This window comes from Salvelinus namaycush, chromosome 1, assembly GCF_016432855.1.
Source record: "Salvelinus namaycush isolate Seneca chromosome 1, SaNama_1.0, whole genome shotgun sequence".
In the NCBI taxonomy this organism is placed as follows: domain Eukaryota; kingdom Metazoa; phylum Chordata; class Actinopteri; order Salmoniformes; family Salmonidae; genus Salvelinus; species Salvelinus namaycush.
Window position 1 is genome coordinate 2,214,408 of NC_052307.1, and position 72,089 is coordinate 2,286,496.

General features: G+C 40.3%; 1 protein-coding gene across 1 annotated transcript; it reads right to left on the bottom strand.

The window, feature by feature from the left end:
• Positions 1-4,017: 4,017 nt before the first annotated feature.
• On the bottom strand, positions 4,018-57,533 carry LOC120050020 (trichohyalin-like). The gene is made up of 12 exons (XM_038996931.1): positions 57,403-57,533; positions 57,202-57,228; positions 13,481-13,813; positions 10,321-10,326; positions 9,754-9,759; positions 9,173-9,247; positions 8,284-8,898; positions 8,030-8,098; positions 7,829-7,903; positions 6,999-7,049; positions 4,980-5,057; positions 4,018-4,606 (listed from the first exon to the last, which is right to left on the bottom strand). Exons 2-12 carry the CDS (start codon positions 57,221-57,223, stop codon positions 4,560-4,562), a joined length of 1,377 nt encoding a protein of 458 aa, XP_038852859.1. The 5' UTR covers positions 57,224-57,228; positions 57,403-57,533; the 3' UTR covers positions 4,018-4,559.
• Between the last annotated feature and the right edge of the window lie 14,556 nt (positions 57,534-72,089).

The following is a 72,089-nucleotide window of genomic DNA, read 5'->3' on the forward strand; positions in this document are numbered from 1 at the left end:
ATTATCAAACATACATTAGTAATGGAAAGGAAACACAGACTCTTTGTTTAAGTATTAAAATTCTCCTTTAGTAATACAATTGTAGGCAGAAGTTGGTACAGAGGACAGTATACATCCTGTAACTGATATAGCCTCTCCAGTCCCCCTTGCGTGACTTTCCCTGGCAATATTTTAATAAATCTAACCTCCCCCTGACAGCAGCAACCATCTTATCAGCAATTAAAAGCTCAGAAGTGGGTTTGACTGAAACTTGACCTTGCATCACAAGTATCTGGTCATAACAAGGTGAACGAGTCCAAGCATCTTCTGACAGGTGTCTGTTTTCATCAGGCCTGCTGCAGCCTTGTGTTCTCAGACAACCAGTCGTATTGTCAGAACCTCAGATAGCCAGGTGGGGTCCAGACAGGAGGAGTATGAACGTAGACTGGTTTCTACCTTCTGATAGTGTCTGAAGGGCACAACACTCAGAACAGGTGTTAACTTCTTTGGTATAGGGGGCAGCATTTTCACTTTTGGATGAATTGCGTGCCCATAGTGAACTGCCTCCTACTCTGTCCCACATGCTAATGTATGCATATTATTATATTATATGTTAGCTCAGTACATAGCCACAGAAAAAGACAGCCATTTTTCCAGCCAAAGAGAGGAGTAACAAAAAGCAGAAATAGAGATCAAATTAATCACTAGCCTTTGATGATCTTCATCAGATGACACTCATAGGACTTCATGTTACACAATACATGTATGTTTTGTTCGGTAAAGTTCATATTTATATCCAAAAATCTGAGTTTAGGCGGGACGCTACTGTCTCACTTGGCAAAAAGCCTGAGAAAATGCAGAGCGCCAAATTCAAATGAATTACTATAAAAATTACTATAAAAATCAAACTTTCATTAAATCACACATGAAAGATACCAAATTAAAGCTACACTGGTTGTGAATCCAGCCAACATGTCAGAATTCAGATAGGCTTTTCGGCGAAAGCAAACGATGCTATTATCTGAGGATAGCACCTTTGTAAACAAAGCGAGAAGCATATTTCAACCCTGCAGGCGCGACACAAAACGTAGAAATAAAAATATAATTCATGCCTTACCTTTGACGAGCTTCTGTTGTTGGCACTCCAATATGTCCAATAAACATCACAAATGGTCCTTTTGTTCGATTAATTCCGTCGATATATATCCCAAATTTCCATTTATTTGGAGCGTTTGATCCAGAAAAACACCGGTTCCAAATTGTGAAACGTGACTACAAAATATCTCAAATGTTACCTGTAAACTCTGCCAAAAAATGTCTAACTACTTTTGTATTACAACTTTAGGTATTTTTTTAATCGATAAAATTGAAGACGGGATGATCTGTGTTCAATACAGGATTAAAACCAACTGTAGCTAGCTTTCTGGTCACGCGCTTCTATCTAACAGGACACTTCAAGTGACTCTCCTTCAAGATGGCCGTACTTCTTCATTACACAAAGGAATAACCTCAACCAATTTCTAAAGACTGTTGACATCCAGTGGAAGCGGTAGGAACTGCAAGAAAGTTTCCCAATGAAAACTCATTGAAAAGAGAGTGACCTCAAAAAAAATTAATCTGAATGGTTTGTCCTCGGGGTTTCGCCTGCTAAATAAGTTATGTTATACTCACAGACATGATTCAAACAGTTTTAGAACCTTCAGAGTGTTTTCTATCCAAATCTACTAATAATATGCATATCTGATCTTCTGGGGATGAGTAGCTGGCAGTTTAATTTGGGCATGCTTTTCATCCAAAATTCCAAAATGCTGCCCCCTACCCAAGAGAAGTTAAATATATTTATAACTTAACACTGACAGTAATGCATATTGTAGTCAATAGAGGAGAGAAGACAGAGGGGGGTCTCTCATCCAGAGCAGCCTGATGGAGGGCCCTTTAAGATCTAATACCAGGATGGAGCGGATTAGGAGATTCCTGCTCTCTGAATCCATTCAGGTAAGTCATTAATTTACTTGTTGATAAACTCACTACTATAAATGTACATTTCAGGCTGAATTACAATTGTTAATGTTGGTCTTTTGTTATATAGATGTTTGAGTTAGTGGGGGAGGATGATGCCTGGAGTGAGGTTTTTACCCTCCAGGCAGCAGCGGGCTTCACAACCCTGAAGAGCACCATTAATGGGTCATTGGAGGACCATGACATTAGGGAGTCCACAACACTGTATGTGTTGTGGTTGTCTGTGGAGGATGTACAGGTCACTAGCATGACAACACTTAATAATAATGTATTTGATGTTTGTATCAGACTACATTTGAACTACTTGATAGTTATAACCTTTGTGTGTGATTGTTTCTGTTCATTTACAGGTAATCCCCTCTCCTCATCTCTCGCCTGTCCCCTCTCCTCACCTCTCGCCTGTCCCCTCTCCTCACCTCTCGCCTGTCCCCTCTCCTCACCTCTCGCCTGTCCCCTCTCCTCACCTCTCGCCTGTCCCCTCTCCTCACCTCTCGCCTGTCCCCTCTCCTCACCTCTCGCCAGCCTCCTCTCCTCTTCACTCACCTCCTCCATCAGCAACCTTTCCTTCTCATCACCTCTCACCCTGAACGTCCTCACTCTTTTCTTCTTTCCACCCCTCACCTTCTAACTCATTTTCTCCTTCTCCCTCACCTTCACCTCCCTCATCTCCATCACTTATGTTTTAGTGGTGTGTGTGTTTGGACTATTCAGGAGGTGTGTGTGTGTGTGTGTGTGTGTGTGCGCAGGGTAGGGTAGGGCGCATGGTGTAGTAGAGAGCATAGCAGTGCAGACCCCTGGAGGTTGAGTGTTTGAAGGGGTACGGGACGATACAAAGTTTGTGAACCACTGGGCTAGATGATTAAAAGACACATTATGATGTGATTGTGATTTTCCTGAACACCTCCTGAGGTAGTCAGACATGCATTGTGTCTGGATATCTTACAAGTGTAGACAGATGTGGAAAGGTAAACTATTTAAATCATCATTATCCTGCCTTTTAAAATCATTGTCAGGTGGCACCATTGACTTATGACATCAATATGTGTCTTAAATAAATACAGTTTCTGATGTAAAAACAGCCCTCTCAAAGGACAAAGCTCCACTAAATAATCAGAACATTTAAAAGGGGACATCTTACATACATCGTAAATGAAAAGTTACAATATTCACACTATATTGTGAGTATCAAGGTATTTTGGGGGACAGAAAATGTAATCCAAAGTGTGCTTACTACTGTACAACAGAACCACTGATATGGTATTTAGTGATACTGATTTAATACAATATTGTTGAAGTAACATATACCATGAGTGATACAAAGCAACAAAACACTTTCTATATAGTAATGAGATATGAGACATCACCACATGAAAACACAAACAGTTGTCTCTAACTAGTCTCCTCTCTAACCCCAACACAAAACAGTTGTCTCTCTAACTAGTCTCCTCTCTAACCCCAACACAAAACAGGTGTCTCTAACTAGTCTCCTCTCTAACCCCTACACAAAACACGTGTCTCTAACTAGTCTCCTCTCTAACCCCTACACAAAACAGTTGTCTCTAACTAGTCTCCTCTCTAACCCCTACACAAAACAGTTGTCTCTCTAACTAGTCTCCCCTCTAACCCCTACACAAAACAGTTGTCTCTCTAACTAGTCTCCTCTCTAACCCCTACACAAAACAGTTGTCTCTCTAACTAGTCTCCTCTCTAACCCCTACACAAAACAGTTGTCTCTCTAACTGGTCTCCTCTCTAACCCCTACACAAAACAGTTGTCTCTCTAACTAGTCTCCTCTCTAACCCCTACACAAAACAGTTGTCTCTCTAACTAGTCTCATCTCTAACCCCTACACAAAACAGTTGTCTCTCTAACTAGTCTCCTCTCTAACCCCTACACAAAACAGTTGTCTCTCTAACTAGTCTCCTCTCTAACCCCTACACAAAACAGTTGTCTCTCTAACTAGTCTCCTCTCTAACCCCTACACAAAACAGTTGTCTCTAACTAGTCTCCTCTCTAACCCCTACACAAAACAGTTGTCTCTCTAACTAGTCTCCTCTCTAACCCCTACACAAAACAGTTGTCTCTCTAACTATTAGTGCCCTCTGACCTCTCCCCTCTTGCAGCAGTTTCCCCTCCAACACTGAGTGAGCTTCACTGACCTCTTTCAAGTTCTGTCTTAGTCTCTCCATTTCTCCATCCTTCTCCTCCATATGTCTATCCTTCTCCTCCATATGTCTATCCTTCTCCTCCATCTGTCTTTCCTTCTCCTTCATCTGTCTATCTCTGTAGATCATGATGTTCCTCTGTAACTCAGGTAGGACTATCTTCATCAGGATTCTCTCTGCTTCAACTCTGGCCTCTCCTTCATAGTTCTCCATCATCTCCTCTATCTCCTGTCTGTGTCTCTCCTCCATCTCCCTCCTCCCATTCTCTCTCCTCTCTAAATCTCTCCAGCTTTCTCTCCATCTCCTCCCTCCTATCAGACTCCCTCTTCAGCTCCCTCTCCAGCTTTATTTTCTTCTCCTCATCCCTCTCTTCTTTCACCCGTCTCTCCAGTTCTGTTATTTGGGAGACACTGGGGAGTCTGGACTGCTGCTCTCTCCTCCCACTGCAACACAACACACAGCACTGATCAACACTCTGACTCTCTGGAGGATGTACAACAGAGTCAAATATAATATAATCTACATCCATAACTCACTATGTGGAGGATGTACAACAGAGTCAAATATAATATAATCTACATCCATAACTCACTATCTGGAGGATGTACAACAGAGTCAAATATAATATAATCTACATCCATAACTCACTATCTGGAGGATGTACAACAGAGTCAAATATAATATAATCTACATCCATAACTCACTATCTGGAGGATGTACAACAGAGTCAAATATAATATAATCTACATCCATAACTCACTATCTGGAGGATGTACAACAGAGTCAAATATAATATAATCTACATCCATAACTCACTATCTGGAGGAGGTAACTCCATGCTGTGTCTCCTCCTCAGTGGAAGTGTGGGGTTTGTATCTGAGGTCTCTCCTCCCACTGTAACACAACATAGAGAACTGGTCAACATACTGACTCATCAGAGACACATTTAAAACATAGTATAAACAAACTACAAATACATTACACATCAGAGTGAAATATAGATTATTGGAGAAAATAGAGAATATCAAGATTGATGACAGTTTGAGACAACATTGTCACGGCTCCTCCTCTGCATTGCAGGGGCGGTTCCTCCTGCAGGCAGAGGAGGGTCGTTAGTGATTGGAGCCACCTGGGCTCAGGGTATAAAAAACCTGCTTCACTAATCACCTCTCTCTCTCTCTCTCTCTGCTCCGCCAGGTATGCTCATGTTTTGTTTGTTCCTTTGTAGTTTTGCATAGTTTTCACTCAGTCATATTCACACACACATATTCACGCATCCATGCACTTTACATACACCTTACATTATGATACTTCCACACCTAATTCCTTTTTCTTAGTTTAAAGTTAATAGTTTTGTTTATAATAAAGAACACTTTTAATTGGCCTATACCTGTTGTTCGTGTCCCCTCATTTTTGTCACAGGCTATGAGCCGGCTTGTGACAACATGTATAACTCACTAAGTGAAGGATGGTCCACTATAGACTAGAAACAGTAGGAGACAACAGGACAATATTGATATCTCACTAAGTGAAGGATGGTCCACTATAGACTAGAAACAGTAGGAGACAACAGGACAATATTGATAACTCACTAAGTGAAGGATGGTCCACTATAGACTAGAAACAGTAGGAGACAACAGGACAATATTGATAACTCACTAAGTGAAGGATGGTCCACTATAGACTAGAAACAGTAGGAGACAACAGGACAATACTGATAACTCACTAAGTGAAGGATGGTTCACTATAGACTAGAAACAGTAGGAGACAACAGGACAATATTGATAACTCACTAAGTGAAGGATGGTCCACTATAGACTAGAAACAGTAGGAGACAACAGGACAATATTGATATCTCACTAAGTGAAGGATGGTCCACTATAGACTAGAAACAGTAGGAGACAACAGGACAATATTGATAACTCACTAAGTGAAGGATGGTCCACTATAGACTAGAAACAGTAGGAGACAACAGGACAATACTGATAACTCACTAAGTGAAGGATGGTTCACTATAGACTAGAAACAGTAGGAGACAACAGGACACTATTGATAACTCACTAAGTGAAGGATGGTCCACTATAGACTAGAAACAGTAGGCGACAACAGGACAATATTGATATCTCACTAAGTGAAGGATGGTCCACTATAGACTAGAAACAGTAGGAGACAACAGGACAATATTGATAACTCACTAAGTGAAGGATGGTCCACTATAGACTAGAAACAGTAGGAGACAACAGGACAATATTGATAACTCACTAAGTGAAGGATGGTCCACTATAGACTAGAAACAGTAGGAGACAACAGGACAATATTGATAACTCACTAAGTGAAGGATGGTCCACTATAGACTAGAAACAGTAGGAGACAACAGGACAATATTGATAACTCACTAAGTGAAGGATGGTCCACTATAGACTAGAAACAGTAGGAGACAACAGGACAATATTGATAACTCACTAAGTGAAGGATGGTTCACTATAGACTAGAAACAGTAGGAGACAACAGGACAATAGTGATAACTCACTGTAACGCCCTGACCGTAGATGGCTTTTTAATGCGTGTATTTTGGTTTGGTCAGGGTGTGATTTGGGTGGTCATTCTATGTTCATTTTCTATGTTTTGTATTTCTTTGTGTTTGGCCGGGTATGGTTCTCAATCAGAGGCAGCTGTCTATCGTTGTCTCTGATTGAGAATCATACTTTGGTAGCCTTTTCCCACCTGTGTTTTGTGGGTAGTTTTCTGTTTTGTGTTGCTGCACCTGACAAAACTGTTCGTTGTCATTTTGTTCAACTGTTTTTTATTTATTTTTTATAAATCATTAACACTTACCACGCTGCAATTTGGTCTTCTTCCGAATAACGGAGGATGGTCCACTATAGACTAGAAAAAGTAGGAGACAACAGGACAATATTGATAACTCACTAAGTGAAGGATGGTCCACTATAGACTAGAAAAAGTAGGAGACAACAGGACAATATTGATAACTCACTAAGTGAAGGATGGTCCACTATAGACTAGAAACAGTAGGAGACAACAGGACAATATTGATAACTCACTAAGTGAAGGATGGTCCACTATAGACTAGAAACAGTAGGAGACAACAGGACAATAGTGATAACTCACTAAGTGAAGGATGGTCCACTATAGACTAGAAACAGTAGGAGACAACAGGACAATATTGATAACTCACTAAGTGAAGGATGGTCCACTATAGACTAGAAACAGTAGGAGACAACAGGACAATATTGATAACTCACTAAGTGAAGGATGGTCCACTATAGACTAGAAACAGTAGGAGACAACAGGACAATATTGATAACTCACTAAGTGAAGGATGGTCCACTATAGACTATAAACAGTAGGAGACAACAGGACAATATTGATAACTCACTAAGTGAAGGATGGTCCACTATAGACTAGAAACAGTAGGAGACAACAGTACAATATTGATAACTCACTAAGTGAAGGATGGTCCACTATAGACTAGAAACAGTAGGAGACAACAGGACAATATTGATAACTCACTAAGTGAAGGATGGTTCACTATAGACTAGAAACAGTAGGAGACAACAGGACAATAGTGATAACTCACTAAGTGAAGGATGGTCCACTATAGACTAGAAACAGTAGGAGACAACAGGACAATATTGATAACTCACTGGATAGAGGAAGGTCCTTGCTGTGTCTCTTCCTGACTGGGAGTATGGAACCTGTATCTGACGTCTCTCCAGGTTCTAAAATAATAGAACAACCATTTAGAATGGGAACATTTACCTCAGTGACACATGAAGGCACATAGACCTACTGAAGGGGAGTTCTGGGTTTCTATTGAAATGTTAAGTATCACATATCTCACTCACCAGTCATCTGGGCTGAGATCTCTCTTCTCAGTCTCTCTACCTCAGTCTTCACAACACATATCTGTTGAGCTGAAATAACAAAGGAGGACTAGGATCTGAATTCTGTGTTAAAGACTTTAGACAGAAATATGATGCAGAGGGAAAGTATGAAGTGATGGGAAACAATATTCACAACTCAGTGGAGAGTCGACAATAACCTGAGAATTGAGGAAAGTACAGAAGACTAAATGTATTAATGGTGTGAATAATCTTACCCAGTTCAGCATTTTCATTGTTGACATCCTCCACCTGTTTGTCTCTTTCCTTTAACTGCTTCTCTCTCTCCTCTAGTAGGTTATCTTTCTCTTCTACTTCCTGCCTCCTCTCTTTTAGTTCATTTGCTTTTCCCTTCAGTAGTTTGTCTCTCCCTTCCAGCTGTTTGTCTCTCTCTTCCAGTCGTTTGTCTCTCTCTTCCAGTCGTTTGTCTCTCTCTTCCAGTCGTTTGTCTCTCTCTTCCAGTCGTTTGTCTCTCTCTTCCAGTAGTCTGTCCTTCTCCCCCAGTCTGTGGTTGCTGTCTTCTAGTTGAAGGTCTTTTTCCTGCAGTAGGACTCTGAAGTTCTCTACTTGGCTGTTCTTGTCCTGCAGGTTCTTTCTCAGTGCCTCTAGTTGAATGTCTCTATCCTTTAGTTGCTTGTCTTTCTCTTCCAGTTGGTTTTCTTTCTCTTCTAATAGTTTCTCCCTCTGTCCCATTATCTGGTTCTTCTCCTCCAGGAGTCTGTCTTTCTCTCTCACTTCCTGGGTCATATCATCCAGTTGTGTGTCTTTCTCCTCTAGTTGGTTCATCATCTCCTGTCTTAATTTCTCTTTTAATTCTTTTTCCATCTTCAACTCTGAGAGAGAGCAATTAACATATTTAATTGGTTGTTGGAATAAGTAATGTATTAATTCATTCAGTAGTTTACCTATAAAGACATTATCATTTGATGGAGGTGGTACAATTATTAGTAATTATTTCCTCCAGTCAACAGTTATCAGAGCTGAACAAATCATCAACTGGTCTATTGACTATTTGATACATTACAAATGAATTAGTCTGAAAAACTGAATGACATCACTCATGTTCCCTGATTCAATCCTCTCTCCTCCAGACTCTCTCATACTTACCAAGCTCACCAGCTGATGCCTCCCTCTTCAGCTTGTCCTCCTGGGTCTCATGTTGTAAATACTCTGATCCTGAGTCTATGGTGTAAAACAGAGAGGTGAGTTCTGTGTGGTAGACTACATCACTATATACAGAACAAACAGGACCAATCAGATTTCTCCTGTCACTCAAGCCTCCCTCATGTAGGCACTGTGGGCACCAATGAGATCTGGTTAACTTCATAAATAATGTTGTTTTGTTATTGTCCTATCTCTGATCAAATGATTATGTTCATTGTTAGTGATAACCAGCATTGGGCTCTATGGCAGATACAGGATATTGTGTCAGGAGGCAGGGTTCTATGGAATATACATTCAGTAGAATCTGAAGAACATCTGACATCATAATCCAACCCACCTTGAGAACATTTGGGGAGAGTATTGATAAATGCAAAGAAACTGATTTAATTTGTAGCCTTGAAGAAGACACACTGCTGTTCACAAGGCCTGTAGTTTTTATAGTATCAGATTAACACTCTGGTCTGTTCTTTGTCTTGTGTTATTGGTTGTCAATAAACAAAACAGACAAATAAGTAATTACTCACCCTCTTCTGATCATCCATTATCCAAGATGGAGAGTCATGAATAATGATCATGTAAAACAGAATGCATTAGTTATTACTGTTCATTGAATTTCTGTCTCATTACATAATTTAATGAAATACCATATATCATATAGGAATGACTGTTCATCACATTCATTACTAATGTACATCTAGGGAAAGGGATGTAAGCAGCACTACTATGTGAGCAGTCTGAGAATGACTGAATGCTTCATAATAAGACATCAAGCTAAATTCAAGCTGATTCTATTTTAATTTTGGTGTGTGAAATGTTGACCTCTATGGCAGATATTTTGAGGGAGATCTATGATAAGAGATTCTGGATAATTTGAAGAACATCTATACATCTTAATCTAACCTACCTTGAGAACATTTGGGGAGAGTTTTGATAAATGTAAAGAAACTGATTTAATTTGTAGCCTTGAAGAAGACACACTGCTGTTCACAAGGCCTGTAGTTTTTATAGTATCAGATTAACACTCTGGTCTGTTCTTTGTCTTGTGTTATTGGTTGTCAGTAAACAAAACAGACAAATAAGTAATTACTCACCCTCTTCTGATCATCCATTATCCAAGATGGAGAGTCATGAATAATGATCATGTAAAACAGAATGCATTAGTTATTACTGTTCATTGAATTTCTGTCTCATTACATAATTTAATGAAATACCATATATCATATAGGAATGACTGTTCATCACATTCATTACTAATGTACATCTAGGGAAAGGGATGTAAGCAGCACTACTATGTGAGCAGTCTGAGAATGTCTTGTGACGCCCTGAATTTGTCTGAACCGTCTCAGTGCTTCTCCTTCCAATAGGGCGCCTCCCCTTTAATTACATATTAAATATCCAGCATCAGCTGCTCAAAAGTGGGGTTGCGATGGAGACGCAAATGAGGATGTGTGTGGCGGATGAATCAGAATTTGTTGGGTAACATAGATAAATAAGATGTTTTATTTATATAATATGCTTATGTGAGATACTTGTCATTAGAATGTATCCTTTTGGACTATAGTGTTGGCAGTTGCACTTTTCCCTCAGCTAGGGCTCAGTCACTTGGGGCCCAGAGAGGGGAGAGGTCAGGCTTGTCTTTTACATGTTTCTGGTGCTATGCAGAATATCAGAAAGGGAAGAGGACAAAATGGAACATTGTCTTCATATGTGAATGTGTCTTTACCTATTCTTAAACCATGTGAAGGGATGGCGTGATTAATGGGGAACCAATTAATTGTCTCCACAATGTATGTGCGCTTATCCTGGGGTAGTGTATGACCTAGAGGCTCACTCCCCTCAGTGAGCTTGTCCAGGAGTGGGGTCAAGAGGGGGTTTACTTGAGATGGGAGTATCTAGAATTGACAATTGAGTTATGCCTTGGATGAGGTAATGTTTTTTGTACTATGAAGTACCAGGAACGAGATTAGAACCTCGTTTTAGAGACCAAACTGAGCGATAATTTATACCGAATGCAATCTGGCTAAGGGATACTCCTTTCTCAAGTAAAAGTCCCTTTGTGAAGAGTTCCTAAGATCTGTGGTTCGTCATGTAAGTTGAGAGGGGTGTATCTTGGCTATAAAAGATCTTTGTATTTTTGTGTAGTGACTTTCAAAATTCATTATAGATAGTGAATTGTTGAAAGTCAAAGGGCTATTTTAAAGCTCATATTATTAAAGAGGAAGTTTAAGTATAACTCTGACTGGTGTGTGGTTTGTAACTCTCCTCATTTGGTAATACAGGAAAATGCCACCACATGTGTTCAACCCTCAGTTCTGAATCGTCTTTACTCCGTTTGTTTTGTTGTATTTAAAAGTGTGCTTTGTAGCCTAGTCGCAAGTTTAACCAGGATCGGATCCACTCATTGCTTCCTTTGGAAAACACATCTCAGTTGTTCTCAGCTTGAGATCTGTTGGCGGATTGGAAGGTCTGACTGACCGATTGACAACAACTATTTTGCGTACAGTATTTAATTCGTTTTAGAGTGATGTATACCGTGATGATTTACGACTTATTGAAATGTGATATACTTTATAGTTGTGTGGTAGAAGAGTTGATATTTTGATTGTATGATTGAGACTGGGTTCACACTACACTTTATGAATGGACAAACATTGCGTGATTAAGGTCACTTGAGTTCACTGACCTCATTTACCGGGCTGGACTCTTTTAGGCCTGAAGTACGGGACTTTTCTGGAGGAACCAGAGCTCATTATTTGTTATATTATTATGTGTGTGATCATTTATGTTGGTAATACAACCCACGCAAAGAATAATGTTGTTTGAACTTATTTCCAATGTTTTAAGGGTTTATGAAAAATGTATGTCCATCCAGACTTTGAGTAAATTAGTGAAATTGCTTCCATGACAAATAGTCTCAATGCTTTTCCATCCCCTCCTAACAAAATAAATGTAGCTGACTGGTGGTCATTTACTGTCTGAAAAGAGAGTAGACAGGACTCATTCCCTCCCAAACAAAAAGGAGAAATCCATATTTTCTCTGGTCGGTGCAAACTACCTGGCACCCCTACAAACAATAACCTGAAGTCAAAACCGTTAGACTGAATGCTTCATAATAAGACATCAAGATAAATTCAAGCTGATTCTATTTTCATTTTGGTGTGTGAAAAGTTGAGCTATATGGCAGATATATTGTGGGAGGTTTGTGGTAATGCTCCTGATCATCCATTATCCAAGATGGAAAGGAATGAATATTGATAATGTATTACAAAATGTATGAGTTATTACAGTTACATTCAATCCAATTTCAGTCACATTACATTATTCAATCAAATACCATACATCATATTGATATGACTGTTCATCACATTCATTACTAATGTACATCTAGGGAAAGGGATGTAAGCAGTTCTACTATTGGAACAGTCTAAATATCACAGAATGATTCATACTAGGACATCAAACTGAATTCAAGCTGATTCCATGTTCATTTTGGTGTGTGAAATGTTGACCTCTATGGCAGATATATTGTGGGAGGGCAATGTACAATATCGACCACTATGGCAGATATATTGTGGCAGATCTATGATATGAAAATTCTGGATAATTTGAAGAACATCTAAACATCTTAATCCAACCTACCTTGAGAACATTTGGGGAGAGTATTGATAAATGTAAAGAAACTGATTTAATTTGTAGCCTTGAAGAAGACACACTGCTGTTCACAAGGCCTGTAGTTTTTATAGTATCAGATTAACACTCTGGTCTGTTCTTTGTCTTGTGTTATTGGTTGTCAAACAAAACAGACACATATGTAATTACTCAACAAATGCTGATCATCCATTATCCAAGATGGAGTCATGAATAATGATCATGTAAAACAGAATGCATTAGTTATTATCATTACCTTCAAATCACCATATGTCACATTATCCTCTCAAATACCATAGTGATGTGATATACATCAGAGGGGTATGAGTGTTCATCACATTCATTACTAATGACAATCAAGGGACGTGACAGTAATGCTGGAATGGTTCTAATGCTTTAGGACCAGCTCAAAGCTCAGAGTGATGGTAATATGCATTGTAACTAGTTGATATTCAGAATGAATCTAGTCTATTCATCTGTAACTCCTACTATGAACTCCTACCTACATGAGAAAGTACAAGTGTTCTGTACAGGGAAAGAGACTGGTTGTTATTGTTGTTGTTTAGGTGTTTAGAAACATTACTGGACTTCTAGAACACTTACCTCCTCTGTCCCATAAACCCACTGCAGCCTCCTCCTTCTGTACTCCATGGATGACCTGACATACGTAGTCTCCTGTATCTGACTCCCTGAAGTCTCTCAGCCTCAGAGACACGTTGCCTCTCTCCAGCTCCTGGGTGATCAGACTCAGTCTGCCCTCATAGCCACTCCTCTCTGTCACCTGACCATTCTGATACAGGTAAATACACTCTGTCTCTTTAAACCACCTGATCGTCGTGGCAACAGCACTGGTGTCAGGTGGGAGGTGACAGAGGAGGGTGACCACTTCACCAACATCAGCCCTCACATAGTCTTCTGAGGTGAGTTTAAACTGATCTGTTCAGAAAGAGAGAACATTTCATGTTGAATGACATCATCTGTGTCAGGAACACAAATCCTCTCAGTACATTTATAAACACAGCTGAATTAAAATCTACAATAGACATACAACAACCAGGACCATGTCAATTCTAAAATACAACACCCACAATCCCAGACAGGCAGATTCATTTGAAGGAAAGTATATATGTCATAGAAGAATGTGATGCTACAATCTAGAATGATATTATCCCATTTGTTCCCACATCTTTCCCAGACATGCCACTATGCAAATCTTATGTCACTAGTAAGCCTAACATGTCATCCATTTTGATTATTTATTTATTTAAAAGTATGTTTTATTCTTGTTCACAATTGTGACAGAGTGCTCTGCCTATAATAACATGAACAGATATTTATCCCTATTCCTCAACCTCAATATCTATATACCTCAGTCCACTTATCCACACACCTAAACTCAATGACCCACACACCCCAGCCCTGTTACCCCCATGCCCTAACCCTAACACCCACATGCCAATACCCTCAAATCTATACAATCAAGTACATTTACAGGCATATCCTGACCCTAAATGACCTGTGTGTTACTCAAGACCCCAGTTCCTTTGCCAATACACCTCATCCCTGTTACTTTCCTATCTCAGCCCTGTTACCCACTTTCCTTAGGCCTGTATTCCCCAAGTCACCAACAGTAACCTATATCCAGCTATTCACTGCACACCCCAACCCTGTTATCAGCATGTTTTAGTCCTGTGACCTCTGACCTGTATACACTAATCATTTCATAGATAAACTAATATTACAGTGGTATAACACATGTGACCCAGCCCCAATCTCTTGTTTCTACCACAAACGTTGTTGCCAGAAAGGATTTGAATGGGCAATAGACGTCCATCCAGCCCCATTACCTGTATGAACCTTGTGTATCCCTACACCCCATTATAAACCAGGGAAATCCATGGGCATACTCATATAAAACAGGTCTACCCCAGTGTCCAAGCATCAACATTCATACTAACCAGGTCTACCCCAGTGTCCAAGCCTCAACATTCATACTAACCAGGTCTACCCCAGTGTCCAAGACTCAACATTCATACTAACCAGGTCTACCCCAGTGTCCAAGCCTCAACATTCATACTAACCAGGTCTACCCCAGTGTCCAAGCCTCAACATTCATACTAACCAGGTCTACCCCAGTGTCCAAGCCTCAACATTCATACTAACCAGGTCTACCATTGTGCAAGAGACACTAAACAAACCTAATCACATTAAATATCACTTCAATTATTATACTCATTCACTTTATGGGTCTATACACGGCCAATTCCCCCTGAAATAACAACATATGATGTTTTACAGTAAAAATCTCTGATTTAAACATCAGTAAAGGTAATGGATAATGGTAAAATCATCTGTAACATCATTTAGAACAAGTAAATCCTGAACCAAACTCAACTTAAATCTACTGAAGAAAGAAAAGTATCTGCTATGACTAAATATATAGAATAAATTAGAGGCTCTGTATTTTCCCATTAGTCAGACATGTTTGGCAGGTAGCCTAACACTTAAGAGCATTGGGCCAGTAACCGAAACGTCGCTGGTTTGAATCCCTGAGGAAACTAGGAAAACATTTGTTGATATGCCCTTGAGCAAGGCACTTAATCCTAATTGCTCTGGATACATATTTTATATATTTAACGTATTCTTATATACAATGACAGCCTACCCCGGACGACACTGGACCAATTGTGCTCTGCCCTATGGGACTCCCAATCATGGGAAGTTGTGATACAGCCTGGACGTCTGTAGAGACGCCTCTCGCACTGAGATGCAGTGCCTTAAACCGCTGCACCACTCGGGAGCCCAACTTATGTGTTGATATGTACAACTTTAACTTCTCTAGAGCCAGTAAAGTACAACATGTTTATTTTCTTCCGTATTGTGTCCGACTGGATGAAATGGGTTCTATAATAAAGAGATGTTTGGAGGGAGAGGTCACTGTGGAGCAGTAGAGCTGTTTCTCACAGACACAAACTCAGCTACAACTCCTCATGTTACAAACACATTTCATCCAGACACACATTTACACATAAAGACAAATAAAACCACAATTAGTAGCTAACAAAGTCACAAACCCTGCCAATTTTTACATTTTACCAGACGCTCTGTAGTGAGTCCATTCATTTTCATACTTTTTTTAGTGACCAACATTAGAGGGTTTATGCTATCATACAGCATGGTGCTGTCTTCTATCATCATCTTTTAGTTAATCATCTCTAAAGTTCTGAAAACTGTTTCAATTCAAATCAGAAGACCAATCCAGCCAGCAGATGGTAGTGATGTTCTTTAATTATAGTCATATTATCCTGAGCTGTAAAGATTTAACAGTGCTGCCTATCAATATTAGCTTCTCTTATCTCTTTGGACCCATTCACTTGAGTAAATGAGTGAAATTGCTTCCATGACAAATAGTCTCAATGCTTTTCCATCCCCTCCTAACAAAATAAATGTAGCTGACTGGTGGTCATTTACTGTCTGAGAATAGAGTATCATTGCCACCTGCTGGTCAATGTTGGAAACTGCAGTGAATTTACAAATCAGAAAGTCAGACATACCATATAGGGGGCTGGGGTAAAGACTGAGTTTGGGTTAGGGTGTGCAGGGGACAGGGCTGGGGATAAAGGCTGAGTTTGGGTTAGGGTGTGCAGGGGACAGGGCTGGGGATAAAGACTGAGTTTGGGTTAGGGTGTGCAGGGGACAGGGCTGGGGGTAAAGACTGAGTTTGGGTTAGGGTGTGCAGGGGACAGGGCTGGGGGTAAAGGCTGAGTTTGGTTTAGGGTGTGTAGGGGACAGGGCTGGGGGTAAAGACTGAGTTTGGGTTAAAACCATTACAATCTGGGCACTTACAGACAGTATCCATGTAAGCACCTTAAGTTAATCAAGACTTTACTTTTCAATAAAGGCACCAGAAACCATATACTTTTTTGGGTCAATTATCTTTAAATTTAGTCTCAGTATGAGTATTTTCAACAAGTTTCTACTGTGACATTCTGCACAATGCTGTGTCATGTGGTAGTCCCTGGCAACAGTGTTTACCCTGTTCATCCTCAAACCCAAACCAGTATGTTCTGACCCAGCTGTAGATGTGCAGTATAGCAACTATTCACTAGAATAGGAGGCTTTTCTGCAACTGAATTCAATGTAAATATTATAGATTTATTTTGTCATGTTTTTTTATTTTGAGTCCAAAATATACAAGTGATGCTAGATCTTATGTTTTACAAGTAGATATTTAAAGTTGCATTTGATTTCAACTGTTTGTTTTTAAGTTAATTGCCTGAATTACCACTAGCCATGTTTGTTAACAGCTGATCTGCCGTTCTCTATCCAGACAATATTACCATGTCGTCTTAGAAGGTTACTGGTGATTTGTCATGAACTATTTCTCATTGAGCCCCATTCAGTGAAACAGTTCATTCAGCCGCATTTACTGCCTTTAAGAAAACATAGCTGATATGGCTGACTTGCTTAATCAAATGTGGATTCTACTGACACTTGAGATGTACAAACTATGGCATAAGAGGACGACAAACGGATTAGAGGCAATCCGTAATTTAGATTAAGACATTAATGAGCGAGCTAAGACGGACGTAGTCAATATATAAAATGGCGCCGATAGAGAGGGCAGCCGTGCTTCTAGCCCCGAGGAAACTTTGCAGTGTTATTTCTTACATTGTTAGCCCAGACATTTTAGTGTGTTATTACATACAGCCGGGAAGAAGAATGGCGGGGTGTATGTTTCATGATTAACTACACATGGTGTGATTGTGATAACTGTCACGACTTCCGCCGAAGTCGGCTCCTCTCCTTAATCGGGCGGCGTTCGGCGGTCGGCTTTCTAGCCTTCGCCACTCCATTTTTCATTGATCCATTTGTTTTGTCTTGTTCCCTGCACACCTGGTTTTCATTCCCCAATCACACTGCATGTATTTATTCCTCTGTTCCCTCATGTCTTTGTGTGGAATTGTTTGTGCTACGTGTTAATTGTTGACGCGTCGGACTGGTTTGCTTATACCGTGTTGTTCACGAAGATGTTTATTGTTAAACATAAATTATGGTGACTGTTTTGCGTGTTTTGCACTTTTGCCGAAGGGCTGGTGGTTCTGACGCAGTGGCGTCCATCTGTTGGTTTCTCCTGCCTGAAAAAAGTGTGCGCCTGTTCACAACTCTCTGCTCTCCTTCACCTGACCTCGCCCCCAGTACACCTGACAATAACATAAAAGAACTCAAGTCCTTTTGTTCACCCGACTTAGAATAAATACCTCACAATCAAATGCCGACCGTCTTACATCCCAAGAGAATTATCTTCGGTTATAGGAGAGTATTGATAAATGTAAAGAAACTGATTTAATTTGTAGCCTTGAAGAAGACACACTGCTGTTCACAAGGCCTGTACTTCTTTATAGTATCAGATTAACACTCTGGTCTGTTCTTTGTCTTGTGTTATTGGTTGTCAATAAACAAAACAGAAAAATAAGTAATTACTCACCCTCATCTGATCATCCATTATCCAAGATGGAGAGTCATGAATAATGATCATGTAAAACAGAATGCATTAGTTATTATTGTTCATTGAATTTCTGTCTCATTACATAATTTAATGAAATACCGTACATCATATTGGAATGACTGTTCATCACATTCATTACTAATGTACATCTAGGGAAAGGGGTGTAAGCAGCACTACTATGTGAGCAGTCTGAGAATGACTGAATGCTTCATAATAAGACATCAAACTGAAATCAAGCTGATTCCATGTTCATTTTGGAGTGTGAAATTTTGACCTCCATGGCAGATGTAAAGTGGGAGGAATATGTGAAATATAGACCTCCATGGACAATATATTGTGGGAGGACTATGTGAAATGTTGACCTCTATGGTAGATATTTTGTGGGAGATCTATGATGTGAAAATTCTGGATAATTTGAAGAACATCTATACATCTTAATCCAAACTACCTTGGGAAAATTTGGGGAGAGAATTGATAAATGTAAAGAAACTGATTTAATTTGTAGCCTTAAAGAAACACTGCTGTTTACAAGACCTGTACTTCATTATAGTATCAGATTTTTAGGAGAAAATAGGAGAAAATCCAAATTTTTTGAGAGACCATGCTGTTACAATGGAAAGTAATGGGGCATACTGGAAATTAGACATTTCCTATGGCTTCCACAGGGTGTCAGCAGTCTATGTTCAAGGTATCAGGCATGTAACTTCAAAAACAAATAAGAAATATCACATTTAGGACAGGGACACAGTCTTGGAAATTTGTGTTTGCGCGCACCATGAAGACAATGCACCTGCTAAAATCGGATTCCTATTGAACATACTTCTTTCCTTAAGAAATATTATAGTTTGATTACAGTTTCGGGTATCTGAGGAGTAAATAGAAACGTATTTTGACTTGTTGAAACAAAGTTTAGGGGTAGATTTTCAGATTCCTTTCTCTGCATGTTGAACGAGTGAATTACTCAAATCGATGGCGCCAACTAAACTGACTTTTTGGGAAATAAAGAAAGATTTTATCTACCAAAACGACAATACATGTTATAGCTGGGACCCTTTGGATAACAAATCAGAGGAAGATTTTAAAAAGTAAGTGAATATTTAATCGCTATTTGTGAATTTATGAAACCTGTGCCGGTGGAAAAATATTTTGATGTGGGGCGCCGTCCTCAAACAATCGCATGGCATGTTTTTGCTGTAATAGCTACTGTAAATCGGGAGTAGTCTGTAAATCGCAAGCGGGAGGCCTAGCCCAAAAGGTTAAAATAACATCAAAATGATCAGAAATACTGTGCAGACATTGTTAATGTTGTAAATGACTATTGTAGCTGGAAACGGCTGATTTAATGGAATATCTACATAGGCGTATAGAGGCCCATTATCAGCAACCATCACTCCTGTGTTCCAATGGCACGTTGTGTTAGCTAATACAAGTGTATCATTTTAAAAGGCTAATTGATCATTAGAAAACCCTTTTGCAATTATGTTAGCACAGCTGAAAACTGTTATCCTGATTAAAGAAGCAATAAAACTGCCCTTCTTAGACTAGTTGAGTATCTGGAGCATCAGCATTTGTGGGTTCGATTACAGGCTCAAAATGGCCAGAAACAAATACTTTTCTTCTGAAACTCGTCAGTCTATTCTTGTTCTGAGAAATGATGGCTTCCATGCGAGAAATTGCCAAGAAACTGAAGATCTCGTACAACGCTGTGTACTACTCCCTTCACAGAACAGCAAAAACTGTCTCTAACCAGAATAGAAAGAGGAGTGGGAGGCCCCGGTGCACAACTGAGCAAGAGGACAAGTACATTAGAGTGTCTAGTTTGAGAAACAGACGCCTCACAAGTCCTCAAATGGCAGCTTCATTAAATAATACCCGCAAAACACCAGTCTCAATGTCAACAGTGAAGAGGCAACTCCGCTGGCTTTCTAGGCAGAGTTGCAAAGAAAATACAATATCTCAGACTGGCCAATAAAAATAAAAGTTGAAGATGGGCAAAAGAACACACACTGGACAGAGGAACTCTGCCTAGAAGGTCAGCATCCCGGAGTCGCCTCTTCACTATTGACGTTGAGACTGGTGTTTTTTTTTTACATACACTCAATTAGTATTTGAGTGTATGTAAACTTCTGACCCACTGGGAATGTGATGAAAGAAATAAAAGCTGAAGTAAATTTACTATTATTCTGACATTTCACATTCTTTAAAAAAATGGTGATCCTAACTGACTTAAGACATGGAATTTTTACGAGGATTAAATGTCAGGAATTGTGAAACACTGAGTTTAAATGTATTTGGCTAAGGTGTATGTAAACTTCCGACTTCAACTGTAGATATCCATTAAAAATCAGCCGTTTCCAGCTACAATAGTCATTTACAACATTAACAATGTCTACGCTGTATTTCTGATCAATTTGATGTTATTTTAATGGACAAAAAATTTGCTTTTCTTTCAAAAACAAGGACATTTCAAAGTGATCCCAAACTTTTGAACGGTAGTATACATCTAATCAAATGCCTACCGTCTTACCTCCCAAGAGAATTATCTTCGGTTATAGGAGAGTATTGATAAATGTAAAGAAACTGATTTAATTTGTATCCTTCATGAAACTCTGGTCTGTTCTTTGTCTTGTGTTATTGGTTGTCAATAAACAAAACAGACAAATAAGTAATTACTCACCCTCTTCTGATCATCCATTATCCAAGATGGAGAGTCATGAATAATGATCATGTAAAACAGAATGCATTAGTTATTATTGTTCATTGAATTTCTGTCTCATTACAATAATTTCATGAAATACCATACATCATATTGATATGACTGTCCATCACATTCATTACTAATGTACATCTAGGGAAAGGGATGTAAGCAGTGCTACTATTGGAACAGTCTAAACATCACAGAATGCTTCATACTGGGACATCAAACTGAATTCAAGATGATTCCATGTTAATTTTGGAGTGTGAAATATTGTCCTCAATGGCAGATATATTGTGGGAGGACAATGTAAAAGGGAAAGGAAACGGGGATACCTAGTCAGTTGTCCAACTGAATGTATTCAACTGAAATGTGTCTTCCACATTTAACTCAACCCCTCTGAAATGTTAAGCTCTATAGCAGATATATTGTGGGAGGACTATGTGAAATGTTGACCTCTATGGCAGATATATTGTGAGAGATCTATGATATGAAAATTCTGGAAAATTTTAAGAACATCTATACATCATAATCCAACCTACCTTGAGAACATTTGGGGAGAGTATTGATAAATGTAAAGAAACTGATTTAATTTGTAGCCTTGAAGAAGACACACTGCTGTTCACAAGGCCTGTAGTTTTTATAGTATCAGATTAACACTCTGGTCTGTTCTTTGTCTTGTGTTATTGGTTGTCAATAAACAAATCAGACAAATAAGTCATTACTCACCCCATACTGATCATCCATTATCCAATCATGAATCATGAATAATGATCATGTAAAACAGAATGCATTAGTTATTATTGTTCATTGAAATTCTGTCTCATGACATAATTTAATGAAATACCATACATCATATTGGAATGACTGTTCATCACATTCATTACTAATGTACATCTAGGGAAAGGGATGTAAGCAGCACTACTATGTGAGCAGTCTGAGAATGACTGAATGCTTCATAATAAGACATCAAGATAAATTCAAGATGATTCTATTTTCATTTTGGTGTGTGAAATGTTGAGCTGTATGGTATATACAGTTGAAGTAGGGAAGTTTACATACACCTTGGCCAAATACATTTAAACTCAGCTTTTCACAATTCGTGACATTTAATCCTAGTAAAAATTCCCTGTTTCAGGCCAATTATGATCACCACTTTATTTTAAGAATGTGAAAGGTTAGAATAATAGAAAAAGAGAATGATTTATTTCAGCTTTTATTTATTTCATCATATTCCCAGTGGGTCAGAAGCTTACATACACTCAATTAGTATTTGGTAGCATTGCCTTTAAATTGTTTAACTTGGGTCAAACATTTCGGGTAGCCTTCCACAAGCTTCCCACAATAAGTTGGGTGAATTTTGGCCCATTCCTCCTGACAGAGCTGGTGTAAATGAGCCAGGTTTGTAGGCCTCCTTGCTTGCACACGCTTTTTCAGTTCTGCACACACATTTTCTATAGGATTGAGGTCAGGGCTTTGTGATGGCCAGTCCAATACCTTGACTTTGTTGTCCTTAAGCCATTTTGACACAACTTTGGAAGTATGCTTGGGGTCATTGTCCATTTGGAAGACCCATTTGCGACCAAGCTTTAACTTCCTGACTGATGTCTTGAGATGTTGCTTCAATATATCCACATCATTTTCCTTCCTCGTGATGCCATCTAGTTTGCGAAGTGCACCAGTCTCTCCTGCAGCAAAGCACCCCCACAACATGATGCTGCCACCCCCATGCTTCACATTTGGGATGGTGTTCTTCGGCTTGCAAGCATCCCCCTTTTTTCTCCAAACATAATGATGGTCATCATGGCAAAACAGTTCTATTTTTTTTTCATCAGACCAGAGGACATTACTCCAAAAAGTACAATCTTTGTCCCCATGTGCAGTTGCAAACCGTAGTCTGGCTTGTTTATGGTGGTTTTGGAGCAGTGGCTTCTTCCTTGCTGAGCGGCCTTTCAGGTTATGTCGATATGGGACTCGTTTTACTGTGGATATAGATACTTTTGTACCTGTTACAAAGAACAGACCAGAGTGTTAATCTGATACTATAAAAACGACAGGCCTTGTGAACAGCAGTGTGTCTTCTTCAAGGCTACATCTGCGTGGTCCCATGGTGTTTATACTTGCATACTATTGTTTGTACAGATGAACGTGGTACATTCAGGCATTTGGAAATTGCTGCCAAGGATGAACAAGACTCACGGAGGTCTACAATAGTTTTTCTGAGGTCTTGGCTGATTTCTTTTGATTTTCCCATGGTGTCAAGCAAAGAGGCACTGAGTTTGAAGGTAGGCCTTGAAATATATCCCCAGGTATACCTCCAATTGACTCAAATGATGTCAATTAGCCTATCTGAAGCTTCTAAAGCCATGACATCCTTTTCTGGAATGTTCCAAGCTGTTTAAAGGCACAGTCAGCTTAGTGCATGTAAACTTCTGACCCACTGGAACTGTGATACAGTGAGCTATAAGTGAAATAATCTGTCTGTAAACAATTTTGGGAAAAATGTATTCTGTCATGCACAAAGTAGATGTCCTTACCGACTTGCCAAAACTATAGCTAGTTAACAAGAAATTTGTGGAGTGGTTGAAAAACGAGTTTTAATGACTCCTACCTAAGTGTATGTAAACTTCCGACTTCAACTGTATCCTGGCCCTAAATGACCTGTGTGTTAGTCAAGACCCCAGTTCCTTTGCCAAAACACCTCATCCCTGTTACTTTCCTATCTTAGCCCTGTTACCCACTTTCCTTAGGCCTGTATTCCCCAAGTCACCAACAGTAACTTATATCCAGCTATTCGCTGCACACCCCAACCCTGTTATCGGCATGTTTTAGTCCTGTGACCTCTGACCTGTATACACTAATCATTTCATAGATAAACTAATATTACAGTGGTATAACACATGTGACCCAGCCCCAATCTCTTGTTTCTACCACAAACGTTGTTGCCAGAAAGGATTTGATTGGACAATAGACGTCCATCCAGCCCCATTACCTGTATGAACCTTGTGTATCCCTACACCCCATTATAAACCAGGGAAATCCATGGGCATACTCATATAAAACAGGTCTACCCCAGTGTCCAAGCCTCAACATTCATACTAACCAGGTCTACCCCAGTGTCCAAGCCTCAACATTCATACTAACCAGGTCTACCCCAGTGTCCAAGCCTCAACATTCATACTAACCAGGTCTACCCCAGTGTCCAAGCCTCAACATTCATACTAACCAGGTCTACCATTGTGCAAGAGACACTAAACAAACCTAATAACATTAAATATCACTTCAATTATTATACTAATTCACTTTATGGGTCTATACACGGCCAATTTCCCCTTGAAATAACAACATATGTTTTACAGTAGAATCTCTGATTTAAACATCAGTAAAGGTAATGGATAATGGTAAAATCATCTGTAACATCATTTAGAACAAGTAAATCCTGAACCAAACTCAACTTAAATCTACTGAAGAAAGAAAAAGATCTGCTATGACTAAATATATAGAATTAATTAGAGGCACTGTATTTTCCCATTAGTCAGACATGTTTGGCAGGTAGCCTAGCACTAAACAGCATTGGGCCAGTAACCGAAACGTCGCTGGTTTGAATCCCTGAGGAAACTAGGAAAACATTTGTTGATATGCCCTTGAGCAAGGCACTTAATCCTAATTGCTCTGGATACATATTTTATTTATTTAACGAGGCAAGTCAGTTCAGAACATATTCTTATATACAATGACAGCCTATCCCAGACCAATTGTGCACCGCCCTATGGGTCTCCCAATCATGGCCGGTTGTGATACAGCCTGGATTTGAACCAGAGTCTGTAGAGACACCTCTTGCACTGAGATGCAGTGCCTTAGACCGCTGCGCCACTCAGGAGCCCAAATTATTTGTTGATATGTACAACTTTAACTACTCTAGAGCCAGTAAAGTACAAAAGGTTTATTTTCTTCCGTATTGTGTCCGACTGGATTAAATGGGTTCTATAATAAAATAGATGTTTGGAGGGAGAGGTCACTGTGGAGCAGTAGAGCTGTTTCTCACAGACACAAACTCAGCTACAACTCCTCATGTTACAAACACATTTCATCCAGACACACATTTACACATAAAGAGAAATAAAACCACAATTAATAGCTAAAAAAGTCACAAACCCTGCCAATTTTTACATTTTACCAGACGCTCTGTAGTGAGTCCATTCATTTTCATACTTTTTTTAGTGACCAACATTAGAGGGTTTATGCTATCATACAGCATGGTGCTGTCTTCTATCATCATCTTTTAGTTAATCATCTCTAAAGTTCTGAAAACTGTTTCAATTCAAATCAGAAGACCGATCCAGCCAGCAGATGGTAGTGATGTTCTTTAATTATAGTCATATTATCCTGAGCTGTAAAGATTTAACAGTGCATATCAATATTAGCTTCTCTTATCTCTTTGGACCCATTCACTTTAGTAAATGAGTGAAATTGCTTCCATGACAAATAGTCTCAATGCTTTTCCATCCCCTCCTAACAAAATAAATGTAACTGACTGGTGGTCATTTACTGTCTGAGAAGAGAGTATCATTGCCACTTGCTGGTCAATGTTGGAAAGTGCAGTGAATTTACAAATCAGAAAGTCAGACATACCATATAGGGGGCTGGGAGTAAAGGCTGAGTTTGGGTTAGGGTGTGCAGGGGACAGGGCTGGGGATAAAGGCTGAGTTTGGGTTAGGGTGTGTAGGGGACAGGGCTGGGGGTAAAGACTGAGTTTGGGTTAGGGTGTGCAGGGGACAGGGCTGGGGATAAAGACTGAGTTTGGGTTAGGGTGTGTAGGGGACAGGGCTGGGGGTAAAGACTGAGTTTGGGTTAGGGTGTGTAGGGGACAGGGCTGGGGGTAAAGACTGAGTTTGGGTTAGAGTATACAGGGGACAGGGCTGGGGGTAAAGGCTGAGTTTAGGTTAGGGTATACAGGGGACAGGGCTGGGGGTAAAGACTGAGTTTGGTTTAGGGTGTGCAGGGGACAGGGCTGGGGGTAAAGGCTGAGTTTGGGTTAGGGTGTGCAGGGGACAGTGCTGGGGGTAAAGGCTGAGTTTGGGTTAGGGTGTGCAGGGGACAGGGCTGGGGGTAAAGACTGAGTTTGGGTTAAAACCATTACAATCTGGGCACTTACAGACAGTATCCATGTCAGCACCTTAAGTTAATCAAGACTTTACTTTTCAAAAAAGGCACCAGAAACCATATACTTTTTTTGTCAATTATCTTTAAATTTAGTCTCAGTTTGACTATTTTCATCAAGTTTCTACTGTGACATTCTGCACAATGCTGTGTCATGTGGTAGTCCCTGGCAACAGTGTTTAACCCTGTTCATCCTCAAACCCAAACCAGTATGTTCTGACCCAGCTGTAGATGTGCAGTATAGCAGCTATTCACTAGAATAGGTGGCTTTTCTGACACTGAATTCAATGTAAATATTATAGATTTATTTAGTCATGTTTTTTATTTTGAGTCCAAAATATACAAGTGATGCTAGATCTTATGTTTTACAAGTAGATATTTAAAGTTGCATTTGATTTCAACTGTTTGTTTTTAAGTTAATTGCCTGAATTACCACTAGCCATGTTTGTTAACAGCTGATCTGTCGTTCTCTATCTAGACAATATTACCACGTCGTCTTAGAAGGTTACTGGTGATTTGTCATGAACTATTTCTCATTGAGCCCCATTCAGTGAAACAGTTCATTCAGCCTCATTTACTGCCTTTAAAAAAACATAGCTGATATGGCTGACTTGCTTAAACAAAAGTGGTTTCTACTGACAATTGAGATGTACAAACTATGGCATAAGGGGACGACAAGGAGATAAGAGGCAATCCGTAATTTCGATTAAGACATTAATGAGCGAGCTAGGACGGACGTAGTCAATATATAAAATGGCGCCGATAGAGAGGGCAGCCGTGCTTCTAGCCCCGAGGCAACTTTGCAGTGTTATTTCTTACATTGTTAGCCCAGACATTTTAGTGTGTTATTACATACAGCCGGGAAGAAGAATGGCGGGGTGTATGTTTCATGATTAACTACACATGGTGTGATTGTGATAACTGTCACGACTTCCGCCGAAGTCGGCTCCTCTCCTTAATCGGGCGGCGTTCGGCGGTCGGCTTTCTAGCCTTCGCCGCTCCATTTTTCATTGATCCATTTGTTTTGTCTTGTTCCCTGCACACCTGGTTTTCATTCCCCAATCACACTGCATGTATTTATTCCTCTGTTCCCTCTCATGTCTTTGTGTGGAATTGTTTGTGCTACGTGTTAATTGTTGAAGCGTCAGACTGGTTTGCTTATACCGTGTTGTTCACGAAGATGTTTATTGTTAAACATAAATTATGGTGACTGTTTTGCGTGTTTTGCACTTTTGCCGAAGGGCTGGTGGTTCTGACGCGGTTGCGTCCGTCTGTTGGTTTCTCCTGCCTGACAAAAGTGTGCGCCTGTTCACAACTCTCTGCTCTCCTTCACCTGACCTCGCCCCCAGTACACCTGACAATAACATAAAAGAACTCAAGTCCTTTTGTTCACCCGACTTAGAATAAATTCCTCACAATCAAATGCCGACCGTCTTACCTCCCAAGAGATTTATCTTCGCTTATAGGAGAGTATTGATAAATGTGAAGAAACTGATTTAATTCGTAGCCTTGAAGAAGACACACTGCTGTTCACAAGGCCTGTAGTTTTTATAGTATCAGATTAACACTCTGGTCTGTTCTTTGTCTTGTGTTATTGGTTGTCAATAAACAAAACAGACAAATAAGTAATTACTCACGTTGTTCTGATCATCCATTATCCAAGATGGAGAGTCATGAATAATGATCATGTAAAACAGAATGCATTAGTTATTATTGTTCATTGAATTTCTGTCTCATTACATCATTTAATGAAATACCATACATCATATTGGAATGACTGTTCATCACATTCATTACTAATGTACATCTAGGGAAAGGGATGTAAGCAGTGCTACTATTGGAACAGTCTAAACATCAACAGAATGATTCATACTAGGACATCAAACTGAACTCAAGCTGATTCCATGATTTTTTTGGAGTGTGAAATGTTGACCTCTATAGCAGATATGTGGGAGGACTATGTGAAATGTTGACCTCTATGGCAGATATATTGTGGGAGGGCTATGTAAAAGGAAAGGAAAGGGGGATACCTAGTCAGTTGTCCAACTGAATGTATTCAACTGAAATGTGTCTTCTGCATTTAACTCAACCCCTCTGAAATGTTGAGCTCTATAGCAGATATATTGTGGGAGGACTATGTGAAATATTGTCCTCTATAGCAGATATATTTTGGGAGGACTATGTGAAATATTGTCCTCTATAGCAGATATATTGTGGGAGGGCAATGTGAAATGTTGAGCTCTATAGCAGATATATTGTGGGAGGACTATGTGAAATGTTGACCTCTATGGCAGATGTATTGTGGGAGATCTATGATATGAAAATTCTGTAGAATTTGAAGAACATCTATACATCTTAATCCAACCTACCTTGAGAACATTTGGGGAGAGTATTGATAAATGTAAAGAAACTGATTTAATTTGTAGCCTTGAAGAAGACACACTGCTGTTCACAAGGCCTGTAGTTTTTATAGTATCAGATTAACACTCTGGTCTGTTATTTGTCTTGTGTTATTGGTTGTCAATAAACAAAACAGACAAATAAGTAATTACTCACTTGGTGCTGATCATCCATTATCCAAGATGGAGAGTCATGAATAATGATCATGTAAAACAGAATGCATTAGTTATTATTGTTCATTGAATTTCTGTCTCATGACATAATTTAATGAAATACCATATATCATTTAGGAATGACTGTTCATCACATTCATTACTAATGTACATCTACATTCTCCTCTTCTGTCTCTGCTGCTAAAGCCACTTTCTACCACTCTAAATTCCAAGCATCTGCCTCTAACCCTAGGAAGCTCTTTGCCACCTTCTCCTCCCTCCTGAATCCCCCCCCCCCCCCCCTCCTCCCTCTCTGCGGATGACTTCGTCAACCATTTTGAAAAGAAGGTCGACGACATCCGATCCTCGTTTGCTAAGTCAAACGACACCGCTGGTTCTGCTCACACTGCCCTACCCTGTGCTTTGACCTCTTTCTCCCCTCTCTCTCCAGATGAAATCTCGCGTCTTGTGACGGCCGGCCGCCCAACAACCTGCCCGCTTGACCCTATCCCCTCCTCTCTTCTCCAGACCATTTCCGGAGACCTTCTCCCTTACCTCACCTCGCTCATCAACTCATCCTTGACCGCTGGCTACGTCCCTTCCGCCTTCAAGAGAGCGAGAGTTGCACCCCTTCTGAAAAAACCTACACTCGATCCCTCTGATGTCAACAACTACAGACCAGTATCCCTTCTTTCTTTTCTCTCCAAAACTCTTGAACGTGCCGTCCTTGGCCAGCTCTCCTGCTATCTCTCTCAGAATGACCTTCTTGATCCAAATCAGTCAGGTTTCAAGACTAGTCATTCAACTGAGACTGCTCTTCTCTGTGTCACGGAGGCGCTCCGCACTGCTAAAGCTAACTCTCTCTCCTCTGCTCTCATCCTTCTAGACCTATCGGCTGCCTTTGATACTGTGAACCATCAGATCCTCCTCTCCACCCTCTCCGAGTTGGGCATCTCCGGCGCGGCCCACGCTTGGATTGCGTCCTACCTGACAGGTCGCTCCTACCAGGTGGCGTGGCGAGAATCTGTCTCCGCACCACGTGCTCTCACCACTGGTGTCCCCCAGGGCTCTGTTCTAGGCCCTCTCCTATTCTCGCTATACACCAAGTCACTTGGCTCTGTCATATCCTCACATGGTCTCTCCTATCATTGCTATGCAGACGACACACAATTAATCTTCTCCTTTCCCCCTTCTGATAACCAGGTGGCGAATCGCATCTCTGCATGTCTGGCAGACATATCAGTGTGGATGACGGACCACCACCTCAAGCTGAACCTCGGCAAGACGGAGCTGCTCTTCCTCCCGGGGAAGGACTGCCCGTTCCATGATCTTGCCATCACGGTTGACAACTCCATTGTGTCCTCCTCCCAGAGCGCTAAGAACCTTGGCGTGATCCTGGACAACACCCTGTCGTTCTCAACCAACATCAAGGCGGTGACCCGTTCCTGTAGGTTCATGCTCTACAACATTCGCAGAGTACGACCCTGCCTCACACAGGAAGCGGCGCAGGTCCTAATCCAGGCACTTGTCATCTCCCGTCTGGATTACTGCAACTCGCTGTTGGCTGGGCTCCCTGCCTGTGCGATTAAACCCCTACAACTCATCCAGAACGCCGCAGCCCGTCTGGTGTTCAACCTTCCCAAGTTCTCTCACGTCACCCCGCTCCTCCGCTCTCTCCACTGGCTTCCAGTTGAAGCTCGCATCCGCTACAAGACCATGGTGCTTGCCTACGGAGCTGTGAGGGGAACGGCACCTCCGTACCTTCAGGCTCTGATCAGGCCCTACACCCAAACAAGGGCACTGCGTTCATCCACCTCTGGCCTGCTCGCCTCCCTACCTCTGAGGAAGTACAGCTCCCGCTCAGCCCAGTCAAAACTGTTCGCTGCTCTGGCACCCCAATGGTGGAACAAACTCCCCCACGACGCCAGGTCAGCGGAGTCAATCACCACCTTCCGGCGACACCTGAAACCCCACCTCTTTAAGGAATACCTAGGATAGGATAAAGTAATCCTTCTAACCCCCCCCCCCCCCCCTTAGAGTTAGATGCACTATTGTAAAGTGGTTGTTCCACTGGACATCATAAGGTGAATGCACCAACTTGTAAGTCGCTCTGGATAAGAGCGTCTGCTAAATGACTTAAATGTAAATGAAAGGGATGTAAGCAGCACTACTATGTGAGCAGTCTGAGAATGACTGAATGCTTCATAATAAGACATCAAGATAAATTCAAGCTGATTCAATTTTCATTTCGGTGTGTGAAATGTTGAGGGTCGACTATGTGAAATATTGACCTTTATGGCAGATATATTGTGGGAGGGCTATGTGAAATGTTGACCTCCATGGCAGATATATTGTGGGAGGGCTATGTGAAATGTTGACCTCTATGCCAGATATATTGTGGGAGGACAATGTGAAATATTGACCTCAATGGCAGATTTATTATGTGAGGAATATGTGAAATATTGACCTCTATAGCAGATATATTGTGGGAGGACAATATGAAAGGGAAAGGAAAGGGGGATACCTAGTCAGTTGTTCAATTGAATGTATTCAACTGAAATGTGTCTTCAATATTTAACTCAACCCCTCTGAAATGTTGACATCTATGGCAGATATATTGTTCGAGGGATATGGTATGTCTATTCTGGATAATTTGAAGAACATCTTGTCACGAATACTACCGAAGGTGACTCCCCTTCCCGTTCGGGTGGCGCTCGGCGGTCGTCGTCGCCGGTCTACTAGCTGCTACCGATCCCTTTTCCTTTTCGTTTATGTATGTCTAATTGTTTTCACCTGTTCCTTGTTGGGGTTTTGGGAGGTGTACTATTTAGTTTCGTTTCGCCCGCTAGTGTTTGTGCGGGCTTATTTGGTTGTCATGTTACGTCGGAGGTGGATTATTGATTTTGGGTTTTCGCTGTCCAGTTTATTTTAAACAGTTGGTCTGTGGGTTGTGTTTTGGCGTCACCCCTTTTGTACCTGTTCCTGTTTTACTGTGGACATTAAAAGAGTTTTGTTCCCGTGCAACTTCTGCTCTCTGCGCCTGACTCTACACCCATCATTCTCCTGACGTTACACATCTATACATCTTAATCCAACCTACCTTGAGAACATTTGGGGAGAGTATTGATAAATGTAAAGAAACTGATTTAATTTGTAGCCTTGAAGAAGACACACTGCTGTTCACAAGGCCTGTAGTTTTTATAGTATCAGATTAACACTCTGGTCTGTTCTTTGTCTTGTGTTATTTGTTGTCAATAAACAAAAAAGACAAATAAGTAATTACTCACGGAAATCTGATCATCCGTTATCCAAGATGGAGAGTCATGAATAATGATCATGTAAAACAGAATGCATTAGTTATTATTGTTCAATGAATTTCTGTCTCATTACATAATTTAATGAAATACCATACATCATATTGGAATGACTGTTCATCACATTCATTACTAATGTACATCTAGGTGTCACGTTCCTGACCTGTTTTCTTTTGTCTTGTATTTGTTTAGTTGGTCAGGGCGTGAGTTGGGTGGGTTTGTCTATGTGGTTGGGATGTTTGTGTTCGGCCGGGTATGATTCTCAATCAGAGACAGCTGTCAATCGTTGTCCCTGATTGAGAATCATACTTAGGCAGCCTGGGTTTCACGTGTGTGTTGTGGGTGTTTGTTTCCGTGTTTGTATTCGTGGCACACGGGACTGTTGTCGGTTGTATTCCTTTTTGTTATTTTGTTTCGTGTTAGTGTTCAGTTTCGTTTTAATAAATTATCATGAGCACTACCCACTCTGCGTGTTGGTCCGATCCATGCTCCTCCTCGTCTGAGGAGGAGAACCACTACGACGACCGTTACACTAGGGCAAGGGATGTAAGCAGTGCTACTATTGGAACAGTCTAAACATCACAGAATGCTTCATACTGGGACATTAAACTGAATTCAAGCTGATTCCATGTTAATTTTGAAGTGTGAAATGTTGACCTCTATGGCAGATATATAGTGGGAGGACTATGTGAAATATTGACCTCTATGGCAGATATATTGTGGGAGGACTATGTGAAATATTGACCTCTACGGCAGATATATTGTGGGAGGACTATGTGAAATATTGACCTCTACGGCAGATATATTGTGAAAGAGAAAGGAAAGGAAAGGGGGATACCTAGTCAGTTGTCCAACTAAATGTATTCAACTGAGATGTGTCCTCGCATTTAACTCAACCCCTCTGAAATGTTGACCTCTATAGCAGATATTTTGTGGGAGATCTATGTGTCACGGCCGTCAAAAGAAGTGGAGCCAAAGTGCAGCGTGGTAAGCGTACATTTCTCTTTTTATAAAAAATGTTGCAAACAAAACAACAAACGAAAAACAACCGTGAAGCTTACAGTACTATATTGCCACAAACAAAGATAATTACCCACACTGAAAGAGGGAAAAAGGGCTACCTAAGTATGATTCCCAATCAGAGACAACGATAGACAGCTGTCCCTGATTGAGAACCATACCCGGCCAAAACATAGAAATAAAGAAACATAGAAAACAAAGCATAGAATGCCCACCCCAAATCACACCCTGACCGAACCAAATAGAGAAATAAAACGGCTCTAAGGTCAGGGGGTGACACTATGATATGAAAATGCTGGATAATTTGAAGAACATCTGACATCTTAATCCAACCTACCTTGAGAACATTTGGGGAGAGTTTTGATAAATGTAAAGAAACTGATTTCATTTGTAGTCTTGAAGAAGACACACTGCTGTTCACAAGGCCTGTACTTCTTTATAGTATCAGATTAACACTCTGGTCTGTTCTTTGTCTTGTGTTATTGGTTGTCAATAAACAAAACAGAAAAATAAGTAATTACTCACCCTCATCTGATCATCCATTATCCAAGATGGAGAGTCATGAATAATGATCATGTAAAACAGAATGCATTAGTTATTATTGTTCATTGAATTTCTGTCTCATTACATAATTTAATGAAATACCATACATCATATTGGAATGACTGTTCATCACATTCATTACTAATGTACATCTAGGGAAAGGGGTGTAAGCAGCACTACTATGTGAGCAGTCTGAGAATGACTGAATGCTTCATAATAAGACATCAAACTGAAATCAAGCTGATTCCATGTTCATTTTGGAGTGTGAAATTTTGACCTCCATGGCAGATGTAAAGTGGGAGGAATATGTGAAATATAGACCTCCATGGACAATATATTGTGGGAGGACTATGTGAAATGTTGACCTCTATGGTAGATATTTTGTGGGAGATCTATGATGTGAAAATTCTGGATAATTTGAAGAACATCTATACATCTTAATCCAAACTACCTTGGGAAAATTTGGGGAGAGAATTGATAAATGTAAAGAAACTGATTTAATTTGTAGCCTTAAAGAAACACTGCTGTTTACAAGACCTGTACTTCATTATAGTATCAGATTTTTAGGAGAAAATCCCAATTTTTTGAGAGACCATGCTGTTACAATGGAAAGTAATGGGGCATACTGGAAATTAGACATTTCCTATGGCTTCCACAGGGTGTCAGCAGTCTATGTTCAAGGTATCAGGCATGTAACTTCAAAAACAAATAAGAAATATCACATTTAGGACAGGGACACAGTCTTGGAAATTTGTGTTTGCGCGCACCATGAAGACAATGCACCTGCTAAAATCGGATTCCTATTGAACATACTTCTTTCCTTAAGAAATATTATAGTTTGATTACAGTTTCGGGTATCTGAGGAGTAAATAGAAACGTATTTTGACTTGTTGAAACAAAGTTTAGGGGTAGATTTTCAGATTCCTTTCTCTGCATGTTGAACGAGTGAATTACTCAAATCGATGGCGCCAACTAAACTGACTTTTTGGGAAATAAAGAAGGATTTTATCTACCAAAACGACAATACATGTTATAGCTGGGACCCTTTGGATAACAAATCAGAGGAAGATTTTTTTAAAGTAAGTGAATATTTAATCGCTATTTGTGAATTTATGAAACCTGTGCCGGTGGAAAAATATTTTGATGTGGGGCGCCGTCCTCAAACAATCGCATGGCATGTTTTTGCTGTAATAGCTACTGTAAATCGGGAGTAGTCTGTAAATCGCAAGCGGGAGGCCTAGCCCAAAAGGTTAAAATAACATCAAAATGATCAGAAATACTGTGCAGACATTGTTAATGTTGTAAATGACTATTGTAGCTGGAAACGGCTGATTTTTAATGGAATATCTACATAGGCGTATAGAGGCCCATTATCAGCAACCATCACTCCTGTGTTCCAATGGCACGTTGTGTTAGCTAATACAAGTGTATCATTTTAAAAGGCTAATTGATCATTAGAAAACCCTTTTGCAATTATGTTAGCACAGCTGAAAACTGTTATCCTGATTAAAGAAGCAATAAAACTGCCCTTCTTAGACTAGTTGAGTATCTGGAGCATCAGCATTTGTGGGTTCGATTACAGGCTCAAAATGGCCAGAAACAAATACTTTTCTTCTGAAACTCGTCAGTCTATTCTTGTTCTGAGAAATGATGGCTTCCATGCGAGAAATTGCCAAGAAACTGAAGATCTCGTACAACGCTGTGTACTACTCCCTTCACAGAACAGCAAAAACTGTCTCTAACCAGAATAGAAAGAGGAGTGGGAGGCCCCGGTGCACAACTGAGCAAGAGGACAAGTACATTAGAGTGTCTAGTTTGAGAAACAGACGCCTCACAAGTCCTCAAATGGCAGCTTCATTAAATAATACCCGCAAAACACCAGTCTCAATGTCAACAGTGAAGAGGCAACTCCGCTGGCCTTCTAGGCAGAGTTGCAAAGAAAATACAATATCTCAGACTGGCCAATAAAAATAAAAGTTGAAGATGGGCAAAAGAACACACACTGGACAGAGGAACTCTGCCTAGAAGGTCAGCATCCCGGAGTCGCCTCTTCACTATTGACGTTGAGACTGGTGTTTTTTTTTTTACATACACTCAATTAGTATTTGAGTGTATGTAAACTTCTGACCCACTGGGAATGTGATGAAAGAAATAAAAGCTGAAGTAAATTTACTATTATTCTGACATTTCACATTCTTTAAAAAAATGGTGATCCTAACTGACTTAAGACATGGAATTTTTACGAGGATTAAATGTCAGGAATTGTGAAACACTGAGTTTAAATGTATTTGGCTAAGGTGTATGTAAACTTCCGACTTCAACTGTAGATATCCATTAAAAATCAGCCGTTTCCAGCTACAATAGTCATTTACAACATTAACAATGTCTACGCTGTATTTCTGATCAATTTGATGTTATTTTAATGGACAAAAAATTTGCTTTTCTTTCAAAAACAAGGACATTTCAAAGTGACCCCAAACTTTTGAACGGTAGTATACATCTAATCAAATGCCTACCGTCTTACCTCCCAAGAGAATTATCTTCGGTTATAGGAGAGTATTGATAAATGTAAAGAAACTGATTTAATTTGTATCCTTCATGAAACTCTGGTCTGTTCTTTGTCTTGTGTTATTGGTTGTCAATAAACAAAACAGACAAATAAGTAATTACTCACCCTCTTCTGATCATCCATTATCCAAGATGGAGAGTCATGAATAATGATCATGTAAAACAGAATGCATTAGTTATTATTGTTCATTGAATTTCTGTCTCATTACAATAATTTCATGAAATACCATACATCATATTGATATGACTGTCCATCACATTCATTACTAATGTACATCTAGGGAAAGGGATGTAAGCAGTGCTACTATTGGAACAGTCTAAACATCACAGAATGCTTCATACTGGGACATCAAACTGAATTCAAGATGATTCCATGTTAATTTTGGAGTGTGAAATATTGTCCTCAATGGCAGATATATTGTGGGAGGACAATGTAAAAGGGAAAGGAAACGGGGATACCTAGTCAGTTGTCCAACTGAATGTATTCAACTGAAATGTGTCTTCCACATTTAACTCAACCCCTCTGAAATGTTAAGCTCTATAGCAGATATATTGTGGGAGGACTATGTGAAATGTTGACCTCTATGGCAGATATATTGTGAGAGATCTATGATATGAAAATTCTGGAAAATTTTAAGAACATCTATACATCATAATCCAACCTACCTTGAGAACATTTGGGGAGAGTATTGATAAATGTAAAGAAACTGATTTAATTTGTAGCCTTGAAGAAGACACACTGCTGTTCACAAGGCCTGTAGTTTTTATAGTATCAGATTAACACTCTGGTCTGTTCTTTGTCTTGTGTTATTGGTTGTCAATAAACAAATCAGACAAATAAGTCATTACTCACCCCATACTGATCATCCATTATCCAATCATGAATCATGAATAATGATCATGTAAAACAGAATGCATTAGTTATTATTGTTCATTGAAATTCTGTCTCATGACATAATTTAATGAAATACCATACATCATATTGGAATGACTGTTCATCACATTCATTACTAATGTACATCTAGGGAAAGGGATGTAAGCAGCACTACTATGTGAGCAGTCTGAGAATGACTGAATGCTTCATAATAAGACATCAAGATAAATTCAAGATGATTCTATTTTCATTTTGTTGTGTGAAATGTTGAGCTGTATGGTATATACAGTTGAAGTAGGGAAGTTTACATACACCTTAGCCAAATACATTTAAACTCAGCTTTTCACAATTCGTGACATTTAATCCTAGTAAAAATTCCCTGTTTCAGGCCAGTTATGATCACCACTTTATTTTAAGAATGTGAAAGGTTAGAATAATAGAAAAAGAGAATGATTTATTTCAGCTTTTATTTATTTCATCATATTCCCAGTGGGTCAGAAGCTTACATACACTCAATTAGTATTTGGTAGCATTGCCTTTAAATTGTTTAACTTGGGTCAAACATTTCGGGTAGCCTTCCACAAGCTTCCCACAATAAGTTGGGTGAATTTTGGCCCATTCCTCCTGACAGAGCTGGTGTAAATGAGCCAAGTTTGTAGGCCTCCTTGCTTGCACACGCTTTTTCAGTTCTGCACACACATTTTCTATAGGATTGAGGTCAGGGCTTTGTGATGGCCAGTCCAATACCTTGACTTCGTTGTCCTTAAGCCATTTTGACACAACTTTGGAAGTATGCTTGGGGTCATTGTCCATTTGGAAGACCCATTTGCGACCAAGCTTTAACTTCCTGACTGATGTCTTGAGATGTTGCTTCAATATATCCACATCATTTTCCTTCCTCGTGATGCCATCTAGTTTGCGAAGTGCACCAGTCTCTCCTGCAGCAAAGCACCCCCACAACATGATGCTGCCACCCCCATGCTTCACATTTGGGATGGTGTTCTTCGGCTTGCAAGCATCCCCCTTTTTTCTCCAAACATAATGATGGTCATCATGGCAAAACAGTTCTATTTTTTTTTCATCAGACCAGAGGACATTACTCCAAAAAGTACAATCTTTGTCCCCATGTGCAGTTGCAAACCGTAGTCTGGCTTGTTTATGGTGGTTTTGGAGCAGTGGCTTCTTCCTTGCTGAGCGGCCTTTCAGGTTATGTCGATATGGGACTCGTTTTACTGTGGATATAGATACTTTTGTACCTGTTACAAAGAACAGACCAGAGTGTTAATCTGATACTATAAAAACGACAGGCCTTGTGAACAGCAGTGTGTCTTCTTCAAGGCTACATCTGCGTGGTCCCATGGTGTTTATACTTGCATACTATTGTTTGTACAGATGAACGTGGTACATTCAGGCATTTGGAAATTGCTGCCAAGGATGAACAAGACTCACGGAGGTCTACAATAGTTTTTCTGAGGTCTTGGCTGATTTCTTTTGATTTTCCCATGGTGTCAAGCAAAGAGGCACTGAGTTTGAAGGTAGGCCTTGAAATATATCCCCAGGTATACCTCCAATTGACTCAAATGATGTCAATTAGCCTATCTGAAGCTTCTAAAGCCATGACATCCTTTTCTGGAATGTTCCAAGCTGTTTAAAGGCACAGTCAGCTTAGTGCATGTAAACTTCTGACCCACTGGAACTGTGATACAGTGAGCTATAAGTGAAATAATCTGTCTGTAAACAATTTTGGGAAAAATTTATTCTGTCATGCACAAAGTAGATTTCCTAACCGACTTGCCAAAACTATAGTTAGTTAACAAGAAATTTGTGGAGTGGTTGAAAAACAAGTTTTAATGACTCCTACCTAAGTGTATGTAAACTTCCGACTTCAACTGTATCCTGGCCCTAAATGACCTGTGTGTTAGTCAAGACCCCAGTTCCTTTGCCAATACACCTCATCCCTGTTACTTTCCTATCTCAGTCCTGTTACCCACTTTCCTTAGGCCTGTATTCCCCAAGTCACCAACAGTAACCTATATCCAGCTATTCGCTGCACACCCCAACCCTGTTATCGGCATGTTTTAGTCCTGTGACCTCTGACCTGTATACACTAATCATTTCATAGATAAACTAATATTACAGTGGTATAACACATGTGACCCAGCCCCAATCTCTTGTTTCTACCACAAACGTTGTTGCCAGAAAGGATTTGAATGGACAATAGACGTCCATCCAGCCCCATTACCTGTATGAACCTTGTGTATCCCTACACCCCATTATAAACCAGGGAAATCCATGGGCATACTCATGTAAAACAGGTCTACCCCAGTGTCCAAGCCTCAACATTCATACTAACCAGGTCTACCCCAGTGTCCAAGCCTCAACATTCATACTAACCAGGTCTATCCCAGTGTCCAAGCCTCAACATTCATACTAACCAGGTCTACCCCAGTGTCCAAGCCTCAACATTCATACTAACCAGGTCTACCATTGTGCAAGAGACACTAAACAAACCTAATAACATTAAATATCACTTCAATTATTATACTAATTCACTTTATGGGTCTATACACGGCCAATTTCCCCTTGAAATAACAACATATGTTTTACAGTAGAATCTCTGATTTAAACATCAGTAAAGGTAATGGATAATGGTAAAATCATCTGTAACATCATTTAGAACAAGTAAATCCTGAACCGAACTCAACTTAAATCTACTGAAGAAAGAAAAAGATCTGCTATGACTAAATATATAGAATTAATTAGAGGCACTGTATTTTCCCATTAGTCAGACATGTTTGGCAGGTAGCCTAACACTTAAGAGCATTGGGCCAGTAACCGAAACGTCGCTGGTTTGAATCCCTGAGGAAACTAGGAAAACATTTGTTGATATGCCCTTGAGCAAGGCACTTAATCCTAATTGCTCTGGATACATATTTTATTTATTTAACGAGGCAAGTCAGTTCAGAACATATTCTTATATACAATGACAGCCTATCCCAGACCAATTGTGCACCGCCCTATGGGTCTCCCAATCATGGCCGGTTGTGATACAGCCTGGATTTGAACCAGAGTCTGTAGAGACACCTCTTGCACTGAGATGCAGTGCCTTAGACCGCTGCGCCACTCAGGAGCCCAAATTATTTGTTGATATGTACAACTTTAACTACTCTAGAGCCAGTAAAGTACAAAAGGTTTATTTTCTTCCGTATTGTGTCCGACTGGATTAAATGGGTTCTATAATAAAATAGATGTTTGGAGGGAGAGGTCACTGTGGAGCAGTAGAGCTGTTTCTCACAGACACAAACTCAGCTACAACTCCTCATGTTACAAACACATTTCATCCAGACACACATTTACACATAAAGAGAAATAAAACCACAATTAATAGCTAAAAAAGTCACAAACCCTGCCAATTTTTACATTTTACCAGACGCTCTGTAGTGAGTCCATTCATTTTCATACTTTTTTTAGTGACCAACATTAGAGGGTTTATGCTATCATACAGCATGGTGCTGTCTTCTATCATCATCTTTTAGTTAATCATCTCTGAAGTTCTGAAAACTGTTTCAATTCAAATCAGAAGACCCATCCAGCCAGCAGATGGTAGTGATGTTCTTTAATTATAGTCATATTATTCTGAGCTGTAAAGATTTAACAGTGCCTATCAATATTAGCTTCTCTTATCTCTTTGGACCCATTCACTTTAGTAAATGAGTGAAATTGCTTCCATGACAAATAGTCTCAATGCTTTTCCATCCCCTCCTAACAAAATAAATGTAGCTGACTGGTGGTCATTTACTGTCTGAGAAGAGAGTATCATTGCCACCTGCTGGTCAATGTTGGAAACTGCAGTGAATTTACAAATCAGAAAGTCAGACATACCATATAGGGGGCTGGGAGTAAAGGCTGAGTTTGGGTTAGGGTGTGCAGGGGACAGGGCTGGGGATAAAGACTGAGTTTGGGTTAGGGTGTGTAGGGGACAGGGCTGGGAGTAAAGACTGAGTTTGGGTTAGGGTGTGCAGGGGACAGGGCTGGGGGTAAAGACTGAGTTTGGGTTAGAGTATACAGGGGACAGGGCTGGGGGTAAAGGCTGAGTTTAGGTTAGGGTATACAGGGGACAGGGCTGGGGGTAAAGACTGAGTTTGGGTTAGGGTGTGCAGGGGACAGGGCTGGGGGTAAAGACTGAGTTTGGGTTAAAACCATTACAATCTGGGCACTTACAGACAGTATCCATGTCAGCACCTTAAGTTAATCAAGACTTTACTTTTCAAAAAAGGCACCAGAAACCATATACTTTTTTTGTCAATTATCTTTAAATTTAGTCTCAGTTTGACTATTTTCATCAAGTTTCTACTGTGACATTCTGCACAATGCTTTGTCATGTGGTAGTCCCTGGCAACAGTGTTTAACCCTGTTCATCCTCAAACCCAAACCAGTATGTTCTGACCCAGCTGTAGATGTGCAGTATAGCAACTATTCACTAGAATAGGTGGCTTTTCTGACACTGAATTCAATGTAAATATTATAGATTTATTTAGTCATGTTTTTTATTTTGAGTCCAAAATATACAAGTGATGCTAGATCTTATGTTTTACAAGTAGATATTTAAAGTTGCATTTGATTTCAACTGTTTGTTTTTAAGTTAATTGCCTGAATTACCACTAGCCATGTTTGTTAACAGCTGATCTGTCGTTCTCTATCTAGACAATATTACCACGTCGTCTTAGAAGGTTACTGGTGATTTGTCATGAACTATTTCTCATTGAGCCCCATTCAGTGAAACAGTTCATTCAGCCTCATTTACTGCCTTTAAAAAAACATAGCTGATATGGCTGACTTGCTTAAACAAAAGTGGTTTCTACTGACAATTGAGATGTACAAACTATGGCATAAGGGGACGACAAGGAGATAAGAGGCAATCCGTAATTTCGATTAAGACATTAATGAGCGAGCTAGGACGGACGTAGTCAATATATAAAATGGCGCCGATAGAGAGGGCAGCCGTGCTTCTAGCCCCGAGGCAACTTTGCAGTGTTATTTCTTACATTGTTAGCCCAGACATTTTAGTGTGTTATTACATACAGCCGGGAAGAAGAATGGCGGGGTGTATGTTTCATGATTAACTACACATGGTGTGATTGTGATAACTGTCACGACTTCCGCCGAAGTCGGCTCCTCTCCTTAATCGGGCGGCGTTCGGCGGTCGGCTTTCTAGCCTTCGCCGCTCCATTTTTCATTGATCCATTTGTTTTGTCTTGTTCCCTGCACACCTGGTTTTCATTCCCCAATCACACTGCATGTATTTATTCCTCTGTTCCCTCTCATGTCTTTGTGTGGAATTGTTTGTGCTACGTGTTAATTGTTGAAGCGTCAGACTGGTTTGCTTATACCGTGTTGTTCACGAAGATGTTTATTGTTAAACATAAATTATGGTGACTGTTTTGCGTGTTTTGCACTTTTGCCGAAGGGCTGGTGGTTCTGACGCGGTTGCGTCCGTCTGTTGGTTTCTCCTGCCTGACAAAAGTGTGCGCCTGTTCACAACTCTCTGCTCTCCTTCACCTGACCTCGCCCCCAGTACACCTGACAATAACATAAAAGAACTCAAGTCCTTTTGTTCACCCGACTTAGAATAAATTCCTCACAATCAAATGCCGACCGTCTTACCTCCCAAGAGATTTATCTTCGCTTATAGGAGAGTATTGATAAATGTAAAGAAACTGATTTAATTCGTAGCCTTGAAGAAGACACACTGCTGTTCACAAGGCCTGTAGTTTTTATAGTATCAGATTAACACTCTGGTCTGTTCTTTGTCTTGTGTTATTGGTTGTCAATAAACAAAACAGACAAATAAGTAATTACTCACGTTGTTCTGATCATCCATTATCCAAGATGGAGAGTCATGAATAATGATCATGTAAAACAGAATGCATTAGTTATTATTGTTCATTGAATTTCTGTCTCATTACATCATTTAATGAAATACCATACATCATATTGGAATGACTGTTCATCACATTCATTACTAATGTACATCTAGGGAAAGGGATGTAAGCAGTGCTACTATTGGAACAGTCTAAACATCAACAGAATGATTCATACTAGGACATCAAACTGAACTCAAGCTGATTCCATGATTTTTTTGGAGTGTGAAATGTTGACCTCTATAGCAGATATGTGGGAGGGCTATGTAAAAGGAAAGGAAAGGGGGATACCTAGTCAGTTGTCCAACTGAATGTATTCAACTGAAATGTGTCTTCTGCATTTAACTCAACCCCTCTGAAATGTTGAGCTCTATAGCAGATATATTGTGGGAGGGCTATGTAAAAGGAAAGGAAAGGGGGATACCTAGTCAGTTGTCCAACTGAATGTATTCAACTGAAATGTGTCTTCTGCATTTAACTCAACCCCTCTGAAATGTTGAGCTCTATAGCAGATATATTGTGGGAGGACTATGTGAAATATTGTCCTCTATAGCAGATATATTTTGGGAGGACTATGTGAAATATTGTCCTCTATAGCAGATATATTGTGGGAGGGCGATGTGAAATGTTGAGCTCTATAGCAGATATATTGTGGGAGGACTATGTGAAATGTTGACCTCTATGGCAGATGTATTGTGGGAGATCTATGATATGAAAATTCTGTAGAATTTGAAGAACATCTATACATCTTAATCCAACCTACCTTGAGAACATTTGGGGAGAGTATTGATAAATGTAAAGAAACTGATTTAATTTGTAGCCTTGAAGAAGACACACTGCTGTTCACAAGGCCTGTAGTTTTTATAGTATCAGATTAACACTCTGGTCTGTTATTTGTCTTGTGTTATTGGTTGTCAATAAACAAAACAGACAAATAAGTAATTACTCACTTGGTGCTGATCATCCATTATCCAAGATGGAGAGTCATGAATAATGATCATGTAAAACAGAATGCATTAGTTATTATTGTTCATTGAATTTCTGTCTCATGACATAATTTAATGAAATACCATATATCATATAGGAATGACTCTTCATCACATTCATTACTAATGTACATCTACATTCTCCTCTTCTGTCTCTGCTGCTAAAGCCACTTTCTACCACTCTAAATTCCAAGCATCTGCCTCTAACCCTAGGAAGCTCTTTGCCACCTTCTCCTCCCTCCTGAATCCTCCTCCCCCTCCCCCCTCCTCCCTCTCTGCGGATGACTTCGTCAACCATTTTGAAAAGAAGGTCGACGACATCCGATCCTCGTTTGCTAAGTCAAACGACACCGCTGGTTCTGCTCACACTGCCCTACCCTGTGCTTTGACCTCTTTCTCCCCTCTCTCTCCAGATGAAATCTCGCGTCTTGTGACGGCCGGCCGCCCAACAACCTGCCCGCTTGACCCTATCCCCTCCTCTCTTCTCCAGACCATTTCCGGAGACCTTCTCCCTTACCTCACCTCGCTCATCAACTCATCCTTGACCGCTGGCTACGTCCCTTCCGCCTTCAAGAGAGCGAGAGTTGCACCCCTTCTGAAAAAACCTACACTCGATCCCTCTGATGTCAACAACTACAGACCAGTATCCCTTCTTTCTTTTCTCTCCAAAACTCTTGAACGTGCCGTCCTTGGCCAGCTCTCCTGCTATCTCTCTCAGAATGACCTTCTTGATCCAAATCAGTCAGGTTTCAAGACTAGTCATTCAACTGAGACTGCTCTTCTCTGTGTCACGGAGGCGCTCCGCACTGCTAAAGCTAACTCTCTCTCCTCTGCTCTCATCCTTCTAGACCTATCGGCTGCCTTTGATACTGTGAACCATCAGATCCTCCTCTCCACCCTCTCCGAGTTGGGCATCTCCGGCGCGGCCCACGCTTGGATTGCGTCCTACCTGACAGGTCGCTCCTACCAGGTGGCGTGGCGAGAATCTGTCTCCGCACCACGTGCTCTCACCACTGGTGTCCCCCAGGGCTCTGTTCTAGGCCCTCTCCTATTCTCGCTATACACCAAGTCACTTGGCTCTGTCATATCCTCACATGATCTCTCCTATCATTGCTATGCAGACGACACACAATTAATCTTCTCCTTTCCCCCTTCTGATAACCAGGTGGCGAATCGCATCTCTGCATGTCTGGCAGACATATCAGTGTGGATGACGGACCACCACCTCAAGCTGAACCTCGGCAAGACGGAGCTGCTCTTCCTCCCAGGGAAGGACTGCCCGTTCCATGATCTTGCCATCACGGTTGACAACTCCATTGTGTCCTCCTCCCAGAGCGCTAAGAACCTTGGCGTGATCCTGGACAACACCCTGTCGTTCTCAACCAACATCAAGGCGGTGACCCGTTCCTGTAGGTTCATGCTCTACAACATTCGCAGAGTACGACCCTGCCTCACACAGGAAGCGGCGCAGGTCCTAATCCAGGCACTTGTCATCTCCCGTCTGGATTACTGCAACTCGCTGTTGGCTGGGCTCCCTGCCTGTGCGATTAAACCCCTACAACTCATCCAGAACGCCGCAGCCCGTCTGGTGTTCAACCTTCCCAAGTTCTCTCACGTCACCCCGCTCCTCCGCTCTCTCCACTGGCTTCCAGTTGAAGCTCGCATCCGCTACAAGACCATGGTGCTTGCCTACGGAGCTGTGAGGGGAACGGCACCTCCGTACCTTCAGGCTCTGATCAGGCCCTACACCCAAACAAGGGCACTGCGTTCATCCACCTCTGGCCTGCTCGCCTCCCTACCTCTGAGGAAGTACAGCTCCCGCTCAGCCCAGTCAAAACTGTTCGCTGCTCTGGCACCCCAATGGTGGAACAAACTCCCCCACGACGCCAGGTCAGCGGAATAAATCACCACCTTCCGGCGACACCTGAAACCCCACCTCTTTAAGGAATACCTAGGATAGGATAAAGTAATCCTTCTAACCCCCCCCCCCCCCCCCCCCCCCCTTAGAGTTAGATGCACTATTGTAAAGTGGTTGTTCCACTGGACATCATAAGGTGAATGCACCAACTTGTAAGTCGCTCTGGATAAGAGCGTCTGCTAAATGACTTAAATGTAAATGAAAGGGATGTAAGCAGCACTACTATGTGAGCAGTCTGAGAATGACTGAATGCTTCATAATAAGACATCAAGATAAATTCAAGCTGATTCAATTTTCATTTCGGTGTGTGAAATGTTGAGGGTCGACTATGTGAAATATTGACCTTTATGGCAGATATATTGTGGGAGGGCTATGTGAAATGTTGACCTCTATGCCAGATATATTGTGGGAGGACAATGTGAAATATTGACCTCAATGGCAGATTTATTATGTGAGGAATATGTGAAATATTGACCTCTATAGCAGATATATTGTGGGAGGACAATATGAAATGTTGACCTCTATAGCAGATATATTGTGGGAGGACTATGTGAAAGGGAAAGGAAAGGGGGATACCTAGTCAGTTGTTCAATTGAATGTATTCAACTGAAATGTGTCTTCAATATTTAACTCAACCCCTCTGAAATGTTGACATCTATGGCAGATATATTGTTCGAGGGATATGGTATGTCTATTCTGGATAATTTGAAGAACATCTTGTCACGAATACTACCGAAGGTGACTCCCCTTCCCGTTCGGGTGGCGCTCGGCGGTCGTCGTCGCCGGTCTACTAGCTGCTACCGATCCCTTTTCCTTTTCGTTTATGTATGTCTAATTGTTTTCACCTGTTCCTTGTTGGGTTTTTGGGAGGTGTACTATTTAGTTTCGTTTCGCCCGCTAGTGTTTGTGCGGGCTTATTTGGTTGTCATGTTACGTCGGAGGTGGATTATTGATTTTGGGTTTTCGCTGTCCAGTTTATTTTAAACAGTTGGTCTGTGGGTTGTGTTTTGGCGTCACCCCTTTTGTACCTGTTCCTGTTTTACTGTGGACATTAAAAGAGTTTTGTTCCCGTGCAACTTCTGCTCTCTGCGCCTGACTCTACACCCATCATTCTCCTGACGTTACACATCTATACATCTTAATCCAACCTACCTTGAGAACATTTGGGGAGAGTATTGATAAATGTAAAGAAACTGATTTAATTTGTAGCCTTGAAGAAGACACACTGCTGTTCACAAGGCCTGTAGTTTTTATAGTATCAGATTAACACTCTGGTCTGTTCTTTGTCTTGTGTTATTTGTTGTCAATAAACAAAAAAGACAAATAAGTAATTACTCACGGAAATCTGATCATCCGTTATCCAAGATGGAGAGTCATGAATAATGATCATGTAAAACAGAATGCATTAGTTATTATTGTTCAATGAATTTCTGTCTCATTACATAATTTAATGAAATACCATACATCATATTGGAATGACTGTTCATCACATTCATTACTAATGTACATCTAGGTGTCACGTTCCTGACCTGTTTTCTTTTGTCTTGTATTTGTTTAGTTGGTCAGGGCGTGAGTTGGGTGGGTTTGTCTATGTGGTTTTTTCTATGTTGGGATGTTTGTGTTCGGCCGGGTATGATTCTCAATCAGAGGCAGCTGTCAATCGTTGTCCCTGATTGAGAATCATACTTAGGCAGCCTGGGTTTCACGTGTGTGTTGTGGGTGTTTGTTTCCGTGTTTGTATTCGTGGCACACGGGACTGTTGTCGGTTGTATTCCTTTTTGTTATTTTGTTTCGTGTTAGTGTTCAGTTTCGTTTTAATAAATTATCATGAGCACTACCCACTCTGCGTGTTGGTCCGATCCATGCTCCTCCTCGTCTGAGGAGGAGAACCACTACGACGACCGTTACACTAGGGCAAGGGATGTAAGCAGTGCTACTATTGGAACAGTCTAAACATCACAGAATGCTTCATACTGGGACATTAAACTGAATTCAAGCTGATTCCATGTTAATTTTGAAGTGTGAAATGTTGACCTCTATGGCAGATATATAGTGGGAGGACTATGTGAAATATTGACCTCTATGGCAGATATATTGTGGGAGGACTATGTGAAATATTGACCTCTACGGCAGATATATTGTGGGAGGACTATGTGAAATATTGACCTCTACGGCAGATATATTGTGAAAGAGAAAGGAAAGGAAAGGGGGATACCTAGTCAGTTGTCCAACTAAATGTATTCAACTGAGATGTGTCCTCGCATTTAACTCAACCCCTCTGAAATGTTGACCTCTATAGCAGATATTTTGTGGGAGATCTATGTGTCACGGCCGTCAAAAGAAGTGGAGCCAAAGTGCAGCGTGGTAAGCGTACATTTCTCTTTTTATAAAAAATGTTGCAAACAAAACAACAAACGAAAAACAACCGTGAAGCTTACAGTACTATATTGCCACAAACAAAGATAATTACCCACACTGAAAGAGGGAAAAAGGGCTACCTAAGTATGATTCCCAATCAGAGACAACGATAGACAGCTGTCCCTGATTGAGAACCATACCCGGCCAAAACATAGAAATAAAGAAACATAGAAAACAAAGCATAGAATGCCCACCCCAAATCACACCCTGACCGAACCAAATAGAGAAATAAAACGGCTCTAAGGTCAGGGGGTGACACTATGATATGAAAATGCTGGATAATTTGAAGAACATCTGACATCTTAATCCAACCTACCTTGAGAACATTTGGGGAGAGTTTTGATAAATGTAAAGAAACTGATTTCATTTGTAGTCTTGAAGAAGACACACTGCTGTTCACAAGGCCTGTACTTCTTTATAGTATCAGATTAACACTCTGGTCTGTTCTTTGTCTTGTGTTATTGGTTGTCAATAAACAAAACAGAAAAATAAGTAATTACTCACCCTCATCTGATCATCCATTATCCAAGATGGAGAGTCATGAATAATGATCATGTAAAACAGAATGCATTAGTTATTATTGTTCATTGAATTTCTGTCTCATTACATAATTTAATGAAATACCATACATCATATTGGAATGACTGTTCATCACATTCATTACTAATGTACATCTAGGGAAAGGGGTGTAAGCAGCACTACTATGTGAGCAGTCTGAGAATGACTGAATGCTTCATAATAAGACATCAAACTGAAATCAAGCTGATTCCATGTTCATTTTGGAGTGTGAAATTTTGACCTCCATGGCAGATGTAAAGTGGGAGGAATATGTGAAATATAGACCTCCATGGACAATATATTGTGGGAGGACTATGTGAAATGTTGACCTCTATGGTAGATATTTTGTGGGAGATCTATGATGTGAAAATTCTGGATAATTTGAAGAACATCTATACATCTTAATCCAAACTACCTTGGGAAAATTTGGGGAGAGAATTGATAAATGTAAAGAAACTGATTTAATTTGTAGCCTTAAAGAAACACTGCTGTTTACAAGACCTGTACTTCATTATAGTATCAGATTTTTAGGAGAAAATCCCAATTTTTTGAGAGACCATGCTGTTACAATGGAAAGTAATGGGGCATACTGGAAATTAGACATTTCCTATGGCTTCCACAGGGTGTCAGCAGTCTATGTTCAAGGTATCAGGCATGTAACTTCAAAAACAAATAAGAAATATCACATTTAGGACAGGGACACAGTCTTGGAAATTTGTGTTTGCGCGCACCATGAAGACAATGCACCTGCTAAAATCGGATTCCTATTGAACATACTTCTTTCCTTAAGAAATATTATAGTTTGATTACAGTTTCGGGTATCTGAGGAGTAAATAGAAACGTATTTTGACTTGTTGAAACAAAGTTTAGGGGTAGATTTTCAGATTCCTTTCTCTGCATGTTGAACGAGTGAATTACTCAAATCGATGGCGCCAACTAAACTGACTTTTTGGGAAATAAAGAAGGATTTTATCTACCAAAACGACAATACATGTTATAGCTGGGACCCTTTGGATAACAAATCAGAGGAAGATTTTTTTAAAGTAAGTGAATATTTAATCGCTATTTGTGAATTTATGAAACCTGTGCCGGTGGAAAAATATTTTGATGTGGGGCGCCGTCCTCAAACAATCGCATGGCATGTTTTTGCTGTAATAGCTACTGTAAATCGGGAGTAGTCTGTAAATCGCAAGCGGGAGGCCTAGCCCAAAAGGTTAAAATAACATCAAAATGATCAGAAATACTGTGCAGACATTGTTAATGTTGTAAATGACTATTGTAGCTGGAAACGGCTGATTTTTAATGGAATATCTACATAGGCGTATAGAGGCCCATTATCAGCAACCATCACTCCTGTGTTCCAATGGCACGTTGTGTTAGCTAATACAAGTGTATCATTTTAAAAGGCTAATTGATCATTAGAAAACCCTTTTGCAATTATGTTAGCACAGCTGAAAACTGTTATCCTGATTAAAGAAGCAATAAAACTGCCCTTCTTAGACTAGTTGAGTATCTGGAGCATCAGCATTTGTGGGTTCGATTACAGGCTCAAAATGGCCAGAAACAAATACTTTTCTTCTGAAACTCGTCAGTCTATTCTTGTTCTGAGAAATGATGGCTTCCATGCGAGAAATTGCCAAGAAACTGAAGATCTCGTACAACGCTGTGTACTACTCCCTTCACAGAACAGCAAAAACTGTCTCTAACCAGAATAGAAAGAGGAGTGGGAGGCCCCGGTGCACAACTGAGCAAGAGGACAAGTACATTAGAGTGTCTAGTTTGAGAAACAGACGCCTCACAAGTCCTCAAATGGCAGCTTCATTAAATAATACCCGCAAAACACCAGTCTCAATGTCAACAGTGAAGAGGCAACTCCGGGATGCTGGCCTTCTAGGCAGAGTTGCAAAGAAAATGAAATATCTCAGACTGGCCAATAAAAATAAAAGTTGAAGATGGGCAAAAGAACACACACTGGACAGAGGAACTCTGCCTAGAAGGTCAGCATCCCGGAGTCGCCTCTTCACTATTGACGTTGAGACTGGTGTTTTTTTTACATACACTCAATTAGTATTTGAGTGTATGTAAACTTCTGACCCACTGGGAATGTGATGAAAGAAATAAAAGCTGAAATAAATTTACTATTATTCTGACATTTCACATTCTTTAAAAAAATGGTGATCCTAACTGACTTAAGACATGGAATTTTTACGAGGATTAAATGTCTGTTACGGCTGTCTAATGCCTCCTCCTCGGACGAGGAGAGGCGAGAAGGATCGGACCAATACGCGGAGTGGTTAGTGTCCATAATTTATTAGCATCGAACTGAACACTATATGAAGCAAGATAACAAATAGAAAATCAAACCGACAAACAGTCCCGTGTGGCACAACGACTACACGGAAGACAAACACCCACAAAACACACGTGAAACCCAGGCTGCCTAAGTATGATTCTCAACCAGGGACAACGATTGACAGCTGTCTCTGATTGAGAATCATACCCGGCCGAACACAAACATCCCAACATAGAAAATCAAACCTAGACAAACCCACCCAACTCACGCCCTGACCAACTAAATAAACACAAGAAAAAGGAAAACAGGTCAGGAACGTGACAATGTCAGGAATTGTGAAACACTGAGTTTAAATGTATTTGGCTAAGGTGTATGTAAACTTCCGACTTCAACTGTAGATATCCATTAAAAATCAGCCGTTTCCAGCTACAATAGTCATTTACAACATTAACAATGTCTACGCTGTATTTCTGATCAATTTGATGTTATTTTAATGGACAAAAAAATTGCTTTTCTTTCAAAAACAAGGACATTTCAAAGTGATCCCAAACTTTTGAACTGTAGTATACATCTAATCAAATGCCTACCGTCTTACCTCCCAAGAGAATTATCTTCGGTTATAGGAGAGTATTGATAAATGTAAAGAAACTGATTTAATTTGTATCCTTCATGAAACTCTGGTCTGTTCTTTGTCTTGTGTTATTGGTTGTCAATAAACAAAACAGACAAATAAGTAATTACTCACCCTCTTCTGATCATCCATTATCCAAGATGGAGAGTCATGAATAATGATCATGTAAAACAGAATGCATTAGTTATTATTGTTCATTGAATTTCTGTCTCATTACAATAATTTCATGAAATACCATACATCATATTGATATGACTGTCCATCACATTCATTACTAATGTACATCTAGGGAAAGGGATGTAAGCAGTGCTACTATTGGAACAGTCTAAACATCACAGAATGCTTCATACTGGGACATCAAACTGAATTCAAGATGATTCCATGTTAATTTTGGAGTGTGAAATATTGTCCTCAATGGCAAATATATTGTGGGAGGACAATGTAAAAGGGAAAGGAAACGGGGATACCTAGTCAGTTGTCCAACTGAATGTATTCAACTGAAATGTGTCTTCCACATTTAACTCAACCCCTCTGAAATGTTAAGCTCTATAGCAGATATATTGTGGGAGGACTATGTGAAATGTTGACCTCAATGGCAGATGTATTGTGGGAGATCTATGATATGAAAATTCTGTAGAATTTGAAGAACATCTATACATCTTAATCCAACCTACCTTGAGAACATTTGGGGAGAGTATTGATAAATGTAAAGAAACTGATTTAATTTGTAGCCTTGAAGAAGACACACTGCTGTTCACAAGGCCTGTGGTTTTATAGTATCAGATTAACACTCTGGTCTGTTCTTTGTCTTGTGTTATTGGTTGTCAATAAACAAAACAGACAAATAAGTAATTACTCACTTGGTGCTGATCATCCATTATCCAAGATGGAGAGTCATGAATAATGATCATGTAAAACAGAATGCATTAGTTATTATTGTTCATTGAATTTCTGTCTCATGACATAATTTAATGAAATACCATATATCATATTGGAATGACTGTTCATCACATTCATTACTAATGTACATCTAGGGAAAGGGATGTAAGCAGCACTACTATGTGAGCAGTCTGAGAATGACTGAATGCTTCATAATAAGACATCAAGATAAATTCAAGCTGATTCAATTTTCATTTCGGTGTGTGAAATGTTGAGGGAGGACTATGTGGGAGGACTATGTGAAATATTGACCTCTATGGCAGATATATTGTGGGAGGGCTATGTGAAATGTTGACCTCTATGCCAGATATATTGTGGGAGGACACTGTGAAATATTGACCTCACTGGCAGATTTATTATGTGAGGAATATGTGAAATATTGACCTCTATAGCAGATATATTGTGGGAGGACAATATGAAATGTTGACCTCTATAGCAGATATATTGTGGGAGGACAATATGAAATGTTGACCTCTATAGCAGATATATTGTGGGAGGACAATATGAAATGTTGACCTCTATAGCAGATATATTGTGGGAGGACTATGTGAAAGGGAAAGGAAAGGGGGATACCTAGTCAGTTGTTCAATTGAATGTATTCAACTGAAATGTGTCTTCAATATTTAACTCAACCCCTCTGAAATGTTGACATCTATGGCAGATATATTGTTCAAGGGATATGGTATGTCTATTCTGGATAATTTGAAGAACATCTATACATCTTAATCCAACCTACCTTGAGAACATTTGGGGAGAGTTTTGATAAATGTAAAGAAACTGATTTAATTTGTAGCCTTGAAGACACACTGCTGTTCACAAGGCCTGTAGTTTTTATAGTATCAGATTAACACTCTGGTCTGTTCTTTGTCTTGTGTTATTGGTTGTCAATAAACAAAACAGACAAATAAGTAGTTACTCACCACCTCCTGATCATCCATTATCCAAGATGGAGAGTGATGAATAATGATCATGTAAAACAGAATGCATTAGTTATTATTGTTCATTGAATTTCTGCCTCATTACATAATTGAATGAAATACCATACATCATATTGGAATGACTGTTCATCACATGTATTACTAATGTACATCTAGGGAAAGGGATGTAAGCAGCACTACTATGTGAGCAGTCTGAGAATGACTGAATGCTTCATAATAAGACATCAAGATAAATTCAAGCTGATTCTATTTTCATTTTGGTGTGTGAAATGTTGACCTCTATGGCAGATATATTGTGGGAGGACTATGTGAAATGTTGAGCTCTATATCAGTGATATTTTGGGAGGACTATGTGAAATGTTGACCTCAATAGCAGATGTATTGTGGGAGATCTATGATAAGAAAATTCTGTATAATTTGAAGAAGATCTATACATCTTAATCCAACCTACCTTGAGAACATTTGGGGAGAGTATTGATAAATGTAAAGAAACTGATTTAATTTGTAGCCTTGAAGAAGACACACTGCTGTTCACAAGGCCTGTAGTTTTTATAGTATCAGATTAACACTCTGGTCTGTTCTTTGTCTTGTGTTATTGGTTATCAATAAACAAAACAGACAAATAAGTAATTACTCACCCTCTTCTGATCATCCATTATCCAAGATGGAGAGTCATGAATAATGATCATGTAAAACAGAATGCATTAGTTATTATTGTTTCGTTGAGCATCTTCACAAGATCCTTTGCTGTTGTTCTAGGATTGATTTGGACTTTTCGCATCAAAGTACTTTCATCTCTCAGAGACAGAACGCGTCTCCTTCCTGAGTGGTATGACATCTGCGTGGTCCCATGGTGTTTATACTTGCATACTATTGTTTGTACAGATGAACGTGGTACATTCAGGCATTTGGAAATTGCTGCCAAGGATGAACAAGACTCACGGAGGTCTACAATAGTTTTTCTGAGGTCTTGGCTGATTTCTTTTGATTTTCCCATGGTGTCAAGCAAAGAGGCACTGAGTTTGAAGGTAGGCCTTGAAATATATCCCCAGGTATACCTCCAATTGACTCAAATGATGTCAATTAGCCTATCTGAAGCTTCTAAAGCCATGACATCCTTTTCTGGAATGTTCCAAGCTGTTTAAAGGCACAGTCAGCTTAGTGCATGTAAACTTCTGACCCACTGGAACTGTGATACAGTGAGCTATAAGTGAAATAATCTGTCTGTAAACAATTTTGGGAAACATTTATTCTGTCATGCACAAAGTAGATTTCCTAACCGACTTGCCAAAACTATAGTTAGTTAACAAGAAATTTGTGGAGTGGTTGAAAAACGAGTTTTAATGACTCCTACCTAAGTGTATGTAAACTTCCGACTTCAACTGTATCCTGGCCCTAAATGACCTGTGTGTTAGTCAAGACCCCAGTTCCTTTGCCAATACACCTCATCCCTGTTACTTTCCTATCTCAGTCCTGTTACCCACTTTCCTTAGGCCTGTATTCCCCAAGTCACCAACAGTAACCTATATCCAGCTATTCACTGCACACCCCAACCCTGTTATCAGCATGTTTTAGTCCTGTGACCTCTGACCTGTATACACTAATCATTTCATAGATAAACTAATATTACAGTGGTATAACACATGTGACCCAGCCCCAATCTCTTGTTTCTACCACAAACGTTGTTGCCAGAAAGGATTTGAATGGACAATAGACGTCCATCCAGCCCCATTACCTGTATGAACCTTGTGTATCCCTACACCCCATTATAAACCAGGGAAATCCATGGGCATACTCATGTAAAACAGGTCTACCCCAGTGTCCAAGCCTCAACATTCATACTAACCAGGTCTACCCCAGTGTCCAAGCCTCAACATTCATACTAACCAGGTCTATCCCAGTGTCCAAGCCTCAACATTCATACTAACCAGGTCTACCCCAGTGTCCAAGCCTCAACATTCATACTAACCAGGTCTACCATTGTGCAAGAGACACTAAACAAACCTAATAACATTAAATATCACTTCAATTATTATACTAATTCACTTTATGGGTCTATACACGGCCAATTTCCCCTTGAAATAACAACATATGTTTTACAGTAGAATCTCTGATTTAAACATCAGTAAAGGTAATGGATAATGGTAAAATCATCTGTAACATCATTTAGAACAAGTAAATCCTGAACCGAACTCAACTTAAATCTACTGAAGAAAGAAAAAGATCTGCTATGACTAAATATATAGAATTAATTAGAGGCACTGTATTTTCCCATTAGTCAGACATGTTTGGCAGGTAGCCTAGCGCTTAAGAGCATTGGGCCAGTAACCGAAACGTCGCTGGTTTGAATCCCTGAGGAAACTAGGAAAACATTTGTTGATATGCCCTTGAGCAAGGCACTTAATCCTAATTGCTCTGGATACATATTTTATTTATTTACCGAGGCAAGTCAGTTCAGAATATATTCTTATATACAATGACAGCCTACCCCGGACGATGCTGGACCAATTGTGCGCCGCCCAATGGGACTCCTAATCTTGTGATACAGCCTGGAATTGAACCAGAGTCTGTAGAGACGCCTCTCACACTGAGATGCAGTACCTTAGACCGCTGCACCACTCAGGAGCCCAAATTATTTGTTGATATTGTAACGGCGTTCCTCCTCCTCTTCATACGAAGAGGAGGAGTAGTGATTCGACCAAGGTGCAGCGCGTTGAAATGCCATAATGAATTTTATTAAACAAGAACAAACCGAACTATACTTGGAATAATACAAAATAACAAAAACGAATGTAGACAGACTAGAACGACGAACTTACATGAAACATGAAGAACGAACGAACAAGTACTTACTACAAAACAAAACGACGAACGAACGAACGAACGAACGAACGAACGAACGAACGAAACAGTCCCGTATGGTGAAAACATATACAGACACTGACACAGGAGACAATCACCCACCACAAACAATGTGAAAACACCTACCTTAATATGATTCTCAATCAGAGGAGATGGAAACCACCTGCCTCTAATTGAGAACCATATTAGGTACCCATTAACCAACATAGAAACAGAAAACATAGACTGCCCACCCAAACTCACGTCCTGACCAGCTAACACATACACAAACTAACAGAAATCAGGTCAGGAACGTGACAGATATGTACAACTTTAACTTCTCTAGATCCAGTAAAGTACAAAAGGTTTATTTTCTTCCGTATTGTGTCCGACTGGATTAAACTGGTTCTATAATAAAGAGATGTTTGGAGGGAGAGGTCACTGTGGAGCAGTAGAGCTGTTTCTCACAGACACAAACTCAGCTACAACTCCTCATGTTACAAACACATTTCATCCAGACACACATTTACACATAAAGACAAATAAAACCACAAAAACACATTTCATTTTCAATAGTTGGTTTTAGTTCCGGTCTCCCAGATACATGAAAGAAAAGTTCATCATTAATTATAGAATGGTGACTTACTATGAACTCTGGACTCTGCCATTTTAACTGCAATAAAAAGAGAAAACATTCATATTTACATCATTACCATTCATCAAATTCTCTCTTTTGCTCAATCACACAGATACAAACATCACTTCCTCTTTCTCCAGTCCTCATTGTTTTAAACCAGGACTGTTGTGTCTAGTTTGGAAAGTGAAATATACTAACATCTCCTCTTACCTTTACTGGTCTTCACGTCCTCCACTTCACATTCAAAATAGTTGATTTAAATCCATAACCTCTCTAATAGTAACTATATGTGCAAATCTACACGTTTTTACAGAACAATCTACACCTCAGGCCTATACTGAGACACAACTTTCACCTTCACATTTACACAGGCACTTGGAGTAAACTCCTCCCCCCAGCCTCTCTGGTTATTAGAAAACCCAGTCACAAAGTCCCCTAGCCTCTCTGGTTATTAGAAAACCCAGTCACAAAGTCCCCTAGCCTCTCTGGTTATTAGAAAACCCAGTCACAAAGTCCCCTAGCCTCTCTGGTTATTAGAAAACCCAGTCACAAAGTCTAAATTGTCTACAGGCCTATCGTAACATGTCATGAAAACAAAAATGTACATTTCTGATCTTAATTTAGGTTTAAGGTTCGGCATAAGGTTAGCAGTGTGTAGAATAGTGTTCAAATCAGAAGACCGATCCAGCCAGCAGATGGTAGTGATGTTCTTTAATTATAGCCATATTATCCTGAGCTGTAAAGATTTAACAGTGCCTATCAATATGAGCTTCTCTTATCTCTTTGGACTCATTCACATGAGTAAATGAGTGAAATTGCTTCCATGACAAATAGTATCAATGCTTTTCCATCCCCTCCTAACAAACTAAATGTAGCTGACTGGTGGTCATTTACTGTCTGAGAAGAGAGTATCATTTTCACCTGCTGGTCAATGTTGGGAACTGCGGTGAATTTACAAATCAGAAAGTCAGACATACCATAAATGGGACTGGGAGTAAAGGCTGAGTTTGGGTTAGGGTGTGCAGGGGACAGGGCTGGGGGTAAAGACTGAGTTTGGGTTAGGGTGTGCAGGGGACAGGGCTGGAGGTAAAGACTGAGTTTGGGTTAGGGTGTGCAGGGGACAGGGCTGGGGGTAAAGACTGAGTTTGGGTTAGGGTGTGCAGGGGACAGGGCTGGGGGTAAAGGCTGAGTTTGGGTTAGGGTGTGCAGGGGACAGGGCTGGGGGTAAAGACTGAGTTTGGGTTAGGGTGTGCAGGGGACAGGGCTGGGGGTAAAGACTGAGTTTGGGTTAGGGTGTGTAGGGGACAGGGCTGGGGGTAAAGACTGAGTTTGGGTTAGGGTGTGCAGGGGACAGGGCTGGGGGTAAAGACTGAGTTTGGGTTAGGGTGTGCAGGGCACAGGGCTGGGGGTAAAGGCTGAGTTTGGGTTAGGGTGTGCAGGGGACATGGCTGGGGGTAAAGACTGAGTTTGGGTTAGGGTGTGCAGGGGACAGGGCTGGGGGTAAAGACTGAGTTTGGGTTAAAACCATTACAATTTGGGCACTTACAGACAGTATCCATGTCAGCACCTTAAGTTATTCAAGACTTTACTTTTCAAAAAAGGCACCGGAAACCATATACTTTTTTTGGTTAATTATCTTTAAATTTAGTCTCAGTATGAGTATTTTCATCAAGTTTCTACTGTGACATTCTGCACAATGCTGTGTCATGTGGTAGTCCCTGGCAACAGTGTTTAACCCTGTTCATCCTCAAACCCAAACCAGTATGTTCTGACCCAGCTGTAGATGTGCAGTATAGCAGCTATTAACTAGAATAGGAGGCTTTTTCTGACACTGAATTCAATGTAAATATTATAGATTTATTTTGTCCTGTTTTTTATTTTGAGTCCAAAATATACAAGTGATACTAGATCTTATGTTTTACAAGTAGATATTTAAAGTTGCATTTGATTTCAACTGTTTGTTTTTAAGTTAATTGCCTGAATTACCACTAGCCATGTTTGTTAACAGCTGATCTGCCGTTCTCTATCTAGACAATATTACCATGTTGTCTTAGAAGGTTACTGGTGATTTGTCATGAACTATTTCTCATTGAGCCCCATTCAGTGAAACAGTTCATTCAGCCTCATTTACTGCCTTTAAAAAAACATAGCTGATATGGCTGACTTGCTTAAACAAATGTGGTTTCTACTGACAATGGAGATGTACAAACTATGGCATAAGGGGACGACAAGCAGATAAGAGGCAATCCGTAATTTAGATGAAGACATTAATGAGCGAGCTAGGACGGACGTAGTCAATATATAAAATGGCGCTGATAGAGAGGGCAGCCGTGCTTCTAGCCCCGAGGCAACTTTGCAGTGTTATTTCTTACATTGTTAGCCCAGACATTTAGTGTGTTATTACATACAGCCGAGAAGAAGAAGGGCGGGGTGTAAGTTTCATTTCTCAATAAAAAGAGAAAACATTCATATTTACATCATTACCAATCATCAAATTCTCTCTTTTGCTCAATCACACAGATACAAACATCACTTCCTCTTTCTCCAGTCCTCATTGTTTTAAAACAGGACTGTTGTGTCTAGTTTGGAAAGTGAAATATACTGACATCTCCTCTTACCTTTACTGGTCTTCACGTCCTCCACTTCACATTCAAAATAGTTGATTTAAATCCACAAGCACTCTAATAGTCACTATATGTGCGTATGTAAACGTTTTTAAAGAACAATCTACACCTATACTGAGACACAACTTTCACTTTCACCTGTGCACAGGTACTTGGAGGAAACTCCTCCCCCTAGCCTCTCTGGTTATTAGAAAACCCAGTCACAAAGTCTAAATTGTCTACAGGCCTATCGTAACATGTCATGAAAACAAAAATTTACATTTCTGATCTTAATTTAGGTTTAAGGTTAGACATAAGGTTAGCAGTGTGTAGAATAGGGTTCAAATCAGAAGACCGATCCAGCCAGCAGATGGTAGTGATGTTCTTTAATTATAGTCATATTATCCTGAGATGTAAAGATTTAACAGTGCCTATCAATATTAGCTTCTCTTATCTCTTTGGACACATTCACATGAGTAAATGAGTGAAATTGCTTCCATGACAAATAGTATCAATGCTTTTCCATCCCCTCCTAACAAAATAAATGTAGCTGACTGGTGGTCATTTACTGTCTGAGAAGAGAGTATCATTGCCACCTGCTGGTCAATGTTGGGAACTGCGGTGAATTTACAAATCAGAAAGTCAGACATATGATTTAGGTGGCTGTTGTTGTAGGCAGTCCGGCTCTTTTTGCCCCCCAAACGGCTCTTTAATAAATATATGTTTAGTATTTTTTCCAAGTCAAACCGTTTGCGATAGTTTGACTATGATTGGTGTGAAAACAATTCTAATTAAATTATTAAATGAAATCATTCTCTATCTTAACCACAATGTATTTAAAAATGCATTCTACCACACCCATGCTATTAAACATGTGCATTTAAAGTATAACTTTTGAATGTATATAAACAAAGTGCATATAAATGTAACAATTCAAAACGAATACAATCTGAACAACATAATAATAGAATATTGCACCATATCAAAGAAAAATAAATAACAATGTGCAAAACTGCAGCATCCCACTTAAACATTAAACTGGTCCCTCTTTTCTCTCTCTTCTTTATTACCATGTTATAACCAGCATCCCACTAAAACATTAAACTGGTCCCTCTTTTCTCTCTCTTCTTTATTACCATGTTATAACCAGCATCCCACTAAAACATTAAACTGGTCCCTCTTTTCTCTCTCTTCTTTATTACCATGTTATAACCAGCATCCCACTAAAACATTAAACTGGTCCCTCTTTTCTCTCTCTTCTTTATTACCATGTTATAACCAGCATCCCACTAAAACATTAAACTGGTCCCTCTTTTCTCTCTCTTCTTTGTTACCATGTTATAACCAGCATCCCACTAAAACATTAAACTGGTCCCTCTTTTCTCTCTCTTCTTTATTACCATGTTATAACCAGCATCCCACTAAAACATTAAACTGGTCCCTCTTTTCTCTCTTCTTTGTTACCATGTTATAACCAGCAGCACACAGTAATGCTGACCATATTTTGCTTTTATGAGAGGTTTGCATTCAGAAATGCAAGCTGCCTCACTTTCGAGGGGCTGATGAGGTTTCTTCTCTCTTCTTCTTCTTCTTCTTCTATGATGTCATGGCGGTCCGCAAACATTAGTTTAAGAGCATGACGTCACCTACTGTGCTAGAAAGTACTATCAATCATGATATGCCCAATTCTGTATAATCATGAATATAAAAACCAAATAAATCCCTACTAACTTCTACCACCCCCTCCCCCTAAAACACCTCCCCCCTTTCCTTGTCCCATCGCGCGCTAGTGACTCCTGTGGAAGGCCCGGGCGCAGTGCACGCTGACACCGTCGCCTGGTGTACAGTGTTTCCTCCGACACATTGGTGCGGCTGGCTTCCGGGTTAAGTGGGCATTGTGTCAAGAAGCAGTGTGGCTTGGATGGGTTGTGTTTCGGAGGATAAACGGCTCTCCACCTTTACCTCTCCCGAGTCAGGACGGGAGTTGCAGCGATGAGACAAGACTGTAACTACCAATTGGACACCACGAAATTGGGGCGATTTTTTTTTTTTAAGTAACACCAGCCCGACTGTAGGTTCTCTTACTACAGGAGCAGCCATGGAAGCTCCATCAGTCTGACTGTATGTTCACTTACTACAGGAGCAGCCATGGAAGCTCCATCAGTCTGACAGTAGGTCCTCTTACTACAGGAGCAGCCATGGAGGCTCCATCAGTCTGACAGTAGGTTCACTTACTACAGGAGCAGCCATGGAGGCTCCATCAGTCTGACAGTAGGCCCTCTTACTACAGGAGCAGCCATGGAAGCTCCATCAGTCTGACAGTAGGCCCTCTTACTACAGGAGCAGCCATGGAAGCTCCATCAGTCTGACAGTAGGCCCTCTTACTACAGGAGCTGCCATGGAAGCTCCATCAGTCTGACAGTAGGTCCTCTTACTACAGGAGCAGCCATGGAGGCTCCATCAGTCTGACAGTAGGTTCACTTACTACAGGAGCAGCCATGGAGGCTCCATCAGTCTGACAGTAGGCCCTCTTACTACAGGAGCAGCCATGGAAGCTCCATCAGTCTGACAGTAGGCCCTCTTACTACAGGAGCAGCCATGGAAGCTCCATCAGTCTGACAGTAGGCCCTCTTACTACAGGAGCTGCCATGGAAGCTCCATCAGTCTGACAGTAGGTTCTCTTACTACAGGAGCAGCCATGGAAGCTCCATCAGTCTGACAGTAGGTTCACTTACTACAGGAGCAGCCATGGAAGCTCCATCAGTCTGACGGTAGGTTCACTTACTACAGGAGCAGCCATGGAGGCTCCATCAGTCTGACAGTAGGTCCTCTTACTACAGGAGAGGCCATGGAAGCTCCATCAGTCTGACAGTAGGTCCTCTTACTACAGGAGCAGCCATGGAAGCTCCATCAGTCTGACAGTAGGTTCACTTACTACAGGAGCAGCCATGGAAGCTCCATCAGTCTGACAGTAGGCCCTCTTACTACAGGAGCAGCCATGGAAGCTCCATCAGTCTGACAGTAGGCCCTCTTACTACAGGAGCAGCCATGGAAGCTCCATCAGTCTGACAGTAGGCCCTCTTACTACAGGAGCAGCCATGGAAGCTCCATCAGTCTGACAGTAGGCCCTCTTACTACAGGAGCAGCCATGGAAGCTCCATCAATCAATCAATCAATCAAGTTTATTTTATATAGCCCTTCGTACATCAGCTAATATCTCGAAGTGCTGTACAGACACCCAGCCTAAAACCCCAAACAGCAAGCAATGCAGGTGTAGAAGCACGGTGGCTAGGAAAAACTCCCTAGAAAGGCCAAAACCTAGGAAGAAACCTAGAGAGGAACCAGGCTATGAGGGGTGGCCAGTCCTCTTCTGGCTGTGCTGGGTGGAGATTATAACAGAACTATGCCAAGATGTTCAAAATGTTCATAAGTGACAAGCATGGTCAAATAATAATCATGAATAATTTTCAGTTGGCTTTTCTTAGCCGATCATTAAGAGTTGAAAACAGCAGGCCTGGGACAGGTAGGGGTTCCATAACCGCAGGCAGAACAGTTGAAACTGGAATAGCAGCAAGGCCAGGTGGACTGGGGACAGCAAGGAGTCATCATGCCCGGTAGTCCTGACGTATGGTCCTAGGGCTCAGGTCCTCCGAGAGAGAGAAAGAGAGAGAGAAGGAGAGAATTAGAGAGAGCCAAGATTTTCAAAATGTTCATAAATGACAAGCATGGTCAAATAATAATCAGGAATAATTTTCAGTTGGCTTTTCATAGCCGATCATTAAGAGTTGAACAGGTAGGGGTTCCATAACCGCAGGCAGAACAGTTGAAACTGGAACAGCAGCAAGGCCAGGTGGACTGGGGACAGCAAGGAGTCATCATGCCCGGTTTGCCGTGACGTATGGTCCTAGGGCTCAGGTTCTCCGAGAGAGAGAAAGAGAGAATTAGAGAGAGCATACTTAAATTCACACAGGACACTGGATAAGATAGGAGAAGTACTCCAGGTATAACCAACTGACCCTAGCCCCCCGACACATAAACTACTGCAGCATAAATACTGTAGGCTGAAACAGGAGGGGTCAGGAGACACTGTGGCCCCGTCCGATGATACCCCCGGACAGGGCCAAACAGGAAGGATATAAACCCACCCACTTTGCCAAAGCACAGCCCCCACACCACTAGAGGGATATCTTCAACCACCAACTTACAATCCTGAGACAAGGCCGAGTATAGCCCACAAAGATCTCCACCACAGCACAAACCAAGGGGGGGCGCCAACCCAGACAGGAAGATCACGTCAGTAACTCAACCCACTCAAGTGACGCACCCCTCCTAGGGACGGCATGAAAGAGCACCAGTAAGCCAGTGACTCAGCCCCTCTAATAGGGTTTGAGGCAGAGAATCCCAGTGGAGAGAGGGGAACCGGCCAGGCAGAGACAGCAAGGGCGGTTCGTTGCTCCAGAGCCTTTCCGTTCACCTTCACACTCCTGGGCCAGACTACACTCAATCATATGAGTCCATCAGTCTGACAGTAGGCCCTTTACTACAGGAGCAGCCATGGAAGCTCCATCAGTCCACACTGCAATTCCACCAATCTGTTTTACAGCATCGACATACGATACATCAGATGCATCACACACACAATTACAGCACTTGTCCTCCACATTGCTTCCACATTCATCGTAATTATGTTCCCCTCCACACATATATTTTATTTCCTTTACACTTAGCAGCTACATGTCCCATTATTTGGCATTTAAAACACTGCAGTGCATATGGGACAAATTCTCTAACATTGAAATTAAGGAATCCTATCTGTACTTTTCCAGGAAAAACCTTCTCAAACCTCAGCAGCACTGATAGGCTTTCACTTCTTCGACCCTCTTTCCTGCTGATCAACCTTTTGGCCTCAGTCACTCTGCCTCCCTTCACATGTTCTTTAATATCATCTGTGGACATAGATATAGGGACACCAGTGATGACTCCCCTCAACCTAGCATAAACAACAGGGACAATGCTTTTAATTCTTTAATCCATTAAGCTTTTCCATTTTCACAATCTTCTCTTGCTGAGCCTGGCTACCACAAAATATGAACAATCGCTAAAAGTGACACTCAAAATCTCTCAAGTTTAATTTGCGCGCACCACGCTGGCCTGCTGCTCACGGCACCATCCTCTGCTCGATTTACCACAGTTCTTCTCTCTCCACTCAAGTGTTTGCTAGTGCAATGATGTTTCATCTTGCACCCGGTCGCCTCTTGAACCGGGAATTGACACCACAGATCAGCCTGACCATCATTAATACCACACCACAAAATGCACTTCAGTTTGGTTTCAAAGTCATACTGATGGTCACAAAAAAAAAAAAGTGTTTTCCTCAACTCATCAAACAGAGGCAGTGCCCAGGATAGTGATATTAGTAGGTTAACTGAAAAGGCCTGCTGTCTCTGGTCTGCAGCCATTCAACACACACATCATTTCTACTCTGGACTTCCTCTTGTCACTATGGGCGGCCTAGCGGGTAAGAGTGTTGGGCCAGTGAGTGTTAAAGGTCTCTGGTTCGAATCCCCGAGCATACTAGGTGAAAAATCTTTCGATATGCCACTGAGCAAAGCACTTAACCCTAATCTGCTCCTGTAAGTCCCTCTGGATAAAAATGTCTGCTAAATGACTAAGCTGTAACTATATAGGCCTAACAAACCAGGCAGAAGCACGCCAACGTATAAATGTCAAAGTGCGGTGAACGTGTTGGTTCTGGTATGTCTAACTTGTCCCACCGAGCTATCTTCAGATGAACACACTAAACTGTAAGTCTCTCTGGATAAGAGCGTCTGCTAACAGTCCTTTAGTGTGGGAGCCGGCAGCAGCCAACCGTATGAAACAGATGAGGTTAGGTTCACACTCATCATTTCCAATGGAAACTACTGGGACCAACATGCCTGATAGTTACAGTATGAGCTGCAATAGTTTCCACTGAATGAAACAGTGTGATTCTCACAGTTAGTGTTATAATGTCTATATAACAGTGTTATAATGTCTATATAACAGTTAGTGTTATAATGTCTATATAACAGTGTTATAATGTCTATATAACAGTGTTATAATGTCTATATAACAGTGTTATAATGTCTATATAACAGTGTTATAATGTCTCTATAACAGTGTTATAATGTCTATATAACAGTGTTATAATGTCTATATAACAGTGTTATGATGTCTATATAACAGTGTTATGATGTCTATATAACAGTGTTATAATGTCTATATAACAGTGTTATAATGGCTATATAACAGTGTTATAATGTCTATATAACAGTGTTATTATGTCTATATAACAGTGTTATAATGTGTATATAACAGTTAGTGTTATAATGTCTATATAACAGTGTTATAATGTCTATATAACAGTGTTATAATGTCTATATAACAATGTTATAATGTCTATATAACAGTGTTATAATGTCTATATAACAGTGCTATAATGTCTATATAACAGTTAGTGTTATAATGTCTATATAACAGTGTTATAATGTCTATATAACAGTGCTATAATGTCTATATAACAGTGTTATAATGTCTATATAACAGTGTTATGATGTCTATATAACAGTGTTATAATGTCTATATAACAGTGTTATAATGTCTATATAACAGTTAGTGTTATAATGTCTATATAACAGTGATATAATGTCTATATAACAGTGTTATAATGTCTATATAACAGTTAGTGTTATAATGTCTATACAACAGTGTTATAATGTCTATATAACAGTGTTATAATGTCTATATAACAGTGTTATAATGTCTATATAACAGTGTTATAATGTCTATATAACAGTGTTATAATGTCTATATAACAGTATTATAATGTCTATGTAACAGTGTTATAATGTCTATATAACAGTGTTATAATGTCTATATGACAGTGTTATAATGTCTATATAACAGTGTTATAATGTCTATATAACAGTGTTATAATGTCTATATAACAGTGTTATAATCTCTATATAACAGTGTTATAATGTCTATATAACAGTGTTATAATGTCTATATAACAGTTAGTGCTGTTTGCACGAGCACTCAGACTTGATTCAACTAATCAAGTCATCATCAAACCTCTGATTTGAATCAGGTTTGTGAGTGCTCCCCTTTGGGTCTCCAGAACCAGGATTGGGAGACACTGGTCTTAACACCCAGAGGTCTGTTCATTCAGAACAAAACCGTAGCAAACAGTTTGTAACGGAAACCATTAACGTTGAACAAAAACATGCTTTTCAATAAAAATTTAAGTTTATTTTGGACAAATTCAGGTTGGTCCCCTCCCCTTTTCCTTCTGTTTGCTTCTGCTGGTTTCCGTGTGGGGTTGAGTGGTAGTGAAAACACCCCAGGTTTCCACTGACCCACCATGCTCATCATACTCAGATCATAGAAGGTGGCACAGACATGGGCTGGCTGCATGTTGTCTACACACGGTGTTCAGGTTCATTATAATGCCTAACTTTCTATTCTGGTTCAGAGGGGAAAGTGAAATCCAGAAAGTGAAATGCTGTGCTTTCTTCCTCCTTTGGTCGATTTGGAGTTTTTTGGTTCTGCAAAGCCATAAAACCTGTATTATAATGATGGTACTGATATAATAGGCTTCCTATCTACTAGACTCACTGTCAGTCTGGGACTATTAAACTATGGTAATATAGTAATACTAACACAGCTAATATTACATTATTACTTTGTTATAAACTTGTATTAGCCTTCATCTAATCCTATTTTATCTGACCATAATAGCCTTTATTATAAGACATATGTTATTCTACCCATGTTATTCTACCCATGTTATTCAAACGCATGTTATTCAACCCATGTTATTCTACCCATGTTATTCTACCCATGTTATTCTACCCATGTTATTCAACCAATGATATTCAACCCATGTTATTCAACCCCATGTTTTTAAACCCATGTTTTCAACCCATGTTATTCAACCCATGTTATTCAAACCCATGTTATTCAACCCATTGTATTCTACCCATGACTGTACTATTGTGTTATTGACTGGATGTTTGCTTATTGTGTAACTCTGTGTTGTTGTTTTTGTCGAACTGCTTTGCTTTATCTTGGCCAGGTCGCAGTTGTAAATGAGAACTTGTTCTCAACTGGTCTACCTGGTTAAATTAAAATATAAAAGGATTGTTATTAGATGATAATAAGAAGAGATACATGCTTACCACAAACAAGTCTTACGAAATTTGAAACATCTTGCTATTTTTGATGAACGGGAATTCCAAGGAGACTAATTAATTCAGTGTTTTTTTCTTCCTGACACTAATTCTGCTTTTTTGAAAATGGACTACTGGAAGTCGTTGTTCTCCCTGCTAAATTTAGGCCTAGTTGAATGCACTAAAACCTTGCTCACACTGCAGGCCTTAATGCTCAAATCAGTTATGTTTTTCAAATCCGTTTTGGAATTTTCTCACTGTCCAAACAGCAAGTTACAAGTGACCACATCGGATTAGTATGTGTTCAGACAGCATTCATTTGATGGTATGGCTAGTTGTCATAGTAACAATGGGTTTGTATTCAGACAACATTCATTTGATGACATGGCTAGTTGTCATAGTAACGATGGGTTTGTGTTCAGACAACATTCATTTGATGACATGGCTAGTTGTCATAGTAACGATGGGTGTGTTTTCAGACAGCATTCAATTGATGACATGGCTAGTTGTCATAGTAACGATGGGTTTGTATTCAGACAGCATTCATTTGATGACATGGCTAGTTGTCATAGTAACGATGGGTGTGTGTTCAGACAGCATTCATTTGATAACATGGCTAGTTGTCATAGTAATGATGGGTTTGTGTTCAGACAGCATTCATTTGATGACATGGCTAGTTGTCATAGTAACGATGGGTGTGTGTTCAGACAGCAGTCATTTGATGAAATGGCTAGTTGTCACACTAACAATGGGTGTATGTGCGGTGTTGTAGGCTGATTGGTGCTCCTGCTTCCTCTCACTCAGAAGTTATGTATCAAGCTAAGATGACAACAATGCCTGCCAGGGATGTTTCGCCCCATACTTTGAATGTTCAAAATCATAGTGTCAGAACACCTTTAAAGCCTCAAAGGAAAAGTTGATCCAACTTTCAAAACAAGTAATTTTTTGGCCACAGCAGTCAACTAGCTAGCCACAGCAGTCAGCTAGCTAGCCACAACAGTCAACTAGCTAGCCACAACAGTCAACTAGCTAGCCACAGCAGTCAGCTCGCTAGCCACAACAGTCAACTTGCTAGCCACAGCAGTCATCTAGCTAGCCACAACAGTCAACTAGCTAGCCACAGCAGTCATCTAGCTAGCCACAACAGTCAACTAGCTAGCCACAGCAGTCAGCTAGCTAGCCACAGCAGTCAACTAGCTAGCCACAACAGTCAACTAGCTAGCTGTTTACTTTTCTACCACATTCACTCATTTGTTTGTAAACAACTAACAAGCTAGTTAGCTCTCTCATGTTCTTGTCAAACTGTCAACAGAGTAGCTGGGAAGCAACAAGATATGCCAAACAACAGCCTAAAAACCACTTGAGGGCAAATAAATCAGATTTGACCGTTCAGACACAAGTCTCATGGCCAGGAATCAGATTTGTATCTGACTTAAAACCACCGATGAAGGTGGTTTGAAATGTGACTTGAAATGTCCAATTCCATGTGCTTTTTGCTGTTCAGACTGCAGGAAAAATAACAGAATATGCAATTTTTGGGGGATTTGAGTCATTTCAAACTGACAATGGGCACAAGCCTTATATGTAAGTTGCTCTGGATAAGAGCGTCTGATAAATGACCACAATGTAAAATTAGATGTGAACTTCACCGGGCAGTCCACTGCCAATAGAGAGCTATTTCCATCAGTCTGCTAATGGAAAAAACATTGTCTGGCTTCCTAATGCTTGTTGGAATCTTCAGTTCCTTATTCTAGGTTCCTTGGACCCGATCAAGTGAAATTAATCTAAATTAAACACAAGTGATATGAAGCTATCAGCCTTGATAAATGTGTTGCAGAATGATTCTGAAAAAATAAAGATACAACAGGGTAATAATAGTATTAATGTATTCGGCCTGTTAATATATTGTAATAGTTCCTGTGTGTAGCTGGTGTGGAGGAGTCAGGCGCAGGACAGCAGATATGAGTAAAAAACTTTATTTACTCAAAGAATCAATAAATACAATACAACAAACTAGCCCAAAATAATGGACCGTATACATAAAAACAATCACTCACTAACAACCATGGGGGAACAGAGGGTTAAATAATGAACAAGTAATTGGAGGATGGAAACCAGGTGTGTAAAACAAAGACAAAACAAATGGAAAATGAAAAGTGGATCGGCGATGGCTAGAAGGCCGGTGATGTCGACCGCCGAACGCCGCCCGAACAAGGAGAGGGACCGAAAAGAACACAAGTGATATGAAGCTATCAGCCTTGATAAATGTGTGGCAGAATGATTCTGACAGGGAAAAGAACACACGTGATATGAAGCTATCAGCCTTGATAAATGTGTTGCAGAATGATTCTGATAGGGAAAAGATACGACAGGGTAATAATAGTACTGTATTAACTCCCTAGGAGATATTGTTACATATGCAGTGTATAAAGTCAGGTCCACAATTATTGACACTCTTGATAAAGGTCCACAATTATTGACACCCTTGATAAAGGGCCACAATTATTGACACCCTTGATAAAGGTCCACAATTATTGACACCCTTGATAAAGGTCCACAATTATTGACACCCTTGATAAAGGTCCACAATTATTGACACCCTTGATAAAGATGAGAAGAAACATAGGAGCTTTATTTTCATGTCATCTGAACATAGTACAGGTTCCGATCGCGCCCGTTTCCGTTGATCAACCTGCAGGTGTTTACATTTGTTGGATGCCATTAAAAAGGAGCCTCATACCAACTGTAAAATATGGTCGTGGATCTTTGATGTTATGGGACTATTTTGCTTGTTCTTTTTTTGTTGTCCACAAAGTCATAAACTCTGCCTATTTCTACCATTTATCTTCTGAAAAATGAGATTTTTAAACCTAACCTTAACCCTAACCTTAAATGAAGACCAAAAATATCATTTTTTGTTTTGTCCTGGGGCCCTTGTTACGGTCAACGGCAACATCAAATTTGCCAAGTACCAGGCCATTTTAGCCGAAAACCTGGTTGACTTCTCCAGGAGTCTGAAACTTGGCCACAAGTGGATCTTCCAGTAAGACAAGTGATATCAAGGTAGCAGGTCTAAGATCCCTCCCGATGTGTTCTTCATTCTCATAACCTAACATAGCAGGTCTAAGATCCCTCCCGATGTGTTCTTCATTCTCATAACCTAACGTAGCAGGTCTAAGATCCCTCCCGATGTGTTCTTCATTCTCATAACCTAACATAGCAGGTCTAAGATCCCTCCCGATGTGTTCTTCATTCTCATAACCTAACGTAGCAGGTCTAAGATCCCTCCCGATGTGTTCTTCATTCTCATAACCTAACGTAGCAGGTCTAAGATCCCTCCTGATGTGTTCTTCATTCTCATAACCTAACGTAGCAGGTCTAAGATCCCTCCTGATGTGTTCTTCATTCTCATAACCTAACGTAGCAGGTGTAAGACCCCTCCTGATGTGTTCTTCATTCTCATAACCTAACGTAGCAGGTCTAAGATCCCTCCTGATGTGTTCTTCATTCTCATAACCTAACGTAGCAGGTCTAAGATCCCTCCCGATGTGTTCTTCATTCTCATAACCTAACGTAGCAGGTCTAAGATCCCTCCCGATGTGTTCTTCATTCTCATAACCTAACGTAGCAGGTCTAAGATCCCTCCTGATGTGTTCTTCATTCTCATAGCCTAACGTAGCAGGCATAAAAGAAGATCCTATAAAACATTGTAGAAAAAGGCTCAGTGGCCATTATCCTCTCAAGGTGAGGTATTGAAAACAGCAGTGCCAATCATTTTAACCCCCATCTTTTTGGGGGTTAAAATGATTTGTGAAAAAAATATGACTTGTGAAACAAAATCACTTTCACTGAGCAATTGTATTAGTATAAAATAATATAATTTCCCTTTTTTTTGCATACAATATAGCTCAGTGTTTGTATTATTGATTTCATACAGTCTTTTATTGTTAATCTTTATCAAGGCCAATAATTATGGACCTGTCTGTATGTCTACGAGAAATTCAGTTTTTAAACGCTATCCAATCTTAACCACTGAATATCTACTTGTTCTACTCAGCATTTACCATGTTTTGACTAGATTGCT

Bases quoted from the DNA above. Each gene is read 5' to 3' on its own strand.
- LOC120050020 (XM_038996931.1), bottom strand. From the start codon at position 57,223: ATGGCAGAGTCCAGAGTTCATA. The intron at 8,099-8,283 runs GTAAGATTATTC...TTGTTATTTCAG, and splicing joins CAATGAAAATGCTGAACTGG to CTCAACAGATATGTGTTGTG. The intron at 5,058-6,998 runs GTAAGTGTTAAT...GTTGTGTTACAG, and splicing joins GAAGACCAAATTGCAGCGTG to TGGGAGGAGAGACCTCAGAT.